The sequence below is a fragment of the Mustela erminea genome, chromosome 10, assembly GCF_009829155.1.
Source record: "Mustela erminea isolate mMusErm1 chromosome 10, mMusErm1.Pri, whole genome shotgun sequence".
NCBI lineage: Eukaryota > Metazoa > Chordata > Mammalia > Carnivora > Mustelidae > Mustela > Mustela erminea.
Genome location: NC_045623.1, coordinates 93,438,890 through 93,499,804, shown reverse-complemented (window position 1 = coordinate 93,499,804; position 60,915 = coordinate 93,438,890). Strand labels below are relative to the sequence as shown.

Here is a 60,915-nt window from a genome sequence, read left to right as displayed (position 1 = left end):
ATGAGGAGCAGCCTAACTGCTCTCAGCAGGGGAACAGGAAAATAAGCTGCTTTATAAGTCCAAAGAAATCATCTATCACAGCTAAAATGAACACACTAGATCAACATGTAGCAATAAGGATAAGTCTCCATGACATAATGTGGAGTGAAAAATAAATGACAAAAGAATATGTACAGTATTATACCATTTATGTAAACTTTAAAAATATATGTCACAATAGAATTACAGGGTTTGGATGCGTAATTCGATAATGACAATAAAAAAACATGCCTGAGACAGAAAAACACCAGCTTCAGCTCAGTGAATTCTGAGGAAGAAGGGCAAGGGGTATTGAGCTGGGTTGACTCTTTTATTTGTTTTCCTTTTTAAAAAGAGGGTTGTGAGGCAAATATGGGAAAATGTTAACACACATTTAATCTTGGGGGGTGCATCCGTGCCTGTTACTTTATGAGTTTTCTATATATTGGAATGTCTTATAATTAAAAATAAAGATGTGTGAAAGCCACAGGGAAGGGGGGCCTGGGTGGCTCAGTGGATTGAGGCCTCTGCCTTCGGCTCAGGTCATGGTCTCAGGGTCCTGGAATTGGGCCCCAAGTTGGGTTCTCTGCTCAGCGGGGATCCTGCTTCTCTCTCTCTCTCTGCCTGCCTCTCTGCCTACTTGTGATCTCTGTCTGACAAATAAATGGATGGAATCTTTAAAAAAAAAAAGAAAGAAAGAAAGAAAAGAAACAAACAAACAAACAAACAAAAACCACAAGGGAGGAAGGAGTTCCAAGAGCTGCCCTGAGGAAGCTCAGTGTCTCCTTTGAACTAGGGTCAGCCTTTCTGTGGGTGAGGCTTGCGCTGTCCGTGGTGCTGAATCCCAATGGCGGGAGCTGGTGGGTGTGTTGCAACAAATTAGCTGGTCTTGTCAGCTCTCTCTTCAAACTATGTCCCAAATGTAACCATTTATCTCCACCTACTCTGCCCCCATCTGCAGGAGCCTCCTCACTGGTCTCCCTGCTTCCTCTCTCACTTCCCCCACCAGTGCATTCTCTGCAAGAGGCTGAAGGGATCTTTTTAAAACCAGAGCATGCCACTTTCCTAATTATAACCCTCCAACAGTGTCCTATCAAGTTTGTAATAACATCTAAAATCCTCACCTGGCCTACAACATCCCACATGATCAGCTCCTGCTGGACGCTCTGACCTGCCTCCAACCATCCTCTCCCTCACTCATGCCTGTCCTTTTATTTCTTGAATGTGCCAGGCCTTGGCAGTAGTTCTTCCCTCTGCCCGGGATGCTCTTTCATGTCTGCAAAAGTTTCAGCCCAAATGTGACCACCTCCCATCTGAGTCACTCTCTACCATGTTACCCAATATTTTGTATTTGTAGTATTTACAACCAGATAGATAGATTTATCTATCACTTATTTGTTTGTTTATTTTCTGCTCCTGTAATTCAGTATGGTCTGAAAAAGCAGGTACTGCATCTAATATACTCAATGCTCTACCTGCAGCACACAATACAGTGGTGGCCCTCACTCGTGTGCAACAGATATTTGTGGAATGAATGAATGTATATCTTCTGAGCACCTGTTCTGTGACAAGACCTGTGCTTAGCTAGAGATATGAATTCTAGAGTAAATAAAGATAATTCTTGTCCTCAAGATGCTCATGGACTAGGAAAAAAAAAAAAAACAGAGAAAGCCAAATCACAAGATCATAAAATGCTGGAATAAGTCCCTTGGTTTTTTTTTTTTTTTTAGAAATTTTAAATTAATTAATTCGTTAATTTATTAGAGAGAGAGAGATAAGTGTGAGGGGCACAGAGAGAGGGAGAGAGAGAATCCTGAGTGGACTCTGTGCTCACATGGAGCCCAACACCAGGCTCATTCCCACAACCCTGAGATTGTGACCTGAGCCCAAATCAAGAGTCAAATGCCCAAATGACTGAGCCACTCAGGAGTACCTCTTTTGCTTTTATTAAAGAATTAGAGGACTTTAAGGGAAATCAGATTGGTTGTTCTCCACATGCTTCATTTTTCTTAAATAAAGAAATCCGGCCTTACCCAGAGACGGAAAAGGGCTCACCCAGTTTCACAGAGCATCAGAGGCATAGTCTGAGTATGAAATTCTCCACCTAATTTCCTATAGTTAGTATTTAAAGAAAGCACCCACCCTACTCCACCCCACAACGCAGCTCTTCCACCACGCTCTTCTACCACCTGGCTCTTGAATGCCCCTCTAGGCACCACCTGCAGAAAGAAAACAAATTCCCAGAGGAGTGATTTGAGGAGCAACAGGAAATCCTCAGGCAGATGGATGCCTTAGCTTTCAATCAAACACAATGCCTAGATTTTCACCATTAGGATCTCATCTCTTTGAAGCAAGACTTCCTGTCTTTGGACTTCCCTGAGAAAACACAAAAGCCCCTGGAAGAACAATTCTCTGAGCCCCTGGGGTGGGCAAAAGCAGCCAAACCTTCCCACTCCTAGGAGGGGGCTCCCTGGGAGAGGAGAATAGATAATATAGTTGGGGGTTGGAGGAAGCATGGAAAGGGGTAGTCCAAGATACCAAGTGAAACTTTCCAACCTGGTGCCACCCGTGTCTCTAATCTCATCCCCTGCTCTTACTCCTCAGCAAACCCACAGAGGAACTTCCAGCCTGAAAGAAGTACCTACAGACCCATAAATACTCTTGACCCTCTCCTGTGACTGAGTCATGGGCCTTTTTCACTGAAGGAATGTTCCTCCTCTCCCTTCCCACCCTGTGTAGTTCCTACTCATGCTTCAGCTCTCTTTCTCTGGGGCCTCTCGCTCATTTAGGTTTGGGTTTCTCCCTTCTTTGAGGTCCACAGACCAGGTTTCCTCATTAAAGCACTTATATTGCACTGTGATAGATCTCCTACCTTCACTGTGCACTGATTAAAGTCAAAACTGTCCCTATTTAGCACAAGAACCTCAATGCCCAGCCCAGGTCTGGTTTGTGGTAAGGATTCAGTGACTAATAAAGGAACAGGCAAATAATCCTTCCTGGGTCCCTGGATATCTGCCCCGTTGTGGGGTCCATTTCTTCCTCCTTCTCCTCTATGTGACTTTGAACACAGCATGTCAGTTGCTTCTTTGAGCCTCATTTCATCACTCATCACCTGTAACATGAGGTCAGTACTTACACGCACTGCACAGGCTTGTCCTGAGGTATAGAGGATTATATGAAGACAAGACAGAGGGACAGAAGGAAGGTTGCCAGGTGTCTCTGGGATGGTGTAAGGGCAAGGCTGTTGATGACTGTGGGTGAGGTTTTAGAAGTGGGAAGGGGTGGAGAGCCCCAGAACCCAGGACAGTCCCCTCAGTGTGGTTCCTCTATCTCTCACTTCACCCAGGGGATGATGACCTGGGTCCATGGGTCACCACCTCTCACATTCCATCCCCATTGCCCAGGTGCCTCGTTAGGAACATCTCAATCTCTCCAGCCCTAGGCTGGTGGGGAAGGGTCAGCTACTGGTATGAAATTCGCAGTCCTTGGAGAGTTTGCATTTCCTTGTCTCCTGTGTTGGGGATGGTGGAAGGTGATGAATAAAAGATGGGAACAGGGGGAGCTCCTGTGGCTTTAAGAGAAATGTGATGAGCATTTTGAGTGGAGAGATTAGTGCAAGAGCTTCTCTCTGAATACCAAAAGTGAGGGGTCCAGTACCAAATGTAAAATAACTAAAATAAACCAGAAAGCTGTCTTTCTGCTTTGATATGGTAGGAACCCATGGGAAGGAGATGGGGGCATGGGGACCTTGGGTAAATGTAAAGACGTGGGGGAAGTCATCTGGAACAATCAGGAAAAAAGATCAAGAGGAGGTATGACCAAGGTGACCCAAGGGCTGAGAACAGGGCAGTGAGGGGAGAGGAGTCCAGATGCAGCCCCCTCTTTCCCTATGCTGACATTCTTTTTGGATGCTGAATGTAATTACCACTCCCCCCAACACAAACATACTCCTGTAAAAGAGATTGTGAAGAAAATTCTGTCTCTGTGGCATGTAATGAGAACCTATGTAGGTGGCTGTTATTAATAATAACAAATCACTATTTGCTGCACTTTTGTCATTTACCAGACACAGTGACAAGTGCTCTCCATGCATTACAATTTCCAGTCCTCACAGCAACCTTATGAGAGTGTTACTATTACTATCTCCTTTTCATTAGTAAGGAAACAGAGGCACTTATGTACATGTTCCATGTTGCACAGCTTGTGAGTGGTGGATCAGGATTTGAATGCAAGTCAGCCTGACTCCTTGGGGAGGACTCATGGTAGGGTGTCCTGAAGGCAGTGGTTAAGGACGTTGGCTCTCTCCAAAATTCAAGAATCACCCAGCAGTTCACACCTGTATCTGTCTTCTGGACAATTGCTTCTAGGGAAAAGCATCCAAGACTCACTTGCCAGAAGGGATAAGTAATGGAGTAGTAGGGTAGAGTCCGTTATTGCAGATTTGGGCTTCAATGTAAGTGGATGACCACAAGCAGTTGTGTGGACATTTTTCTGCATTTGGTGGCTTGAGACTATACAAAAGGGGACATGTGACGTTATCTCCAAGTGTGTGCATGACTGTTGGTGTATGATCTTTATGTGCATGTGTCTGTGTGATGGGTAAGCTTATGCCATGAAGGTGAGGGTGACTGACATTACTGGATGTGTTTTTCTATGTAGAGTTCAGTGACTAACATGCATAAAACACAAAAATGTGTGATTGGTGTAGGTATATTATTGTACCTACGATTGTAACATGTGTGGGTTAAGTGCATAAACATTTCCATAACTGCAACATGAGCCAGAGTGTGACTGAGTATATGAATGGTGCGCCTGTGTGTAGAGGCAGGTAGGAGCATGTGTGTGTATGTGCGTGTGTGCCAAGCCCAGATGGTCACCTCTGATTTCCTCCCTCCTCCCATCTCTCTCCCAGTGACAGAACTGAATGTCTGTCAAGATGCTCAAAATAGGAGTCATTTTGCCTCAGTGTAAGGATCCTCAAGGCGACATTCTGAATATGGAACTTTCAATATTCAGGTGCAGGTGCAGAGCAAAGCCCCAGAGTCCTGCTTAACCCTGAGAGCCACCCAGAATCCCTCCCAGGCCAGGCAGACACTCTGGCTCTATCCTTAAGAAAGGTCAAGACTTGGGGTGCCTGGGTGGCTCAGTGGGTTAAGCATCTGCCTTTGGTTGAGGTCATGATCCCAGAGTTCTGGGATCAAGCCCCACTTCGGGCTCCCTCTTCCGTGGAGCAGGGAACCTGCTTCTCCCTCTCACTTTGCCTGCTGTTTATGTGTGTGCTCACTCTCTCTCTCTTTCTCTGTCAAATAAATAAATAAAATTTTAAATAAAAAGGCTCAGCCTCAGAAGGATTATGTGTGTGTGTGTGTGTATGTGTGTGTTCATTCTTCTTCCCATCCTTTCACAGCTGGAGAAACTGAGGTTCAGACAAGACTCTTGTCTTCAACTTCAGGTCCAAATTTCTTTCCCCCAAGGTCCCCTAATGTTCTGAGGTTTTGTTTCATTATTTCACCCCTTGTCCTGTGTGAAATGAAGACAACCAATTTTTCATCCAACAATTGTTGAACACTTCCACCCTGTGACACTGTGACACTGTCAGTGTATAACCAACTCTTCAAGGACAAGTAGTCCTGTTGTACAGACTTCCTTGAGCCTCAAATCCAGGGAGAAAGTATTGCCCACTCCTGGTGTGGCGCTGTCCTTGGTGCTGAAACGTCACAGGGGGCGTCTGCCTCCAAGGCCTGATATGGGACCACCTCTGAACTTTGGGAGGGCCCGAAGCTGAATTTTTGGAAGCATAGAGTCATGGTCAGGGGAGGTGGTTTTCCTACCATGCACCATGCTGGTCTGCCCTGTCTAGAGTCTTGCCTCTTTTCTTGCCTGAATGCTACTCTTGGAGCTTCTCGAAGGCTGGGTATAGCTGATGCAGTCCAGGCCCTGGTTCAGTGATATTTGCTGGACTGAGCTGAAGGAAAACAAACAAACAAACAAGACCTTGAGTGTGTCCATGAGAGTATACCATGGTGGAGGTGATCTAGGAGTCAGAGCAAGAGGAGTGTCACCAGTCACTGTCTTCAGATCCTGGAAGGACTGTCCGGGAAAGAGACTCAGGCTAGCTCTTCCTGGAACCAAACACTGGAGACTTCAGGAAGAGAGGAGCTTCCCAAAAGTGAGAAAGGCAAAATATTCCATTTTTCTAGGTACTTCATGACAACAGACCAGCTTTTAGCTACAATGGTTACTCTTTATTGAATCTCTATCTCACGCCTGCCACAATGCAGGGGCATATATATCATTAGCCCCATGTTACAGATAAGGAAACTGAGGCCTAGAGAGGGGAGGCAACTTGTTCATGGTCACGTGGCTGGCAAGTAATTGGACTGAAAAGATATCCAGGCATGTGATTCCGTGTGCTGTTAACCTGACCAATCCAGAAGGCGCAGAGTTCCTACCTTCTCCCTCATATCTCCCCACAGTCTTCTCTCAGCTCCTTCCCCTCCTCCTCCCCTTGGGTTGAGTTTTAAGGAAGAAATAAATTAAAAATGGATGAGGCACCCAGCCCAGAGTATGGGGCCTGATCCGATTAACACTGATGTTTCTTTCATGAGGGATGGGACAGTATTTCTCACCCGCAGCAAACCAGGGCCATGGAGGAAGCTGCCTGCAAGTCACCAAGGCCTCCCAGCTCTGCAGGTTCTCCGACCCGCCCTGCCCCACCATCTGCCATCACGTCCCCCTCCTCCTGTGCTCCCCACGGCCCAGCCACAGCTCTCGGAAGCTCCAGCGACCTCCAGCTGCATCTCCCAGACAGCCTGGGGCAGCAAAACAAGGCCAGACTTTGGATCAGACCAGAGTCTAGATCCTGGCTCTGCCTCTTTCCCTGAGACCTTAGAGAAGCTGCATAAGCTTTGGTTTCTCCTCCAGCACAATGAGGGAGATGCTTGCCTCCCAGAGCAATTGGGAGGTGAGGTCATGTATCAAGGGCTTGCTGCATCGTTTATCTTCTCTTGGTTAACACCCAACAAATGGTCATTACTGTTACTACTGCTGCTGGAGAGGCGATAGTAGTAACTGCTCCCGCCACTACTGCTAGCCATAGAAATGTTACTAGTACTAGTAGCAATACTGCTGCTGCTAATAGTACTGGTAGCAATACTGCACTGCTAGTAGTGCTAGTAGTAATACTGCTGCTGTCATAGTAATACTGCTGCTTATAGTACTTGGTAATGCTACTATTGCTAGTAGTGCTAGTAGTAATGCTGCTGCTAGTAATAGTAATGCTGCTACTACTAATAGTTGTAGTAATACTATTGCTGCTAATAGTACTAGTAATAATGCTCTTGCTAGTAGCAGTAGTAGTAATACTGCTGCTGTCATAGAAATACTGCGGCTTGTAGTACTCATGGCAATGCTACTGCTGCTATACCGCTGCTGCTAGTAGTGTTAGTAGCAATACTGCTGCTAGTAATAGTAGTAATATTGTTGCTGATAGTAGTACTGGTAATAATGCTACTGCTTGCTACTAGTAGTCATAGCAATACTGGTGCTAGTAGTAATGCTACTGCTGCTACTTCTAGTCATAGTAACACTGCTGCTTGTAGTACTCATAGTAATACTGCTGCTGTTAGTAGTACTCATAGTAATGATATTCCTACTGTGCTGTAACTACTATCATTGTGTTGATGAATGGAAGCATTTCCCATCCTGAGTGCTAATGACCAAAAAAAAAGACATGGATGAAAATCAAGATGGTTGGAGTTGAGGCCCTTTCATGGAGGAGCAGGGCACACCTTAGGGAAGCCCCCAGTTTCTCTCCACCAGCCATTTCCCAGGGGTGGGAGGCACGCAAGAAACACAAGAGATTCTGCTGGACCAGGCCCCAGTTATTGGGAATTTGCCCGGCCTGACTTTGCACCAATGAGACAGGTGGGAGTCCCTCGGAAGGACACAGGCATCTCGGCCGCTGGAAAAGCTGATGCTGGATGATGGGGCTGGCACCTAAGGTCTAGTGGGTCCCCATGGTGAGTCCCAGGGTCCGACAGACTCACTGTGCAGGGACCTCCAGCCAACCACAGGGGAGCAGGGCACACGTGGGCTTCCTGTAGGCAGCCTGGCTCCCAAAAGGAAAGATCCCATCACCCACGAGCTGAGAGCCCTTGGCCTGAGGACTGTCCCTCTCTGAGCCTCTGTAGGCTATTCTGTGAAATGGGGACTAGAACAGAGCCCACCACATAGAGCCATGGCTGGGGTTACAGGGTGCAAATGAGGCAGAGGAGTGGCAGGCAGAGGCTGCCTCCTAGGCTTCCTGTCCCCATGTTCTCAGGGCCAAGACATTTCACTGGGTCTGAACCCCCCACAGACACCTGGACACAGATGACCCACAGAGGGGTCCAGCAGCTGCCCCCATCCCCCAACCATGGAGCGGCCGTCAGCAGCAGCTCTGAGCCTCCCTGCATTGCGTGCTAGACAATGCCTGTGGCTATGAGGAGAAGGCGGGGAAGAAGCCGGGAAGACTGGGGCCCAGGGGAGCACCCCGCCTGCCAGTCTCCCTCACGCAAGGGGCTTCACATGCAATGTGAAAGTGTCCACCAGACCTTTTCCTCACTCTTTCCCCCTCCCCCTAAGCACACCCAGGGAAGCTCAGTGACCCCAGCCTCTGCCCCAACTCCAGTCTCTGTTCACTGTCCATCCATCTGTCCATCTACCCGCTGAATGGGTAGACTGGCTGCCTGCCTCTCCTTTGATCGGCTTCCTGGACTATCACTAAGCGTGTCTATCTGCCTGTGATTCTGTCCATCTGTCTGTCAGCTGTTAGGCTCCTTGTGGGTCAGACTGGCTGTCAGTCTGTCTTTCTGTTGGTCTTCCTCTCCATTTTCCCATTAAGACTCTCTGTCCTCCCAATGGACAGACTGGCCTCCCATTTCTCAATCTACCTGCTGTCTGTGTTCACAACTATCTGTCAGTCTGTCTGTTTGTTAATTATCCTTTTACAGGTCAGCCTGGCTGTCCATCTATCTTTGAGTTTGTGTGTTTTCCTCTGTCTACCTGGTGGTCCGTCTGTCCTGCCTCCCAGTCTGTCTGCTTGTCTGTCCACCTTGTTATTCTCCACCCCCCCTTGTCTCCATGCATGGAGCTGGGTTCACTCTTCCCCAAAAGCCACCTTGCTTGGCCCTGAACTAGGACTGGCTGCCCCCAGTGAGGCAGAGCAGGTGGCCAGTGAGCCAGGACCCCCTCCCCCAAGCTGTTCAGCCCCAGCTCAGCCCCTCAGCCTCCGTGGCACAGCCTCTCCCTTAGTTCAGCGCCCCCCCCCCTCTCTCCAGCCCTAAAGTCTTACAGAAAGATTTATCAAAAGGTATTTGGGGAAGACTAGGTTCAAATTAATGGTGAAAATAAGGTTTTATGATTCCATTTCGGCTTTATTCCTCTACTGATTTTCTCCATTACCACCGAGCATCAATTGTGAATGGCTGTTCTCTGCAGTATTTATGGTAATGCAGGTTAATGTCTGAGTTCGAGGAGCTCAATTAGCAAATTCATGGACAAGGGGGTCTGTTCGCGCTTCTCTTGTGAGCCCGACGATTCATTAGCCACATGGAGATACTGGGTTTCACGTCCGCATACAAAATGCCAGCCACGGTTCTCCCAGGCGTGTGGTGCTCCGTTCAGAGCTGGTATTCAGGGACCAAGTGGCTCTTTGTTCCCGGTACCCATCAGAGTCCTTGGCACAGAGTAGGACCTCAATCTTTGTTTGGCACTCAGCCTCGAGCACACGGCAGTCATCTCTAAACATTACATCAATCAATTAATCACTTTGTTCTCCGTGCCAGGCCCAGAGCCTGAAACAAAGGAGATGTTTGATATTCGCTAAAGAATTGGTACATTCCTGATCTCCTGTGCCTAATATACGCTTGTCACATGGTAAATGCTGGATGAGTGTTTGTTGACTGACCAACTGATTGATAACGAATGAATGAATGAAGAATGAATGAATGTCACTGGTCTTTTCCAGTAGCATAATTGTCTGGATCCCCAGAATCCCATCCTCAGGGTGACTAGAAGAAATGGGAATTTGAGGAGGGGTCCCAGTATGGAGAGCCCAGGGCTAGAGGAGACATGCAGAGCTCCTGTTCCCACCTAAAGACCAGACTTGAGAAAATGGAACAGCCATTTCCAGGTTCATGGCTTTGGGGGTTGCTGGGCTGGGGCATCTGGACTGAGTACCCACCTGTTCTCTGATAGTTGCCTAGCCCTGATTCTCAGGGTGGGGAAGCTGCACAGAGAGAGGAAACTGGTCTCTCCAGTGCCTTCCCAAGACTGATCTTGATGGAGACTCATCTCTTGATGATGCAAGACTGGGTGGTTAGTCTCATTTTGCAAATGTGGAAACTAAAGCCCAGAGAAGGGAAGTGCTTTTTCCAGTCGCACAGCACGACAGTGGCTGAGTTGGAATTTGAACACAGGTGTACTGTGTTTTTTCCTCTGCTTCCTGCTGTTCCCTAACCCCATCCCTTGTCCTCTCTGGGCCTCTGATTTTGCATGCCCTCTCCCACTAGAATGCCAGCTCCATGAGGACAGGATCTTTTCTGTGTTCACTGATGTCTTGCCGGTGCCTGGGACTGGGCAGGCATATTACAGGAGTGTGCACTAAAGTCTTGTTGAGTGAACAAAGAGCACCAAGCCCACCTGTGACAGCAAGAGCATGACAACCTTCCGGGCACCTCCCACTCATGCTGCTCCTACTGCATGTGTCAGGTGCCGGCGGCTCTACAGTCTTCCAGCAGTCCCGTGGAGACAGCGTCCATCCAGTTCTAATTTTCCGTCAAAGAACCTGAGTTTAGAGAGGTGACTTGGCTTGCCCCAGGTCTCACAGCTAGTGAGTGGTAGAGTCAGGATCAGGATTCCAAACCAGTGCATTCTGTATCCAAGCTCTGAGCCCATTCCCATGAGCCACCTGCCCTCTGCACCCCTTGCTTGAAGCTGAGCGTGCCCAGCTGCCCACCCACCAGCTCCAGCTACGGCTCACCCCCGGAATGACGGCTCCCCAGCCCCAGGCAACCTTTGGGGTGGCCTCCTGGGGCTGGAGCCACAGCTGTGACAGGGAGACCACGAAAGGCCAGGCCCCAGGGGAGCGAGGCTAGACCCTGGGCCGCTCCCTGCCCACTCTGCCTGCCAGGGATCTCATCCGTGTCAGCAAAGGCCTCTCCGTGAGATGTGGTTGACGTTTCTTGCACAGCCTGCCATGGACTGCCTGTCTCTCCCAGGAAGGGGCTCTAGTGGGAGGGGGTGTGGCGTGAAAGGCAGGCAAGACAGCCAGGCCCCAGAGACAGGCCCAGTACGCCCTCTTTCTCCAAGTGCTTGACAAAGAAAGCAGATAGATCTCCAGCCCCACGCTAAAGGCTGGCAAGAATAGTTGTGGGCACTTAGGGTCCGTGTGTGCCGGGCCTCGCACCGAGCATTTCGTGGGCAGCCTTTCCTTTGCTCTCACAGCTACCGATAAAGGAGGCTTAAGGAAGAGCCCCCTTTTGCAGTTAGGGAAACCGAGACTCAGGGATGTGAAATGGATTGCCTAAGGTCACACAAACAGAGCAGCAGATGTAAGACCAAGTTCTGTTTGACCCCAAGCTCTCGCCCTTAAACTCCACTCTCGACAGCCTCAGCTAAAAAACATAAGCCACATGAACATGGCCCCTCGTACCCGGAAACCTCCTCCAGCAGCTTAATGAGACTGGGGAGTTAAAAAACACAGATTCCCTCCTGCTTCTGCCACAGACTCCCCTGCTGTATGACCTTGGGCAAGCCACTTAACCCTTCTAATCTCCAGCTGTGACATCCTCAAAATGGAGATTTATGGCCCTGCGTCTGAGGGATCCTCTTGCTCACCTGTTCCCCAGAGGCCCCACCACCGGCCTCTCTGATTTCCTGGGCTCAGGAAGACTTTCATATCAAAAAGGAGGGGACCCGTGACAGTGAGTCTCAAGGAAAACAAACAGCACAGCCTGTGAGAAGGTTCCCAAATGTGGGGGGGGGACGGAACCAGTCAAACCCTCATTAGGGATCTGACGACCAGAGAGGAGTGACTTGCCCAAGGTCACACAGCCCATTAGTATCCAGGATGGGATTCACAAGCCAGCACCTTCCCCCACGCGGCCGCCACAGCAGTCAAAATGTTCAAAGAAAATCAAAAGCTTTACCTTTGGCCCTTAGTTTTCTCTTTTTAAAAATCTTTATTCCTTTTTCTTTGAAGAGAATGAAACATTGGGGTTCTTGAAAACTCTTTTCTCCCCCATCCTTTTAAACAAAAAATAAGCAAACTCAGTCTAGAAGACCCTAAAGACAGACATGGCATGTGGGCTTCCTCTGCATGCTCCCCGCCCCCCACCCCGAGACCCGGCGGCTGTCTCCCGGAGTCCCTGGCGGCCGGCACCATCGTGGAAAGGCCCGGCGGGGGTACTTTCTGGACCAGCTGCTGCATAAGCAGCTAGCAACTTCAGACAGACTGGAAAATCAGGCGCCACTTCAAAGGCTCAATGACAGGCGGCAGCGGAGGTGGGAGCAAGGAGGTGGCCTCCCCTGACGACCAGCCGTGACGGGGAGGCTCTGAGAAACAGCCAACAGAAGGACAGGCACACCGCTCCCCACCAGCGAGGATGCTCTTACAATATTTGTCAACCCTGAGCTCCAGGGGGTGGATGGGTCTGCCTGGGGGGGTGCGGGAGCACAGAGCAGGGGCCCAGGGTCTGGGACAAGGGGACCTGACCCTCCCAGAGCCAAACTTCACGTGTGGAGCTGTGCGTGTCGGGCAGAGGGTGGGCGGCTGGGAGCCCAGCACGCCCCTGCCTGGCTGAGGTGGAGGAGCCGGAGAGGACGAGCCCACTGAGCAAGCCCCCCTCACCGCGGGTGCCAGGCGGCCAGCTGGCCACGGCCCACCTCCAGACCCCGCCACTCTTCTCTCACTTTGCAAATGAGGGGAAGCTGGGCTCACCGGCCTCAGACAGGCAGCAGGAAGCCCCGCTGGAAGGGTTGGGATGTGTGTGTGCCCAGGTGCGTGCGTGAGCGTGCGTGTGGGTAAGTGTGTGCGTGTGTGTGCGCGCATGCGTGTGAGTGTGATTACGGGCGCACTCATGCTCTCCCACACAGAGGTCTTCAGCACCACATCCTTCCCGTCACATCTTGCTGGGGTCCCTTGATTGCTCGCCCCTCCCCCGGCTTCAGGGCTCCTGTCCCCCTCACTTCCCTCTGTCCCCCCTCCCCCTCCTCAGAGACCACCCAGGTTCCAGACCCAGCCCATCGCTCCCAGGCCCTGCGGCCTCAGACGTGGGACGCCGCCTCTCCCAGCCTTAGCTTTCTGTCTGCGACATGGGACACATGGCTCTGCTGGCACAGAGCGGCCGTAAGTAAAGCCCACACTGGCGCACACAAGCCCCCGGTGGCCCCACGCCCTTCCCTCCCCCACCTCCCAACCTCCAACCTCTTTGCTCCTCCTCTCTCTGTTCCTTCCAAGCCCTCTCTGTGCCTCTGTTTCCCCATCTGTAGCATGGCGATGACACTCCCTATCTCCTAGCCTTGTGGGGAAGATTAGGAGAGACCCATGGTGGCAGGGCCAGCGGGTTCATCACGGCTGCCTGTGTCCCTCATCATCCTCCTATCTTAACACTGGCACATGAAAGCGAGTTGTTGTTACTGAATGGGAGGGAGCATTTGTGTGTATCTGCACGCTCGTGTGTCACAGCTGATGCTGATCTTAAGCGTGCTGCAAAAGGGCTTATTACACATGTATACACCCCTGAGAACACCAGAGATAAAAATGTACAGCATCCCCAGAATCCCAGAATGTTCTGTCTCCCAGGCCATATCTTCCCCAGAGCTAACCACTCTTCTAGATCCTGCCCAAGTTTTAGTCTAGAAAATCTACCAGGTTAGGCTGCACACAGGAGGGGACAGGCAAGAGTGAGTGAGGTGGGTGGGGGGTGGGCGTGAGGGGGCACCAGGGCACAGATACCCAGGCAGGGATAGAGCAGAGGCTGCATTCGAGGTGGGGTGGTAGGAAAGTGCTGGCTGTCAGAGAAGGCCCCTGAGCCTGGGGTCTCAGGAGACCCCTTCTCCAGGAGGCTGCTGCTTCCCGAGGGGGAGACAGGAAGCATGCACGGTGGCTTGCGTTCATGTGCATCTGGGGCCTCTAGGCTGGGCCGGCCCGGCAGAGCCAGAAACGTGGGCAGCTGCTGTCCCTGGGCCTTTGATGTGACAGAGATGGAGACACACACACGCCCGACAATTAATTAATTGTGACTTGCACCGTGCTGCGGCCGTTTCCTATTGATCTTCACCGGTCTGGAGTGAGAGAGACAATTAGGAGGGAGCACAGTGGCAGTGGCTAATTACCCACAGAATGAAAACCGTACCTTTCAATTTATTAAACTTTTATCACAAAAATAACCAAGCCGCCCCGTCCTGCTGAGAAGCAAAGAGGGGGGGATGCTCTGGACGGGCACCCCCATTTAGCCTTTCCCAGATGTTGCAAGTGCTGGGAAGTCTGAACCGCCTCCTTGCGGCAGAAGACCCCACACACACGTGAGCACTGGGAAACAGCTGAGGGAGGGAGCCATTACGTCACCGAAACCAGCCCCAGGGGGCCTGCGGCCTGGGTTGGGAGCAAAATCAGGCAGCTGGCCAGATGAAATCAGGCAGAGGGCATCAAGGGATCTGGAGGCTTAGAGGAGGCCTGGGAATGTCCGAGTCAAGCTGCAAAGGCTCCCAGCGACCACCCTGTCGGCCCCCCTGTCGAGTGCCAGAGGCGGTGTGGTGTGCAAGCAGGGCTGAGGGGTCCTGCAGCCCTGGTTCAAGCCTCAGCCAGGCCTCCAAGGATTGTTGCTGCCCACCGCTCCCCAGTGTCTGCCACTCCCGTGTTACAGATGTTGACCCGCAGCTCTGAGAGCCGAAGCGCTTGCTCGAGGCCCTATGGCTACCAGCCCCGCGGGAGCTCCGTGCTCCTAGTCCTTCACCGGGTGGTTTGGGGCAAGTGACACCATCTCCCAGAGCCCCCACCTCCACATCCATAGACTGGGAAGGATCAGGCAAGAAAGTTGTGAACATTTAGAGATTAAAAAACAAAACAAAAACCTCTGACTATCCTGTAGCACGGCTGACTGCCGTTGCCCTCACAACAGGGAAACTGAGGCTGAGACGGCCTCACTGGCTCCGGTCCGGCATGCAGGCTGCCTGGGGGGGGTGCGGGAAGGGGGGCAGAGGACGGTCAGCCAGCATGTGCTTTCTGCTCCAGAGACGTCTCTAGGTTCAGACCTGGCTCTGCCTCTTGCTGACGTCTATGGGGGACCCTGAGTGAGTTACCCACTGACGAGACCTGGTACCCTTAGATGGGTCCGGCTTTGGGACACTCCCCGATGAGCATCCTCACACAGAGCCAGCCCACAGCCCCACAGGGCAGACCGGATAGCGTCTGCTAGAGATGGAGATGCCGGCACCCCAAGGAGGTGGGGAGGAGGAGGCCGAGGCAGCGTGAACAGAGACTGGGGAGCACCCGGCCTCCAGGATCCCAAGCCGGGTCGCTCTCTCGGCGCAGCTGGTGTCCCCGCCTGGCTCCCAAGCACGGCAGACCCCATGGGCTAGGCTGGTCCCAGAGGCCAGCCCACAAGCTTTGCTTCCTCTCTGTCCCATCAGGTCAGGCCAGTTTCTGGAAAGCCCCTTGTAGCCCCAGTTCCTGTGGGAGCTGATGAGAATGAAGTTGGGGTGCTTTTTCCACTAGCCCCTTCCCCAGTGGGTGCCACCCCCCACCGGTGTGTCCCAGCAACTGCCCAGAGCCATGTGGCTGCAGAAATTGGTTGGGGGGCGCCCAGAGAGGGCTTCTCAGAAGCCCCTTTTGCTGGGGAGGCCATGGCTGAGACAGGGGCCACTTGCCCTGTTTCCCCCTGTGCCTGTACCTCAAGCCCCCCAGTAATCCCTTGGCAGCCTTGCAGCGAGGGCAATGGAAATCATGTTCTTCGTGTCGCGGAGGAGACACGGAGACTCCCGGGGGCGAAGCAGCTCTCTCAAGGCAACCCGGGCACCTGCTGACTTTGAACACAAGCTCCTTCTGTGGGCTCAGCCTTCCCATTAATTTGGCCACAGTTCCCTGAGCAAGGAGTGAAAAGTATCTGGTATTTCCTAAGCACTTGCTAGATGCTTGGCACTGTTCTAACGATATTACCGTAGCGACTTCTTCCTCTTCAGCACAGTCACGTGAGGGCGCTTCTCTTACTAGCCCCAGTTTACAGATGGATTCACTGAGGTGCCAAGGGGAGAGGACTAAAGTAAGTGGCCACATATCACCCAGCGAGGGAGGGCCAGGGGCTGGATGTGAGCCCAGCATCCACACTGCTTCTCTGGCACACTGGGATAAAGGAAGCAAGCGGGAGGAAAGGGTGGGGAAGGTGCCACGTACAGGCCACATACAGGCCACGCACAGGCCACGTATAGGCCACACACTGCATCAAGCCGGAAGAAGGTGACTCAGGCCTGGCCTGCCCTCCAGGATTCACAATCTGCTGGGGTTTCTGTGCAATTCAAGGAATTCAATGTCCATTCTGACCCTTCCTGACCTGTCATGGGGTCCAGTCACAAGGAGCCTCCAATGGAGGCATCCCCACTGTCCGACCCAAAATATGGAAGGTCTCTTACCTGGGGATCAGGGGCTATGCTGGAGGGAAAGAGGAGTCTGTGTCCCTTGTCCCCCGGACTCTGTCCACCCCCATTTCCTCTGGGAAGGACAGAGCTAATGGGAACTTTGGTCCCCTTTCAATCAGATGTCCTCATGGACCATCTCCTGGGGCGGGGGCAGACCTCAGATCCCCATCAATGAAGACAGATGAGGCCTCTGGTGCTCTCACACTCACCAGTTCCTCCTGCCCACCTGCCTTCACTCTGGAGGGACCGGCTCCCTGGGCCCTCCCACCTGTCCCTCCCCAGGGCTTGCTCAGTTCTGAGGCCCACTCGGAAGAGGAGTACGCAACTGTGGCCTCGGTGCCTTTTCTAGCTTGAAAAGACAGTGTGGCAAGACCCAGCAAGCCACATTGCTTCTAATGGGTCACATGGGTACAGTAACATGCTAAGATTCAGGGGTCACCTAAGCTGGACGCAGTTGGGAAGGGGACTCTCACTTTTGCTTTTCTTCAAGGGGACGTTATCTCCACCATATTGAAAGGAAATTCTCGATTCTGGAAGGGTGGGTGTAGGTGAGACCACACACCCATAGCAATAATCTAAGGTTTAAAGTAATAAGAGACTCGAGCATGGGGCAGATGCAGGGGTCGGGTGCTACAGGGGTAGGAGAAGGCCACGGAAGGAGGGTAGAGAGTGCTTCCCGGAGGGTTGGGTGATTCGAGATGGGCCTTGGGGAATGGGTGGACTTGGACCATGGAGATGGTGACGGGCAGGCCGGAAGGAGAGGAACTGACAGCAAGAGCGTGGAGCTAATGGGACAGCAAGATGACCAGTGCACTTTGGGCTGGGTGTGGGTCTGGCTCTGGATCATCGGGAACTCTGGATCCCGGCAAAGCCCTTGGGGTGGTCCCTGAGTCGTGGCAGCCACGGGGTCTCATGCGAGCAGAGACTCCAGCAGACACTGGACACCCACCTTCATGGCAATATTCAGGAGCCCAAAGCTGCCAGCGACCAAAGTGTCCATCCGTGAATGAACCAATAAATAAAATGTGAAATATACACACAAAGGAATATGATTCACTTTGAAGAAAGAAGAAAATCCTGACACCTGCTACCACATGGAGGAAACGCGAGGGCTTTACACTGAGTGAAATAAGCCGGACAAAAAAAAAAGGACAAATAGCGTATGATTCCACATACACAAGGTCCCTAGAGTCATCAGATTCATAGAGACAGAAGGTGGACTAGTGGTTGCCAGGGGCTGGGGGAGGGGAGGGATGGACCGAGTGTTTAATGAGGACAGAGTTCCCATGAGGGAGGATGGTAACCGTTTCGGAGACGGCCGGTGGTGAAGATCACAGAACAGGGTGACTGTAATTAGTGCTACGATGCTGTACCATTAAAAATGGTTTAAATAGTAAACACTTTTCTGTACATGTTGCCACAATAAGAAAACAGGTGGGATCTCAAAGGCCAGGCATCAAGAGAGGGAAAGATGCGGTCAAGCCAGAGGGAGCAGTGAGCCTCCAGGTCTGACGATACAAATCCTAACCCCAGACAGGCTCTGGTTAGAGGCGTGCCCAGCATACGTCGCACGCCCAGGCACTTCCTGGCTGTGTGCTTTAGGCAAGTTGCTGGCCCTCTCTGAGCTTCCTTCATCTCATATGTAAAGCAAAGATAATCCTGGTCATTTCTCTTCTCTTGCAGGGCTGTTGCAAGGGCCAAACGAGGTTGTAATAACAGCTGTTTATTGAGCAATTGCTATAGCCAGGCACGGAGTAAAGCCCTCTATGTGTATTAACTTGTTTGATTCTCGCGACAACCTTAGGAAGAGGGACTTTTATTGTCCCCATTTTACAGATGAGAAAACCAAGGCTTTAGGAGGGAAAATGCCCACTTGACATTATCCAGTGGGAAGTGGAAGGACTAGAACTCAGACCTATGTCAGGAGAGCCTATAAATACCGGGGAGGGAGTCGCTGCTGTCACCTCCTTCCTCCAACCGGTCCTCCTCCTCCAAGGTGTCCCCCAAGATTCCTTCCCTGGGGTGACTCTTATCTTACCCATCGGGAGCTCCCAACTCTGGTTTCTAGGTGTCTCTGGCACCCACAAGCTGCTCACTTTGGGTGTTATTCTTGTCTGCCTTCCCCAACAGAACATAAGCTGTCCAAAGGTGGGTCTGGGTATTTTCTGTTGTAGAATCCCAAGTGCCCAGCCTGGATAGCACAGAACTGATGAAAGTCTGGGCAGTGGTGGGATGTCCGGCTGAGGAAAGGACCCTGGACAGCTCAGCAGAGCCAAGCCACCTGAAGCATCCTGTGAGGGCGTCGTCATGACAATGACAGCCTTGGAAATGGAGAGGAGGAGGACAGTGGTGACTAGGACTCTGAGGTTGGCAATCTTACCAGGGTTGGGCCCATCGGTCAGGAGAGGGAAGTTATGCTGTAGTGTCAGCCCACTCCTCAGTGGCTTACCATCGCCAGGGTTTACTCATTCCTCCTGCAAAGCCTGTTGTGGCCCAGATGAGCCTCCGGGACAGTTGTCCTCCATGAAGACACTCCGCAAGCCACTCGGAGCCTGGGGCTCTACCCTCACAACATGAGGTCTCCAGGAGAGCAGCAGGCAAGAGCGTGTTGGCAGATCTGTACCATCGACGTCACTCTGCTCAGCATCACTGCACCAACTAGCCCACACCCCATCTAGCTGCAAGGATGGGCAAGGGATGTGCAACTCACCTGTGTCCCAGGTGTGCGGGAGCACTACTGTCTCTCTGCAAGTGGCAAACATTCCACGTATCACACCCGTGACAATTCCTGCACACACATGATCCTGGGAGAGTCAGTAGAGAAGAGACCAAGGCCTTGGAGCCTGGTGTCAGATCTGGGTTCGAATCCCAGTCCCACTGCCAAACAAGTGATATCCTGGCTCCACGGGTGGTGAGCTCCCCATCACAGGAGGTGTACAAGCCGAAGCTGGGTGACCACTTTGGTAATCATCATCCTCATCATCCTCATCATCATTGTACATTAATGTGTAATATCTCTCAAAAGATACATTCAATTTACATAAAAATTATGTTTTGTTGAAGTCAAATGTCTATACAGTGAAATACATGTAACGTAAATGTACCATTGGATTAATTTTCACCGAAGAGATACATCTGTCTGTGTTCCTGACACTTCAGTTAGGATGTAGTATATTTCTGTGGCCCGGAATATGGGCTCACGCCCCCATCCCTGCAGTGTTGGAGCGCATGCTGAGGGCTGAGCGAGGTCGACTCAACAGAGGTAGAGTGGCAGCAGGATCTGGACAAGGGGAGGAGAGAGCGAGATGCCTGCCTGGGGTGTAGCAGTGGACACAGACACTCACTCCCGGCATTGATTCTGCACTCGCACCACCCGAGAGTGAATGCCTCCGGAAATTGTGCTCCCAGGGAGCTTCTCTCTCTTACCCTGGGCTTGGTGCAGAATTTCAAGTAAGACAGGAAACATACATGCCTGGGAGCAGGAGGGCCATTCCTGCAGCCTTTCAAATCTTGTATCACAAAGCCGACGGTACCCTGGAGAGACAGACCAGGTGGAGATGAGCCCCCAAGGGGACTGGGCCTTGACCAGGCAGCATATGGCCACAGGGATGTTATGGGCCAATCTGGATAATTTTTGCAAAGAGCTCTGATTTACGGAACACCTACTAATCACCAGACAATGCTAGGCGCTTTAGGTATTGTCCAATTCTCATACAGCATAAAAAGTATGTATTTTTATCCCCATCTTTCAATGAGGAAACTGAGGCTCAGGACTGTGAGAGAGACTAGCCCAAGTCATGTAGGTGAGGACCAGCGGGGCTCAGACTCAAAGCTAGTCCTCTCTGAGCTCCGAGCCCATTTCCCCTCAGCCTTCCAGACACAGGGACTGCAGGTGCACTGGGGAGCCCAGAAGGTGCACCCCCACTCCTACTCTGACCCCACCAGCCTCCCTCAATCCGAAGGATGGGGTCCCTGGCAGCCAGGACCACTGTTCCCAGAGCCTGTCCCTCCTCGGAAGCCAGGGCTCGAGGCTCTGGCGGCCTTTCCCAGGAACCCAAAGAGGTTGCTTTGCATACTACGGGTGTCATTTGCATACTACTTAGGAAAAGCCTTCGCTTTTCCCACCTGCAGCAAACTCCAGGCTGATTAGTTCTCCCCACATTGGAGAGTTAATTACTCTCCCGCGTAGACCGGGTGTTTATTTGTAATCAGCAGAGGGCTGGAAGAGGGGGAGGAGATAGGGCAGAAGCAGCTGTCGCTAGCTAGCCTCGAGCCTGGAGCAGCTCTGCAGGTGGAGAGACGAGTGTGGGCTGGGGCACCCCAGACCCGCACCCAGCCCCCGGCTCTGTGTCGGGAATTGCCATGTGACTCTGGGCGTGCCTGGCTCAGGGAAGGGAGGAGGGATGATTGCTGAGCTCTGGGGGGTGTAGGACAATCGCCCCCCGCCCCCAGGGAGCTGGCAGCAGGACAAGAGACGGGGCTCAGAACCACGCAAGGAAGAAATGCCCAGAACCCAGGAGCCTGGGAAGGGAAGAGACTGGAGTAGGACCTTCCAGAACCACCTGGGGGTGGTGCTGCTGGGTAGAGTCCTGGCCTCAGAGACTAGAGAGTGCACCAGCTCTGCTCTGTGACACCAGGAACCCACTGCCTGCTCTGAGCCTTGGTCTCCTCATCAGGTGGGCCAACAGCCTGGCTGGGAATCATGGGGGCCACGAAGGGGTTGTGAAAAACACAAATCTCTACTCAAATGGAGAGACATATGTAAGACATAGGTAAGATATATTTCTGGATTCCCGGGTTGGAAATGGTCTCAGCCCCAGGGGCGATTTAGTGACCTTCCCTCCCCCATCCTCCTACTCAACCTATCAGGACTTGCCCCCTCTCTCCTACTCCAGCAAAGCCTTTCTGGACCCTTCTGATCCTGGTCTCTACTTGTGAGATACAGAACGGTCATGTCCAAAGGGCCAGGGTGGGCCCAACCAATGTGTCAAGGTTGGAAAGATCCTGAGTTGCTATCCGAGCTCCAGAAAGATGCTGAGCTGCCTCCTGCGTGAGACCCCGCCCAGGGCACCTATGCCAAACCCGATGGCTTCTAAAGCAGTAGGGAGCGGAGCGGCTGGGGCAGTGGTGTCCCAGGGACTCGGACCCAAGGGAACCACTGCTTTGATTCAACTCTTCCCTCTTTTTCACAGAGGGAGAGACTGAGGCCCAGAAAGATGATTTGTCAGACCACACTCAGCAGAGCTGGAATTAAGTCTTCTGCCACCAGCCCACAGGGACCTCTTCTAATGAAAGTCTGGGGCAGGGAAAGATCCCCCAGAGGATAGCCTGTGCCAGCAATGATGTAGGGACCAGGGCTCATGGTGGGGAAACCTGGCCGGGGTCCTTGGCTCACCCACAAGAGCGGTAACTGGGACCCTAGGTGGGAACAAAGGCCCATATTCACCTGGGAGACAGAAAGGAGCCAAACCTTGGTCCATCCTTCTCTCCCAGACAGACTTCCTAGTGAGTCAGGGCCCTGTGGGACAATCGCCACCCGGTTGTGTGACCTCTGTAGGTTGCTGGAGAAAATACATGACAATTTTTTTAAATACAACTATACCACAAGTATACCGATGTTTATCTGAATTCAAATTTAACGGAATATCCTGTATTTTTCTTTGTTAAATGTGGCAACCCGGGACTCATGAGCAAGTCACTTCATCTCTCTGAACCCCAGTTTCTTCACCATTGAAAAGGAATCAAAATGCTACCCGATGAGCATCCCGTGTCAATTAAATGGGATGATATATGTGAAATGCCCAACCCAGGGGAGGGTGCCTTCCAAGCACCCACAATCAATACATTTCCCCCTCTACACTCCTCGCTCTCCCTTTCAGAGTCCCTGGTTTAGACACCACCCACCTCCGCCAGTGGAAAACCTTCAGAAAGGCTTCTGAGGTGATAGAAATACCTCTACCACTGACTGGCTATGTGATCTTAAGGGAATCACTTACACTCTCTGAGTTCAGTTGCGTCATGTTAAGCCCTGGTAGCAAGCCCAGTGCTTGGGCTTGCTAAGGCGTGGCGGTTAACATCTTGCACATGCACCAAGACACAGCTCTGATTTTAAAACACCTCAAGACAGCAATGCTTCCCCCATGGAAAGAATGGGTAACTGTGGAATTTCAGGCCAGGTGAAGGACAGATCGGGGAGATGGTTCCTGCAAGGTGGCAGGAGGGCTTTCTCTTGCGTCTGTCTGAGCTCTTTAGAACTGGGCATCATCTGGCCTTCTAGGTGACACGTTTCCCAGCTGTGGTGTCCCCACAGCCTTCGGAACCCAGGGCTCGGTCACCCCAACCAGAGGCAAGCTGTCCTCGCACTCTCCCACCGCCTGCTCAGTTTGGGTCCCTAACTCTCTTAAGCCTCTTCATCTTTTTACATCTCACCTGCCTGCAAGCTTGGCGGCTTCCATCAGTGCCCTTCCCCCCTAGATCTGGCTAGATCTGCCTGTCGGGAACTTCTCCCCGGGTGGGCCGCCACATGGCCCCTGGAAGGAAGGACGGTGTGCCGGTTTCACTCTGGGTGTCCGGAATGCAGGCACCAGCCATTACAGGGGGCTTGCTTCTTTTTTTTTTCTTCACCCTCCCCCAGTGAAATTGCTTTTGCCTTCTTTTGTTTTCTTTTTACATTCCCTTTCCCAAACTTCTCAACTGGGACTGTGCCCAGGCCCCCTGGCTGGCAGGTAGGGGAGGGAGGAGGAGACTGGACTTCTGCTAAGTCCCGCACCGGGGACAAGCCACACTGACCCGAAACCTTGTCACAGTTGGAGGGGTCAGTTGTCACCCCCAAACCCCGGAGTTCTCTCGTGCAAGCGCGTGCAGCAAACGGAAGGCAGATGCTGAATTTGAACCCGTTGCTGCCTCTCATCTCCCCAGCAAATTATTTGGTGTTTACAATCCCCTCCGTTTTTCATAGAACAAGCCCCCCAAACGCTTTTATCTGCCAAGAGAGGCAGAGAATAAAGCATGTGCACTGAAGACGTGTGGCAGGCTCTGACAGCTCCCTCCCCAATTCCCAGTCCGCCCCGCCAACCTTGCCAACGAGAACCCTGATCTCATTGGGTGGTGGGGAAGGAGATACAAGGAGAGACCCTGAAGGCCCAGGAGGAGGGGAAGGATTCTCAGCCCCAAAGAGGGGAGACCCGTCATTAAGAAGATCTCCGTAACAAAGAGCAAGGGGAGTGAGATGGGAGCCGGGAGAAGGAGAAAAAGAGGTTCCAGGAAGGGCCCCGGAGATTTGTGGGGTTTTTTGAGGGAAGAGGTATTGAAGAGAGAGGTGCGCGGCAGTGGATGGGGAGGACCGGGTATGGGGGTAAGCTCGGTGCCTCCTGCACGGTGTGCGAACAGCACAGCAGAGACCTGAGTGCATAAGGGGATTGCAGGAGAAGGCTCTCTCCGCAGCTCTATTCATCATAACAAAAATACCCACCAATGGGGAAGGACCTGATAAGGTGTGATATATGCATGTATATATACTCCTCAGCTATAAGAAACGGACAGACACACGTCGGGGGTAAGATCGCGTCCCCCTGGGCCCAGAGGCTGTTTAAGATTCTCTCTCTCCCCCTCTCTCTGCCTCTCTTTCTCTCTCTTTCTAATAAAAGAAAAAGATTTCTGCATTTTACTGTATGTAAATTATACTTCAATTTTTTTGATTAAAAAAAAAAAACACAGGAACTTCGGAGCCCTGTTCTATAACAGTTGACAATCTGCATTTTGCCTAATAAGATTCAGAGAGACAAGGAGTTACAAATACCAGTTTCAATAAGGTGGGGGATGCTGCCGCCACTCCCGACCCTCAAGGAGCCTATTTCTGGAGTGAGCATGGACAGGGAGAGCGGAACAGACCTGCCTCCGATCCCATGAGCCCCTGGTGGGCTAAATACATTAACGCTGCATGATCCCAGTCTTCCAAGATTCCATGCCTGTTTTGGGGGGTGAGGGGGATATCCGTGAGTCAGCTGCTACCCAACTGAAGAAAGAGAACTCTGTTCTAATGTCAAAGCCGAAACTGACCACGCAGGTCTATAGTAAAGGCATAATAAGGTTTCCAACCTGGCGCTTTCTTAAGATTCCCCCCCACCCCATGGTAATAGGGACCATTTACAATTTTTGCTTAATATGCTGATTTTTGGAACCCCAACCCTTGGGTGAGATGTGACTCCACCATCAAGAATGGGAGTGATTTGGGGCACCTGGGTGGTCAGTCGGCTAAAGCCTCTACTTTTGTCTCAGGTTATGATCCCAGGATCCTGGGGTGGAGCTACTGGGCTCTCTGTTCAGCGGGGTGCCTGCTTCCCACCGCCCCCATTGCCTGCCTCTCTGCCTGCTTGTGATCTCTGTCTGTCAAATAAATAAATAAAATCTTAAAAAAAAATAATTAAAGACTAGACTCCAGGGGCACCTGGGTGGCACAGTTGGTTAAGCAGATGACTCTTGATTTTGGCCCAGGTTATGATCTCAGGGTTCTGAGATCAAGCCCCATGTCAGGCTCAGAGGATTCTCTCCCTCTTTCTCCTCCCCGCACCCCGCCAAACAAATAAATAAATCTAAAAAAAAAAAAAAAAAAAAAAAAAAAAGAAAAAGAAAAGAAGAGCAGAAAGACTAGAACTCCAAAGTTAGAATGGGGTCAAAACTTTGAAATAATATGGAGATAATAATACACTCAGAGAGGGGCACCCGGGTGGCTCAGTTGTTAAGCATCTGCCTTCAGCTCAGGTCATGATCCCAGGGTCCTGGAATCGAGCCCTGCATAGGGCTCTCTGCTCAGCAGGGAACCTGCTTCCTCCTCTCTCTGCCTACCTGTGATCACTTTCTGTCAAATAAATTTTTAAAATCTTAAAAAAAAAAAAAAAGAATGTGAGTGATTTAAAAATTGTTTTTTGGTTATTGCTTAAACCCCTAACTACACCTGGGCCTCACGGATCATGACTCTACAGGCATTACAGAGCGGTTCCTCTCATCCCCCAACCTCCCCCACCTCCCACACTCCCCCCCACCCCCCTACCTCTCCCCTCCAGGAATCTGAGCTCTGGAGAAAGAGGAGGACTCTGTCCATCCCTTCTGATGGAAGGGGTCTCTGTTGTGACATTCGCAGGGCTGTTGCTGACCCATTTACTTTCGCACTAATGCTATGTTCATTCCTATCGATGGCTTTTATTTCTTGGGAAGGGTTATACACTTGCAACAGCCTGATAAGTAAAATCATCCAACAGTTGGAAATAAGGCAAATAGATAACCGATGTCCTTTCAAAGTCAAATCAAAACATTGTCTAACAAGCCCTCCTAAGGGTCATCTGACCCTCTAGGGGAATGTCACTCTGCTTGACTTATTATTTGCTATTGATCAGGGCCCAGGATCTGTAAAGACCCCTGTTAGCTGGTAGAAAACTAGTAAGTTACAAATTATTTTTGTCTGGTAGAGAAATCATGCAAATGATTTCTTTCTAATAGAGAAGATAACCCCCAACATTATAATTTTGTTGCCCTATAAACATTCACCAGTGTTGCCTCTAACTTAGCAACCTTATGAATATTCCAGAATTCTAATTTTTGGGTTATTGTTGTTTTTCTTTCTGCTAAATCTCTCTCTTCTATCTCCATATATAGGTACATGTAAATGTTTCCTGCTCATACCCTTTATTGAACTAGCTTTCTCATCCTGCTGGTTCCTTCATTAACAAATGAAGTCTTGCTTCATTTATTTATTTATTTACTTAAATTTATTTATTTATTTATTTATTTATTTAAATTAAAAAAAAAAATTTAAAAACTCACATGTGCCCACTATATATTTCTATAAGAATGATCTATTCAAAATTTCAGAAACTATACTTTGAGAAGACTTTCACAGTATTTGGTTTTCCCCCATGCCAACTCTGCCACTTCTTTCTGACCTTGGGCAAGCAATGATGTCTCTGGTGGTTAGTTTCTTCATCTGTGAAATGGGAGCCATCAGCCTGGCCTTTCTGACTCCGACACATGATATTTCTAACTCCTCTTGCAGGGAAACAAGACTGACATGCTGCCATCAAAGAAAATGGGTGCCCAGAGCCATGTTCTCAGGTGCAACCTCCTTGTGACCTTCCTGCCTCCCGCCACTCCCTCACCTTGAGAGATGGAGGTAAGACTCAGACTGGTTAGGTAACCTGCTCACGGTCACAGAGATATTATTCATAATGATGATTTATTTGAATGTGGTATATGACAGCATCAACTTCCTCATAGAATCCGTAGCAGCCCAGTGAGAAGTCTATATCATCCCCATTTTACAGATAAAGAAACTGAGGTCCAGAGAAATGATATAGCTTGCCTCAGGTTACATAGTGAGTAACAAGTGGGCACAGCCCTTGAGATTCCAGCTCTCCTAACCTCCTGAATCCCCAAGAGCAAGAGAGGGGCTGGTGGGAGTTACTCTGGGCCCCCACTCTTATCCTGAGAACCCCCACTTATATCTGTCAGATACATATTGGGTACCACACAAGATTGCAAATGAAAAGGGGTCCCAGAAGCTTGAAAACCTTGGCCCTGGATGATCTTCATCTGCCCAGATCAATAGACTTGTTTTCCCCTCCTCATCTTCCTTTTGGTGAAATGGTCAGAGTGGGGGGTAGTGACCACGGTCATGGGAAGAAGCAGAAAGACCTGGTCAGCTTGGGCCTGAACACATGGCTCTCCAGACTGGAGAGAAAGGGTAGCTCTATCTAAGGGATGCTCGGGGTCCAAGCTGGTGAAGTGATGTGGGCCGACAGGTAGTAGCCACCCTGTCAGCAAGAATAAGCAAGACTAGATGATCCTGCCAAAGGGTAACTAGATGATCCTGCCAAAGGGTAACTCTCTAGATGATAGCATTCATGGACTTTTGTTGCTGTTTTTTAAATCCAATAAAAGCTACTTATTAAGTGTTCATCCCATGCCAAGTGTTTTGTATATATATTATGTCATTGAAACTTTATAATTTATGTCATTGAAACTTTATAATACTCCGATGAGGTCAAATCTGTTGTTCCCAATTTATGAATAAAAAAACCGAGGCCCCGGCACGTTAAGTAACTTCCCAAGGGCAGCTAGGAAGTGGCAGGTCTAGAAAGCTGATTACTAAGCTTCCCATCACTACTGCACTGTCCTTTGTGTTTTTCTGTATTTCCCAAGCTTTTTGACAATGAATACATGTTGCTTTCATAAACTCGAAAAAGTCTTTCAAGTTACTGACTTTTAGAAAAACCCCGTCTGCCCTGATGTTCTGTGCTTCCCTGGTTCTCACACCCTACCCAGGACCCCCTCCACGGCCTCTGTCTTTGCAGACTCCTGCCTTGCTGTCCCTGCCCCCACACCAGCTTGCGTGCGTGGGTGGGGGGTGGGGCGAATGTCCAGTGTCCCAGTCTTGCTGAGGTCTGCTCAAACTGTCTCCGGGAGGCCTCTGGCCTCTGGGGCAAAGCTGGGGGCAGGCCCAGGGAAGGAGAAGGGGAAATAGGAAAGGATGTGAAACTTGGCCACAGCCAGGCGGGCAGCACCCCTGCTGGGTGTCCCACAGCGGTCCCTCGGTGGAGGACAGGAACATCCAGTTGAACTGACGGCCAGCTGAGGCAGGTGAGGCCAGCGTCCGAGGGGGAGGGGGCTGTGAAATTCAGGGAGCCAGGGGAGCTGGCCTAGGGGGGTGGACCACAAAGGCAGGGGAGGGGGAACACTGTCCTTGGTTCTGTGTCAGGACAGAGTTGGCCGGTGGTGGTGGTGGGGGGGGTTCCGGATCCAGGACCCAGAATAAGTGAGTGGGGGGACCATCTTCATTCCTCGGGTTTGGGAGTTAGTGAGAAGTGGTGATATAAACCCATCCCTCTAACCAGAGTTCCTGGGTTTTGGCCTCCCCAAGACACAAGAAGCTGGGGAAAGCCTGGGAGTGTCAGAGCCAGCACAGGGGTCCCGTAGACACTCCAGTAGGTGCTGAAAGGGGTCGAGTATGTGTGGGGGTGGTGAGCACACGCGTTGTGTCAGGGGGCTGTGAATTTCTATGTGTACGCACAGCTCTGCCATCTGGGTGAGACAGTGTTAATTAAATAAGAAGTAGGCGCTTGATAAATATTTGTTCAATGGAATTGATCATCTGTAGGACTATATGAGTGTGTGGCTGAGTGCGAGATGGAGTCCATTTGGGCGTCATTCGTGCATCCGGAAGTGTGGAGTGGATTGTGAGTCTGCTCCCTGTGTTTGTTCTATGGGACTGGAGGCCAAGCTTGTGTGTCTGAGTGTGTACCTTCAGTTGTGTGTGGCATCTGTGTGAATTTCTGGTGCTTCATGTACGTACGGGGTCACTGGGGCTGGGTGCAAGGTAGACATCGAAGGCCCTGGAGGTGTGTATGTGCACCGGTGGCGGGGGTATGTGTAGATATCATTGTAGGTGTGGGATTCAAGTGCAAGTACGAGTTGGGTGTGTGTGAGTGTGTGAGGTCTAGCCCCGCCCCTATGTCTTCGCAGTGGCATCATGGAGGCCCCGCGGGGCTGGCTGGTGGGCTGTGTGCTGGCCGTATCCTTGGCCTCTACAGTGACCCAGGACGTGTGCCGAGCACCGGACGGGAGGGCGGGGGCTGCAGGACCACCTGGCCGAGACGGACGGCCAGGCCTCAAGGGGGAGCGAGGGGAGCCAGGTAAGCCCTTCCCTCTAGACCCCAGCCCCTCGTCCCTTGGCTGGGCCTGGCCTCCGGGGTGGATGCTTGGGGGCGGCCCCAAGAAGCAGGAATCCACCTGGGTCCCCACATGAAGCCCCTGCAATCTGCACTTGGTCCCCGGGGCTGAGGGGAACCTATCCTCCTCCCTGGACATGTCCCCAGGCTGCCAGGCCTCTCTCTGAACCCCTTTCCTGCCTGAGTCCTCTCTCTCACGGACCACCACAAACAACAAACGTGAAAGGTCTTGGAGTAGCGTCCAGTCCTGGGTTGTCGTTCAGTTACCAAAACGATTAAGGTGCTCATCTTTGAACTCAGGAGACTCATCTTGCTGTGTGACCTCGCGCAAGTTACTGACTCTCTCTGAACCTCGGCTTCCTCATCTGTAAAATGGAAAAAATAACCCTACCTGGCACGTAGAGATGATCAGTTCACGGCAACTATCCTTTCTGCATCCTTCCAGCCCCCACACCCAACTCAGTCCCTGCTTCCCCATTCCTAGCCCCTTCCAGTTTCAGAAACTCACATTCTTAAAAAAAAAAAAAAAAAAAAAAAAAAAAAGGTGGGGGAGGGGTGTGGCTGTGAAGGAAAAAGGAGGAGGACATGCTCAGAGTAGAAAAAGATATTCTCAGTCCCCTGGAGCCTCCCAGTCCAGAGCAGACCAGAAGGATCTGCATGAACATTTGCGACTTGGCATCCAGGCCTCCTAAATGTAGTCCCGAACCCAAAGGAGTCCGGGGCAGTGGCCCGGCGAGGTGTGGAGGAGCCTGTCCTGCTTTTGCAAGAATCTGACAGCTTCCAAGTACCTGTTCTCACTTTTCTCCACTTTAGAGATAAGGGAGCTGAGGGTCAGTGGTTGAAACACTTGCCCAAGGTCACACAACCAGCCAGAATCAAGGTCTTAAAGGCCCAGGCACTCCCGCATCCTCCATCCCACCACAGCCGAGGTCCCAGCCATCTCCCTGAGGACTGGTGGACACTGGACTCCCCCTCCAGATCTGGCCTTTCTCCCCACAGGGGCTCCCGGCATGCGGACAGGCATCCAAGGCCTTAAAGGAGACCCGGGGGAACCTGGGCCCCCTGGAAAGCCTGGCAACATGGGCTTTCCTGGACCCAGTGGCCCCCTGGGTCTCCCTGGCTTCCCAGGACCGAAAGGCATCAAGGGCAACCCAGGAAACATCAAGGACCAGCCACGGCCGGCCTTCTCAGCCATAAGGCGGAACCCCCCCATGGGTGGCAACGTGGTCATCTTCGACACGGTCATCACCAACCAGGAAGGCCCGTACCAGAACCACACGGGCCGGTTCCTCTGTGCTGTGCCGGGCTACTACTATTTCACTTTCCAGGTGGTGTCCAAGTGGGACATCTGCCTGTCCATCGTGTCGTCCGGGAGGAACCAGTTCCGGCGCTCCTTGGGCTTCTGTGACACCAACAGCAAGGGGATCTTCCAGGTGGTGTCCGGGGGCATGGTTCTCCAGCTGCAGCACGGGGACCAGGTCTGGATTGAGAAAGACCCCGTCAAGGGCCGCATTTACCAGGGCCCGGAGGTGGATAGTGTCTTCAGCGGCTTCCTCATCTTCCCGTCCATCTGAGCCCGGGAAGGACCCTCCCACCCCTGGCTGCACATGCTTCCTGCTGTGTGACTCCAGCCCACACCTTCTACCTCTCTGGTTTCTATGGTCTGCTCTCTATCAGAGTGCTGTTGCTTTAGCTGCCTGAAGGGTGAGGGCTGGCTCCCGGAGCCCCCAAAAACTCACTGCCCACTGCCCACTGTAAGATGGATTTCCTAGAATTCTTCCTAGAATAAACACTTGAGTTCCTGTGTGCTAAGCCTGAGGTTCTGATGCTGTTCTGGGCACTGGGAGGGAGCACAGGAATGACAATCGCTGAGTGCTTACAAGGCAAGCCTGTATTTCGTATTTTACAACCTGTATTTAGGAGGTCCTGGGAGCCTCAGCAGCCTGGGTTCAAATCCTAGGCCACCACTTACCAGTTGGCCAACCGTATGTATATGACATAACTTGAGTGACCTCAGTTTCTTTATCTGTAAAATGGGAATAACAAGGGCACTTACTTCAAAGCCTTGTCGGGAGGACTGAATGACTTAAGACACGGAAATTGCAGAACAGGGACTGCTTCATAGTCAGGACTTCGGAAGTTTGAGCCATTGTTGTATTTTGTTTCATCTGTAGGGCTGGGGAGTGAGGTGGGTATCACGACCCTACTTTCCAGATAGTGAGGCAGGCTGGGGGCATGAGGTGGGCATAAAGCCCACGGTCAGTGTTGAAGAGGAGGACCTGGGATTTGAACCCAGAACTTAACGGTATCCGATCCTGCGTGTGTGCGACGGTGACCCTTGCCAGCCTCCATAGCCACATGCCTGACAGGTGACACTTGATTTCCAATGCAAAACAGCAAAACATGAGCAAGACTCAGAGAAGGGGAGCGACTAGCCCAAGGGCAACCAGCAGTCTTCCCCGAAGCTAGGTTCCTGAGTCCTGTCCTGGGCTTCCCCCCGCCCCAGGGAAGCATGGAGGCTGGGGCTTCCTCCCTCCCGGGCTGGGCATCCCTGCTGGCTGGGACTGAGAAGGTCTGGGGGGCCCACGGTGCATATTCCCGGGGTCCCACTTAGCCTGTGCAGAGCTGCTCGGAGGCAAGAAGCCCCACCTCGTCCTCTGAATGCGAAGACAATAAGTAGCCGGAAGTTTGGTTCTGAGGATGTCTAATGCCCTGGGTGTTTCCCCAGAGAAAGCCATTTGTGTCCCGCGCTGCACACACACCACACATCTGCACACCACACATCTGCACACCACATGTGCACACTCGTTGAAACCTTCACACCCGCAGACATACTTGGGGTATCCGTGCTGTCCTACCCAGGCACTCTGTGCCTCAGACACCCAAGTACCCCTCCTAAACTGTCAGAAGTACACTCTTACACACACACACACACACGCACACATACACACACACTTTCTCTCTCTCACACACACACAGACACACACACAACCTCGACACATGTGTCCCAGGCACACCCGTGCCACGCCCTCCTCATCCTCCAACACGCATGTGCCTTAGCACCGCCTCAATTCTCTCACTGGCTGACCCTCACATGCGCTCACACTCCCACCGGCCGGCCCCCGAGGCCCAGGATCGGTGTCTCCCACCTACTGTCGGACACAAGGAGCAGCTGGAGTCCCCACAAACCCGTACCTCCCCCCAGGCCTTGGACAGACTCCCGAGACCCTCTCCTGGGCCGGGGCTGCCCCACCTGCAGCTTCTGGGGGTCAGGAAGGAGAGGGTGACCCCGCTGTAGCCCCAGGGCTGTGCTGGTCTCCTCTGGCCCCTCTGTCTGCTTCGGGCCTCTGGTCTGCCCCAGCTCCCTGCCTCCTGGCCCAGAACATACGCTTCCAGAAAATGAAGCAGATCTTCGAGCACCTACGATGGGCTGGGTATTTCCTAGCCACGGACACACCGGATCTCAGCAATCCCTCCTCACGGAGCCTCAGGGACAGGAGATGCCTACCCGCCGTCACACTGCCAGAGAGTGGCAGGTCGGAGATGTGAACCGGCTCTGCTGACCCCAGAGTGGAGCGCTCCTCTCATTGCAATGGGACTCGAAGATGTCCCGAGTGCAGCCCCTGCAAGTGGTGGGAGAAACCAGGCTAGTGCAGGGAGGGTCAGGCGGCCCCTTATCCTAAATCCCACCTAGACGCACCCCCGCACCCACCCTGCCTGAGGCAGATCATCCAGAGGAGGGGAACAGGCTCAGGCCAAGCCCAGCAGGGCCTGGACGCTGGGGCCGGGCAGGCTGAGCATGGGCCAAGGCTGCCACCTGCTGGACAACACGGACCCGCGCAAACAAGATGAGAATGGAAGATGGGGTCTACCCAGCAATGTCATGTCTACCCTTTCTGCTCTTCCCAGCCCTCTACCTGCTGGGGACTTCCGGGGCCAAGTTCATTCACATCCTTGCCCTCAGATCACATTCTGCAGCCCTGGGCGAAAGGGTGTAGGGACAGAAAAGGAGACCGAGGCCCTTAAGGTCACTTGGTGGGGCAGGGGCAGAGCTGTGAACCCCGCTCACTCCTGGCACCAGGCTAAGCATTGCGCTTGCCTCACTGGGTCCTGCTGGGTCATCACCACTGCCCTGCATGGGAGCTATTGGAACCCCCCATTTACGCAGGAGGAATGGATGCTCAGGGAGGTCAAAGGCCTCACCCCGAGTGACACCGGGGACAGGTAGAGTGTCAGGGTGGGACCCCTCAACTGCTCAGCAGCCCCTCCTCCTAAGAATGTCATAGGAGGAGAACAGGAAGAGAGGAGAGGGCTCTCTCCCAGCTCTGCGAGCCTGGCCCCAACCAGCAACCCTGCAGCAGCCACCACAGGTTCCAAGACCAGATGCAGGGGTGCCGGAGATGGAGGCAAGGGAGGCAGGGGTCATCAAGGGCCCCAGCAAAGGAAGACGCGCGCACATGCAAAACCTAGACCTGCCCTCCTGCCCCCCGCACCCCCCCAGTATACAGACCAGAAGATTGAAGCCTAGAGTGGTTTGCAGAGGGCCTCAGAGCAAGGCAGTGTCAGGGCTGGAGGACATCCGAGGCCACTGACTCTGTCCATCACAGCAGGCTGCCTGCCATCGAGGCTTGCCCATCCTGGTGTCCACCCCCAAGTGTAACAAGTGAGAGGGGCAAACGGAAGATTCTAGAATAAGGCCTGCCACTTCACAAGTGCATGCGAGGTTTGTTTCTTGGGGCAGCGAAGCAGAGGGGTCAGAGCAAGGCTTTGGACCCCAAGAAATCAGTTGCACGTGATTTTTGGTAAGGACTTTCTCTCTCTCTCTAACACACACACACACACACACACACACACACACACACACACACACACGCCCTCCAGCAGACCCGGGGTGGGGTAGACATTTCCTCATTTCAGACACGCATGACCCTGGGGTGGGGAACACAGGGGCATTGCTGCGGTCAGCCAGACTCAGTACCCAAAAGAAAGTACTGAGTCAGGAAGAATTATGGGAAAGGGGATGTGGGATTGGAAGCAGGGTGAGCAGAGGGGAGGGGGCCGCCCAGCCTGCTCTGGGCCCTCCTCGATGTGACTACTCTGACACGGTATCTTCCCGCCAGGGAGAACGGAAGCAGATCTAAGGACATCTCTGTGACCAGACCAGAATCCTGCCAACCCAGGTGAGGCCAGGACCCCCGCCCAGGCGAGGGCAATTGGCAGTTCCCCCTGCCGCCTCCCTGAAACGTGGGGACAACTTGATTGGTGAAAGGAAGGAGGGTCCCCATCGCTGCCGAGCTGAGGGCCTGGGCGCAGAGACGAGGTCCCATCTCCATCCATCCTGTGGTCCCAGCCCTCAAGGGGCAAGGGAAGGGGCCTGGGGAAGGGAGGCAGGCTCCGGAGGGCTGAGAAGAACTGGCCTGGGGAACAAGCGAGTGAGGACGGTGGGTGAGGGGCTGGCGGGGGCCAACTCAGCTCTCTCCCTACCCAGATCCTTCCCCAGGATGGACATGGGGTCCAGTGCCCAGCCCCACCTCGGACTAAACCTGTTGCTGCTCCTGCTGGTGCTGCCACTTGGGGGCCAGGCCAGCACAGGCTGCTACGGGATCCCCGGGATGCCGGGCCTACCAGGGGCCCCCGGGAAGGATGGCTACGATGGACTGCCGGGGCCCAAGGGCGAGCCAGGTGAGTCTGCCAGCCTGCTGGGGAGGCATCACGGGAGGCCTGGGGGCAGCGGGCACGTGTCCATCGGGGGCTACAGCTGGGGGAAGGAGGACGGCCACTTGCTAGCAAGACGTGCAATCCTCTGCTGCACCAGCTCTCCGAGCAGAGGCCAGCTTTCCTGGCAGGGGTCACCCATCTCTCCTCAGACCCCAGGACTCGGTCCCCCCGTTCCCCAATTTTGTGCCTCAGTGTCTCCTCTGACACCAAGGAGAGAATGAGAGCACCCGTCCAGGAAGTGGGGGGAGGATCACAGGAGATGACCCTGGAGACCTTTGGCAAATTCTAAAGTGTTGTGCTCTTTGATTACAACCCCTCCAACCACCTGCTCTGCAGCATGGACCTCAGGGCGGGGGGTGGGGTTGCTGGGGGGACCCGGTGGAGTGGACATGGTGAGTGTCCACATTGCACAGATGGCCCTACCACTTCCTTGTGCAAAGAGCCTCAGTGTCCTCATCTGTCGAATGGGGAGACAGTAGTACAGGCGGCACAGGGGCGCTGGGATGATTAAACAAGTTGGAATGTAAAACAGGACCGCGCATGTGGTAAGGTCTCGGGGATGCGTAAGCTATGCACGTTACAGCTGTCATCATTGCTTTTATGGGAGGTCTGTGCTCACTTTCCTCCCTGGGATCCTAAGGAGTTGGGGATATGGGGAGTGAGAAGTCGGGATTGCAGAATGATGGGCAAGTCCTAGCATGAGCAAAGAGGGCTAAGGACATCGGGGGTGTGTGGGTGCTGGGCAGGTGCTGGAGTCTGGGGGCGCCTTCTGGGTCAGGTGCATATCTGGGATGCAGGTGTGTCTAGAGCCAGCATGGGTGAGACTGGGGTGAGGTTGGATGGAGGTGCTGGGGGGCAGCAGAAGCGGTGGAGGGGGAGGCCAGGGACAAGGAATGTCCTTGGGATTTTCCCCACTGCCATCTTCCCTCCTGGCACTAGAATGGAATTTTGCCAACAATCCAGAAGGAATTCTTCGATTCAGGGTGAGCCAAGTGAGGCCCCCAGGGCTGCCATTTTTCAAGAACTTACACTACAAGGCTATCTCTGGCCATCCTGTGGCCTGGGTGGCTGACAGTCCCCAATTATTGAGCTCCTACTATATGCCAGGCATGGTTCCAAATGCTTAGCATATGCCTACCTTATGGAGTAGGTAAAATTGTTAACTCCGTTTTACAAGTGAGAAAACTGCGGCCAAAATCCTTTTTTAAAGTGCCATACGGCCATTTTATAAATGTTAAAGCTGAGGTTCAGAGAGACTGAGCAACTTACCCAAACTCACACAGCGGAATCCTGTCCTATGCCAAAGGCCATGCCTTTGGCCACCACCCCCCACTGCCTGTCAGGTCCCTCCCCCAGCACGTCTGCCCCCTCCCAAACAGTTGCTGGAAGCTGTCCTGAAGGATAAGACAGGGCCCTGCAGTGCCTCCAGGCCTCACCAGGAGCTGACCTTCCCGAGCACTTCCTGTGCTGTGCCCAGCTCTCGCACGCTCCCGCTCCAAGCTCCCAGTGGCTCTCTGGGGTCTGATCCTTCCTCGGAATCCCTGTTCCCTGTCCCATCACTTCCTTCCCACCTGCTCTCTCCCCAGGAATCCCAGCTATCCCGGGAACACGAGGACCCAAGGGTCAGAAGGGAGAACCCGGCACACCTGGCTTTCCTGGGAAAAATGGCCCCATGGGAACCTCTGGGATTCCCGGGGTTCCCGGCCTCATGGGACCCCCAGGGGAGCCGGGCGAGGAGGGTAGATACAAGCAGAAGCACCAGTCCGTGTTCACAGTCACACGGCAGACGGCCGAGTACCCCAGGCCCAACAGCCTGGTCAAGTTCAACACAGTCATCACCAATCCACAGGGGGATTACGACACGAGCACCGGCAAGTTCACCTGCAAAGTCCCGGGGCTTTACTACTTTGTGTACCACACGTCGCAGACGGCCAACCTGTGTGTGCACCTGTACCGCAGTGGTACCAAGGTGACCACCTTCTGTGACCACATGTCCAACAGCAAGCAGGTCAGCTCGGGCAGCGTGCTGCTGCGGCTGCAGGTAGGGGAGCAGGTGTGGCTGGCAGTCAATGACTACAATGGCATGGTGGGCACCGAAGGCTCCGACAGCGTCTTCTCTGGCTTCCTGCTCTTTCCTGACTAGGGCGGTCAGGCTGGCTCCAGCCCCAGGGCCGCCCCGCCTCCCTGAGCTTCCCCGAAAAAAACCACTGTGCTCAGGCCATTCTCCCTACCTGATGGACTCCTCTTCCAGGAAGCCCACCCTGACCCCCTGCCCCACGTTTTCTCCCTCCTCTGAGCTCCTTCAGGAGTCACTGCTTTGAGACTTAACCAACACCTTCTAATACTGTCAATGCTTTTTGCCCCCACCAACCCCAAGTCTTGGGAAAGGCAAGGAGATATATAAATAAATAAATAATTTGATAAATATGCAAGTCTCAGGCTTCTCACTGCCAAGTTCTCCAAGAAGCGGCCTCTTCATCCTCAGCTTTGCACCTGCCGCTGCCATCTGCGGGCTCTAGATTTAGACAGAGCATCTAGCTGGTGCTCAGTAAAGGTTGGCACTCAGCATCCCGTGGCCATTTGGGAGAGTGTGATTGAAGGCCGCCAGAGGTCCCCAATGGGCCATCTGCTGTCACTTGTTTGGGTGAGAGGTGCTCCTGTCATTAAAGCTGTCCATGCTCACGGGTAAACAGGCGTGTTCGAATTCCCAGACCCGTGCGGAATTGTGGCTGCGCCTGTCACAGGAGGGGTTTGGGCTCAGGTAAGCCCAATGTAGACCAAGAGCAGATGGGCAGTGAATTTGTGCCGAATTAATGAGTTAGTTGGGGCGAATGAATGATTAAATAGTGGGTAAATGAGTGACTAAAAGCAGAGTAAGTGTATGAGTGAGATGGGCACAAGCCAGTAAGAGAGAATCTGTCCCCCCCATTTGTCTGATTCACCCCAAGTAACCGACAAAGTCTGGCAGCCCCCAGGAGCTCAGCTAACACCACTGCTGTCCCCAGGCCGGTAGGCTGCCCCCACAAGGCTCCTGATGGTTGGACCCGGATGTCACAATCCTTGCTGGAGGACCAGGAGGCCAGATTCTAGTCACAGCACTTTCCCTGTGGTGACCATGAGAAGGGTTGATAGTTGAAGTTCAAAAAAGATAAAAAGTGTAACTTTCCTGGGCAGACTGCCCGTCCAGCGTTAGAGCCCACCTAGTCCCAAGGAGAACCTGCCCGGCCCGGCTGGGATCTCAGCTTGCTTCCACAAGGCCCCACGGGGCTCACAGGGACACTGACCCACCCAGCAGGGGGTGTCAGAACAATGGCTGCGGCCCACAACCAACACCACCAATTTTGGCTCTTTTGTTCATGAAAGGAGCCATTCCACACCCTCCTGCCTTTGCCATGTTGTTGGGTGCCATACCCCCCGCCCCGCTCACACACTAGCCCTCCGTCCACCTGGCGGATACACACTCAGCTGTCAGGGTTCAACATAAAAATCACCTCCTCCACGAAGCCTTCCCTGATTCTCCCTTCTGTGTCTCCGCAGTGCCCTCCAGAGCCTTGGATCACAAACTAGGTGACTTTTTAGAGCCTATGTTCCCAAATCCGGTGGCACAAGAAAGTCATGCATGTACACACACACACACGTACACACGCACACACACACACACAGAGTGGGAACAGAGGCAAGAGCCCAGGAACCCCGGCTGGGTCACGGGGTGCTTCTGGCAGGGCCAGGGCCAGGTCACGGGGCCACTCCCCTCACGGCTCTCCTCCATCAGCCACTTAGCAGTCCGCCCAGCAACGCCTCAAGTGATACAACTTTCTTCTCATTTCTCTTTTGTTTAAAAAATCAATACACCATTTATGTAGGCCACAGTGTCAGATCAGAAACCTGTGCTTTGGAAACGACAACTTTTGTGCCGTTTTTATTTTCCATAATTGTTTCCTTGTTGTTCTCGCTTTGTCATGAAAGAAGGGCCTTTGAAAATGCCAGCTTGTCTGCTGGGCTGAGCGGAACCCGGCGAGGGCTTCGAAGGGGGGCAGGCAAGGGGAGGGGAGTGGGACCAGAACGAGAAGAGGATGCCCCAAGGCATGGCTTGAGTCTGCTTGAGGTTCTCTCTCTCCCTCTCCCGCGGCTTTTCCCCTTGAACAAAATAAATAAACAAAAACTTTAAAGAGAAGACAAAGACACCCCAAGCCTCAAGGAATCCCTCTTAGACCGCGGAAACTTGAGGAATTGTACGTCTCTGCTGCCACGCTTGGTAGGGATCGTTCCCTCTGTGTCAGGGATATGAGGCGGAGTTTTACAGGTACAGACACCAGCTGACTCCTACTCAGGGGCCGAGGCCCAGAGACCCCTCTGCTCCTGATCCCTGATCCAGGCATGGCTCCCATGCACCCAGCCTCCAAGAATTCATTCTTCTCTTCGTATATATAACACGGCCCCTGGGTTCGCATGTGGGACCTACAGAAGGCTGGGCCCTGGACATGCCAGGTTACCTCAATGGCCCCCCACACCCCATGCCTTCCATTCACATATGGGGAAACTGAGGCCAGTAAATATGCCTGAGGCCACATGGCTAGACCAAAGCAAAGCTGGGATTCAAACTTGGGGGAGGATGACTCCTAAGCCCGTGGCTGTCCTCCCCTCCCTGCTGGCTCCTGCTCTTAGTCTTCAGCTGTCTCCTTGAACTCCAAGTTCAAGCTCATGTTTTCTCATTGCCAACAGCCACCGAAGAATTAGAAGCCCAAGGCCAGGTGGCCCTTGGGGGCCCTAGAAGAACCCTAGGGTTCAGAAGAACCCTAGACTTGCAATCTATGAATTTACAAAGTCATAGGCACAGAGACTAAGTGGTACAGAGCTCTACCCTTCTCCCAGCTCAGAATCCAATGCCTTCCCTTCTCATCCAGGCTCAGTCCCTTTGAGTCTATAGCTGGCCAAGCCCAGAGACCCTTTGGTTTTACCAAACTAGTTTCTTCTTTCCCTAATACCCACTGCAGGTAACCATTAATTTCCATCAGTTAACATCCACAAGCTCAAAGATGTTCTGTCTCCAAACACAGATGTCAAGTAGGACTCTCCTGACCTGTGGCAGCTCCTGATCTAGCTGAGCACCCATCACTAGGAGGGGCACCCATCCTTGTGAGGGACACCTGTCCACATGAGGGGTACCCATCCCTGCGAGGGGCACCCATCCCAGTGAGGAGGACCCGTCCCAGAGAGGGACACCTGTCTCTGCGAGGGGCACCCATCCCAGAGAGGGGCACCTGTCCCAGAGAGGGGTACCTGTCCCCACAAGGGGCACCCACCGCTGCGAGAGGCATCACGTTGCCTCAGATGCAGCGTCAGTGAACAGGATGAGACCCTGGCATCGGGGACGGCTGGCTCTGAGTCCCGCAGCTGCCACTTGTATGAGGTGTGGGCTGCAGCAATCTTTTCTTTTTCCTTTTCCTTTCCTTTTTTTTTTTTTTTTAAGATTTATTTATTTATTTTAGAGAGGAGAGTGTGTGCAGAGAGGCAGAGGCAGGGAAATAAGGAGAGAAACCAGCGCCCTGCTGAGCAGGAGCCAGGCACCGGGCTCGACCCCAGGACCCATGAGATCACACACTGAGCCAAAACCGAGTCCGACACTCAATGGACTGAGCCACCCAGGCGCTCCTAGTCCCCTCTTTTCTCTGACACTTATCACAGAGGCCGTGAGACCACTGCATCATTCCATGCTTAAACCGGTCTCCCCCAGTAGAAGGAACTCTCCCTGGGGACAGGAGACACAGCTGATCTGCTTGTGACCATCTCCAGCACCTAGCACAGGGAGGCTCGTGATAGACATTTGTTCAGCGACGACTTTCTCCCCTCGGAGCCTCAGTTTTCCCATATGGAAGGCGAGGGCAATGAGCTAGGTGACCTCCAAGCTCGTGTCCAGCCCGGACCTGGTGTGATTCCAGGATCAACAAGCAGTTAAACCCCTGCCTATGCCCATCATGGTCACCGGCTTCAAGCCCTACTGTAAGCAGAAGGAAGGGCTCTCAATAAATAATGACCACATTCAAAATTCATGATTAGATAATTTTCTGAGAATGGGGCAAGAGCGGAAGTATAGAACGGGAAGAGGACAGAGAAGATGCACCCAGAAAAGGGAAGCCTGAGACATGCGTGATCCTAGCAATTAACACGTACCCTGTTCTTTCTAGTTTATCCTCTGCTTTCTCTTCCATGATCGCAAATGAGCCCCCCAGTGCCCTGTGCTGTCTACAGCACAGGTGTCCTTATAGTCCCATCATCTAGCAGAGGAAATTGGGGCTCCCCTGGGTCCTCTTGGTGGAGAATATTTTGACCCCCTTTCGAGACCTCAGGAATCAAATTCACTGATGAGTGACAGAGCCAGAAAATGAGTCACGGTTTCTGACTCCAAATCCAGTGCTCAGGCCCCAGGCCAGCCATGTTCTCATGTCAGGGAGGAACGCCCATGTCTGCTGGAGGGGATCGCAAGGCCGGGGGACCTTGGCACGCAAGCCACCGGTTGTGGCCATTCTCCCAGCACAGCCTGTTCTAACAACTGCTGAGCTGGCGAAACCAAACCGGCCAACCACCCTCCCCATTTACAGTAAAGCCCTCCAGATTGCAGAAATGGGACCTGAAACTGCCTGGGTGGGCCAAGAGTAGAGGGGGCTGTCCTGCTGGGCCCAGGGGAGGGGGCCCTCAGGGGAAGGCCCTTCCTGTCTCTGGGGACTGGAACTTCCGCTTCAGCCTGAGAGCAGCAGGCGCCTAGGTCCTGGTCCCACTGCTGCCCAGCCCAGCGGCATCACCGGACTCCAGGTTCCCAGGTGAGGTTGGGGCTTGGTGCCTGGGGGGAGCAGCAGCAGGACCCATATGGCAGAGGGTAATGATTTCCAAAGGGGACCCCTTGCGTCCCCTGCCTCACAGCCACCAGGGGCGAATAACTGTGTGGATCCCTGGGCCCAACCCCAGACCCCGGGGAGTCAAACTCCCTGGGGGCGCGTTTGGGGGTCTACGGCTAGCCCTGAGTGATGGGAGGCACCCACATAAAAGCTTTGGAGTCAGTAAGACTTGAGCTGAGTCCTGCTCTGTCTCTTAGATGCCGGTGACCTGGGGTGAGGCAGGAAACCTCTCTCAGCTTGGACCCTCTCTGGGAATAATAGAACATTCTAGGGGCACTGAGAGCCCCAAAGGAGGTCAGGCTTGACCTGGTTCGGGATATGTCAGAGGCAGAGATGAAATTAGAACTCAGGTCCCCCTCCGCCTAGCCCAGCGTTTCTCCAACACCTACCTTCTCTCATTTCCTCCCCGTCTGCTGAGAAAACTCAGCCTGACTCTTTCAAGGAACAAATTTGACTCGTAGGGGGAGTGGCGAGCAGTGAGTAGTTAGCCCTGAGTGAAGCGAACCCTGCTTGTCAAGGAGGGGGTGGGACCACACACCCCACGAGAGACCACGGTCCTCTCAGACTCCATCTCACGGAATCCTCTGCCCTGACAGGTTAAAATTTGCTTAAGAGGTCCAGGGAGGTTAAGGTCCTTGCCTGAGGTCATGCAGTGAGCGGGCAGCCAAGGGGCAGTGTAAGTCCAGTTGGCCTGATTCCAAGCTGGGGGCAGGGCAGGGAAGGGACTGTTGGGGGCTGGAAGGATTTGGGAGAACTGCTGACACAGAAAAGATGTGAGGGGCAAGGCTGGCGGTGGTGACACACGGTGGGGAGAGGGATCAGACCAGGTGAGTCCTAGGTCCTTGCCCAGATCTGAGACTCAGCGGCCCCTGAGATGAGCCAGAACCCGGATCTTCCCCTCCCCCCACCCCACCTCCTGCTTCCCCAGCAAGCCTGAGTCTCATGGTGGGTCTGGGCCCACTGCCCTCATGCCCCCCGCCCCAGTCAGATTAGAGCTCTCCACCCCTGGGCGGCATCCCCCTGAGACCTCCTTTCCCCGAGCCCCATCTCCCAAAGGGGCTGGATTCTGTTTTATACTTTTCCAACCATCCTCTATCATATCCGGGGGTTCGTAGATGATGGGGATAATACAGAAACAGCTACTATTCGTTCAGCCTTTCCTCCATGCCAGGTCCTACCTCATCCATCCTCCCGTGAATCCTACGTGCCAGAGGTTAGTATTATCCCCATTTCGTGGAAGGGGAAACACGCCAGAGAGAAGCGATTAGCCTGAGGCCCTTACCTGAGAGAGGCAGAGGACTGAGTGGGGCCCTGGCAGTCATCAGGGGTCCCTCACCACCGCCCCTGACACAGACCCCGCTACAGCAGCAGGAGCAGTAAGGACAGACGCCTCCACTGAGCGCCATACCCCACGCTGCTCCAAATGCCACCATACTTAGCCCCATCAGCCCGTCTGGCTCCGAAGCCCACGTTCGAACCACCAGGCTCAGCAGCCTCTTAACAGAACACGCTGTGAGGTTGAAGATGCAAAGGACATGGGTAGGAATCCCAGCCCCAAAGTGGCCTTGTGACCTTGATGGGGGTCCCACCCTCTCGAATACCCAATCTCCCCATCTGGAGAAGGAGAAAGCCGGGTGCCTCCCTGGGGGTGGATGGGGGCTGTGTGGAGGACCACATGCAATGAGACAGCAGCACGTACCATGTTTGGCGCAGAGCCTGGCTAAGTGCCCAATGTGTGGGTTACTGAAGTGGTCCAATCCGTCATGCTGTAAAACCTCCAGGAAGAATGGGAACCGGTCTCATGCAAAGATAAACAATTTAGGTTTAATTTTTATTACGTGAATGACCCTCAATTTTTTAAAAGATTTATTTATTTTAGAGAGAGAGAGTAAGCATGAGCAGGAGGGGCAGAGGGAGAGGGAGAGAGAATCTCAAGCAGACTCCGCACTGAGCCCAGAGCCTGACGTGGGCTCACAACTCCAAGATCACAATCTGAGCCAAAACCAAGAGTCAGGTGCCTAACCGACAGCACCAACCAGGTGCCCCTGTCCCCTCAATTTTGTAAAGCAACAGTAGATCCGATGAGTTTTAAGTTCCCTTCTGTCTTGAGAATTGATGCTATGGGGGGTTGGCTATGCTGACCAGATCAAGACAGCACAGTTCTTCCTAGTTCTCTGGGATTCAGAAGGGGCCAGTGTTTCCCTCCTCCCCCAGCCTTTGGAGGGACCTGAGGATATTTCATCTGCAGAGATGGCCTGCTGTGCCAGCAGGCATACTGGCTTGAGAGGCAGACAGGCCTGGGTTTGAGTACTGGCTATAGTCCTTTCTGTATGACCCTGAGCAAGTGTTGCAGCCTCCCAGAGCCACCAACCAGGTCCTCTTTGGTATAAAAATAACAGCTTCCTCCAGGCTGTGCTCTGAGGGTGTAAAGTGGCCCGCTCTGGAAACAGCACTGGCTCCCTGAACTCAGAAGCTCTCTTGAATGAGAACGCTTGCAAGAAAATCCAAAGCCAGAGAACCCCAGCTCTGATGTCCGGTCCCGCTGACCCCTCATGCCCCTCCAGCCACACTGGCCTCCCTGCAGGGTCCTTGATGCTCCAGGAGCTGTCCTGCCTCCGGGTCTTTGCCCCTGCTTCCTTTCCTCCTGGAACATTCTTGCCCCAGTCCTTGCTGAACCTCCAGCTGTCAGCCCGAACACCCCTCTCAGAGATGCCGCCTGCCCACTCCCCACCCAGAAAACCATCCACCTGCCCCTCAACCCCCGTGGCTCTCCCTCTCCCTCCCAGCACCCCTGCGTTTCCTGCAGAGCACTCTGCAGACTCTCCCTGCTTCCATGGACTTCTCTGTTGACCTGGTTATCATCCGCCTTCTCCTAAGGCTGCCAGCTCCATGAAAGCAGGAGCCTTTGCTGTGTCACCCCAGCACCCTGCACAGGGTCTGGCTTGGTGGAAAGGACACACTCAGTGAGTATGGGAAGGAGTGAATGAATGATGGCACACATGGTGCAAGTCGCCCTGGCAATAACCCACTCCATCTTCTTGTCCCCCCGCAGGCGGTAGCTGAGACGGAGCGGTGATGACGGCCCCGAGGGGCTGCGTTCCGGTGTTGCTGCTGCTCCTGAGTCTGTCGGGTGCCTCCTGGGCCCAGAGCAGCTGTACTGGACACGCGGCCATCCCTGGCATCCCGGGCATCCCCGGTGCACCAGGCTCTAACGGCAAACCTGGGACCCCAGGGACAAAGGGAGAGAAAGGTACTGCCCGCTTTGGGGGATACATTCGTGTCGTTGAGCAAGGTCCCATCTCCTGCCTCCCCGGTCACAGCGGCTGACCCAAGAGATCGCAAAAGCACTTGCAAATCCATCAGCTTGCCAAGCACCCCCTTCTCCTCCGCCCCGCAATGACTTTGAGAAGAGGGAATTCCGATTCCCATTTTACAGCCCGGAAAACTGATGTCCAGAAGGACTACTGAATTGCCTGAGGGAGTCACGTCCATATCGAGGCTGAGATCAGACCGTGGCTCTCTCACCCCTAAGTCCAGGCAGACAGAGAGCTCCGCGGCAGACGCGCAATCCCGGGCTGCCTCCCGGGGGGGGGTGGCTTCCCCTCCCTGAAATGCAGTTTCTTTACCTATAACATGTGGGCAGATTCTTTACAGGGTTGTCACAGGGTTCAAATGAGACTTCCCACCAAGAAAACCCCCTGGAAAATGTTCGTTTGTTCGTTCATTTAACCAAAACCAACTTTTGTCCTCACACAATCGCCAAGTGACCCTCGAAATCCCACAAAGTATCCTCATGAGCCCATTTTACAGAGGAGGAAGCTGAGCCCCAGAGAGTGTGACTCCATCAAGGGGACATGACTAATAATGGCAGATGTCGCAGGACATCTGTCTGTCCCCTGGGCCCATGCTCTCAGCCACGATACTCTGCCCCTTCCCTGGAAAAGAGGTTTTGTCTCGCACTGTGCCAGACAGACGGGTAGCAGCCACATGGAGGGCATGAGAAGGTTTCCAAGATTCAGTTCTAGGCTCCAGTGAAAGGAATGTCAGGATTGATTAAAGATGTCTACCCTGAGGGGGGAGTGAGGAGGGAGAGTATGTGGGCTGAGAATTCATTCTCCGGCTCCAGGCTGGAACAGGGGAGCCTGTATGAGCTGGTGAGGACGGCAGGCCCAGCACCCTCCCTAAGGAGACACCACTGTCCACTCCTCGGGTGTCAGGTCCCATTGCTACAGGGAAAGCGGGGCTGAGAGGAGGCCACCCCCACCCCCCTCTCTTCCACACACAGCAAGCTGGGGCCCAGAGAGGAGCAGGGACATGGCAGAAGTTACACAGCCACGCTCCTGGACTCCTAGCCCGGGGGCTCCTTCTTTGGGTTCTCAGCGATCCCTGGCCCATCATGTCTCTTGTCTCTGCTTTTCCAGGGCTTCCAGGGCTGGCTGGAGACCATGGCGAGTTTGGGGAGAAGGGAGACCCAGGGATGCCTGGGAAACCAGGCAAAGTAGGCCCCAAGGGCCCCATTGGTCCCAAAGGTTCCCCAGGCCCCCCCGGGCCCCGTGGCCCCAAGGGCGAGTCAGGGGACTATAGGGCCACACAGAAAATCGCCTTCTCTGCCACGAGGACCATCAACAGCGTCCTGCGGCGGGAGCAGCCCATCCGCTTCGACCACGTGATCACCAACGAGAACCGCAACTACGAACCTCGCAGCGGCAAGTTCACCTGCACCGTGCCCGGCATCTACTACTTCGCCTACCACGCCAGCTCGCGAGGGAACCTCTGCGTGAACCTCATGCGGGGCCGGGAGCGCATGGAGAAGGTGGTCACCTTCTGCGACTACGCCCAGAACACCTTCCAGGTCACCACGGGCGGTGTGGTCCTCAAGCTGAGCGAGGGGGAGAACGTGTTTCTGCAGGCCACAGACAAGAACGCCCTGCTGGGCTTGGAAGGTGCCAATAGCATCTTCTCTGGGTTCTTGCTCTTCCCAGACGCAGAGGTGTGAGCTGTGGGGCTGGCTGGCTTCCTCCCCATCCCTTACCCCTGCCAGCAAGGCTCACTTGGACCCCCATCCCCACCCCCACCAGACCGAAACGCACAGTAGGGCTCCGTGGATGTTGCTGAAGGAATGAGCAAATAAACTTTCCAAGGCCAAAGGACAGTGGTCTAATTCAACTTTGTCCCCCAATATCTAGCACACAGTAGGTGCTCTGAAGTGCTGCTTGAACGCTGGTTGAATGAATGAGTGAGTGAATGACCTCTGAAAGCAAAAACTCCATCTGTTAGGAGGTGAATGGAGAACCAGACTGCCCAGCTCTGTGACAGCCACACAGTGGGAGATGGGGAGGGAACACCGGCTACTGAGCACCTACCGTGTTCCAAGCGCTGGATTAGACCCGTTCATTGTCTCATTAAGCCTCACTCATGGGGGGAGATAGGGTACATCATGCCCAGTTTATAGAGAAGACTGAGGATCAGACGGACAAAGGGATTGTCCTTGATTCCACAGGCAGAACTGGGTCGGCCCACTGATGACTTGAGACCCCTTTCAAGGCAATGTACTGAGGCTGGACACTACAAAGGTTTTTTTGTTTGTTTGTTTTTGTGGGGTTTTTTTTTGAGATTTTATTTATTTGACAGACAGACAGAGATCACAAGTAGGCAGAGAGGCAGGCGGGGAGCGGGGAGCAGGCTCTCCGCTGAGCAGAGAGCCCGATTCCGGGTTCAATCCCAGGACCCTGAGATCATGACCTGAGCCGAAGGCAGAGGCTTAACCCACTGAGCCACCCAGGAGCCCCATACTACAAAGGTTTTGTCTTTTCTTTTCTTTTCTCTTTTCTTTCCTTTCCTTTCCTTTCTTTTTTTAAGATTTCTTTTGAATCTTTATTTGAGAGTGAGGGAAAGAGAGCATGCAAGTATGGGGAGGGGCAGAGACAGAGGGAGAGAGAATCTCCAGCAGACCCCACACTGAGCACGGAGCCTGATGCAGGGCTCCATCCCACAACCCTGAGATCGTGACCTAAGCCAAAATCAAGAGTCAGAGTCTTCATCGACTGGGCCATCCAGGCACCCCACTTACAGAGTTTTTCTGCTTATAACATCACATCCCCCTGCCCAAGGGATCAAAGGGTCTTCCTGTAAGATCTAAACTGACTGTGAAATCAAGACCCTTCCCCTCTTGATTCTCCCCACACGCCCCCCACCGAAACCCTTCCCAGCCTGGCACAAACTTGGCCATCCAGTTAGAACAAACATCACTACCCTGCTCACTAACCTGTTGTGGTTCCCCACGGTCAACTGGATAGACTCCCAGCCCATGAGCCTAGCCCTCCAGGCTCTCCGTGGACTGGACTTCCAGTCTCACCCCTGCCTCTCCTGGACAAGGACTCCACTGGGGACCGCCGGGTCCTCTATCTTCAGGCAAGCTCTGTGCTGCCCCACCTCGATGCCCTTATGCTCACAGCTCCCCTCGGCTCCTACACAGCCCCACTCAAGTCACATCATCTTCCTGTAGCTGGGCCATCCCTGAGCTCGCTCTTCTGGCTCCTCTGACCTCCCCCCGCCCCCCTTCTCACATGTGCAGGGGTAGCACACACAGCCTGCCTCGGGCTTTTCACTCATGCCCAGCCCATCCGCCCAGCTTGGCAAGGCAGGGCTTACCAACCCCACAGAGCCCAGTGGGCACCACAGCCACTCCATAAAGACCAAGGACACAGGCATAGGACTGTCCACTGTCGCACCCCTCTACCTGCTCGCTGTAGCCCTTCCTTCTAGCACTAGTCCACCAAGACCAAGGACCGATCCTGACCTGGGGTAGGAGGGATTTAAGGCTCTCCTCTCCCGCCAACCACAGAGGGTCAGAGCAACCAGACTCTTTGGAGACGGGCCTGTTTCTCAGGACTCCGTTCACGGGCATAGCTTCTGGTCTCCTGGGCCTCAGTCCTGGCCTTGACAACCTGCCCCAACCTCAGACTCTCCAACAGGGACCGGCAACCTTTTCTCAACGGGGCTGGGCCTTCTTTTTTGCTGTTCAACCCTTTCTGTACAAAGCATCTGCTTGGTCTTTGACTCAAGGAGTGATTGTTATCACACCACAGTGGAGTTACTGAACCCGTGTCGCTCCGGGTACCTTGTTCATTCAAGTTCCTCCACAAAGCCCAGGAGATGCAAAGTGCTCTCCCCTTTCACAGCTGAGAATCTGAGGCTCAGAGAGAGCAGGTAATTTGCCCAAGGTCACACAGCGGCAGGGACACAGTAAGGGCCGGAGCCTGTGAAGCCTTCTCCGTAGCCCCCCACCTTCCTCCCAAACCCATCGGACCTTGCGTGGGGTTGGGGGAGTGGTTCTTGAGCCTTTGCAGTTGGATCCCTCCATACAGGGCTGTACTCCCCGCCCAGGGGCGGACCCGGCTGCAGGTGTCAAGCACACGCAGGGCACCCCCTCTTGCTCCAAGGACCCAGGCACAGCCGGCTGTGGCCCAGAAACCAGCGCTTGTCTCCAGTGGTGCCTCCAGCCCGCTGGTTCTCTCGCAGGACCCACGCTCCCTGAGGCCTGACGCTGCCGCCTTTCCTCCACCAGAACCAGCACCCCCACCCCGGGCAGGACCCTCTTCACAGGGCCCCTTTCGTGCCTTCCCCAGTCAGCTCCTAGATCGGCCAGAAATCCAGGGCTCACTGTGTGTCCCGCCACACTCACCCCGTAAAATACACGTGAGTGTACACAAATGTGAGTACAGGGAAACCCTTCACCTTTATTATTGCTGTTTCCCAGCCAGGGGGGAGGGTTCACCTCGACGGCTCTCTGGGGAGAGGCTTGGGGTTTCAGCACAGGAACCAGGACCAAGATAACGGAGGAGCCCCGAGGCAACCCCTGACAGCTCTCAGAACCGGTCTAGCCCATCACAGCCTCAATGCCCCCTTTTCTCCTTTGCGCCCTTCTCATAGGGAACAGGATGAGGTTGAACCTTAGCTCTCCTGGCTGGGCCAGCAGTTGGGCAAGAGAAGGGAGGGAAGTGGTTCCCCTGACCTCACACACTCCCTTTGACCCTGATTCCCAGCCCTCCACATGCCAGAGCCCTCTAAGATGCAAGTGACAAAAACCGCTCATACTGACTTAGGAGCAAAGGAGGAACTTCTCAGGAGAGGCCAGAGGTGTCCTACTGGACCCAGGAGCAGGTAGGACAGCCCCATCTCTGTGGACATAGGATCCAGACATGGGTGACCCCAGTCCAGGGCCATCTGGTCTCTCTTTGAGATGTCTCAGCTCTGAGCTTCTCTCTGCAGGTTGGCCCTCTCGACGATTAAGGCAAGTGGAGGGAAATGCATGTCTCCAAACAACAGCTTTGCCCAACAACTTGGGCCCTTCCCCTCACAGGCGTGACACAGAGACTAAGGTCTCCAATTTCCAGATCCCAGCAGAGGGGATCCAACTGGCCCTTTTTGGAGCAGGGATACTGCCCGCCCCATCAGCAGAGGCCCAGAAGGCACAAGCCTGGAGCAATGACAGCAGCTACTGGAAAGCATTTTCTCCTGTGCTGTTGCAATAAGCCCAACGGGTAGATGTTCTCACCGGTGGTTCTCAAACCGCGGGAATGTCACAGTCCCTGGGAGGGCCGGCATTAGCATTGCTTCTGAGCTCCCTTGTCCTGGTGCTGTAGCAGCCTCTCAGGACCACGCTTCAAAAACCGCTGCTCTAGGGGCGCCTGGGTCGCTCAGTGGGTTAAGCCTCTGCCTTCAGCTCAGTTCATGATCTCAGGGTGCTGGGATCGAGCCCCACATCGGGCTCTCTGCTCAGCAGGGAGCCTGCTTCCCTTCCTCTCTCTCTGCCTGCCTCTCTGCCTACTTGTGATCTCTGTCTGTCGAATAAATAAAATAAAAATCTTAAAAAAAAAAAAAAAAAAAAGAACCGCTGCTCTAATCTTCCTGCTCCTGTTCTATAGATAAGAATGTTGAGGCGCCGGGAGGGGACATTACCTGCCCATGTCACACGGAAGATCTAGGATTTAGATCCAGGCCTATGTAACTCAGCAGTCCTCATATTCAGCTCTATCCCCTTTCCCAGGGGCCCGCTAAGAAGAGGAAGGGAGGATAATGGACAAAGAAGGCAGGTGGGGGCTGAATGACCCTGCTCCCACAGTGGACTGCTCTGAGAACTCACGTTGAGTCCTGTAACCTTTACAATTATGTTCCCTTTTCACAGATGGGAACACTGAGGCACAGAGCAGTTTAGTGACTTGCCCATACTGCACAGTTAGTAATAGAACCGGGATTCAACGCAAGGCAGTTCAGCTCCAGAGGCCACGCTCTCTGCTACAGCAGGTGCGAAGCTTCCCGAGGGGTTGTGCTGTGTTGCCCTTAAGAGCACTCACTCCCGAATGGGACAGACCCAAGTTCAAGTCCCACCTGGGCTTCCTGGCAGCTGTGTGGCCCTGGTTTCCTATTTTACCCTCTTACAAACAGCATAGCCACGAGTAGCCGGCTCGTATCCTTGATTCTTCTCTTCCATTAAATGCCAGCAAGCGGATTCCCTAAGGGCAAGTGCGTGCAAACTTTGAAAGCTTTGAAATGCGGTTCCAAATGCAGGGACCGGGGGTGAAGGCTGAGCGTGCCAGGCCAGCTCCAGGTTTGCTGCCACCAGGGGGGAGCAGACACCACGAGAAGGACAGCCTGGAAGAGGGGCTCAGATGGTCTTCGAGCTCCACCTCCCACTCTCTCTCCTCCCCAAGACCCCCCACTCCCAGCCTGCGCTCTGAGCTGCTCAGGTGGGGCCAAAGGTCAGCTTTGAAGCCCGAATGTCCTCACATCGTGGCTCCAGCGTCAGCTGGGAGATGGTTAGAAAGGCAGATTCTCGAGCCCCTGGCTGGGTGACTCAGCCTCGGGAGTTGGGGGGTGTGGGCGGGGGGCTGCAGTCCGTGTGTCTGCAGCCCTGCAGGTGATTTTGAGGGAGCTAAAGTGTGAGAATTACTGCTGTAGACGAGCAGTTGCCAAACTTTTTCCATAAAGGGCCACACAGGACCGATTTCAGGCTTTGTGGGCCATAAATACGGTTTCTGTTGCAACCACTCAGCCCTGCTCCCGACGTCCGGAAATGGCCGTGGACGATCTATAAATAAGCGAGGACGGCTATGTTCCAGCCAGTCTTTATGGACACCGGCAGGAGAGTTTTACACTCCTTTCACGTGTCACAAGATATTTTTTTCTTTTGATTTCTCTTCATCCACGTAGAGACGTAAAAGCCATTCTTTACTAGCGAATGGCACACACATCTGTGGGCTTGATTTTCAACCTGCTCTAGACCCAGGTATGAATCTAGGCTTGGAAGAAGAGGAGGGGAGACTTGAACCCACCACCGCTGGATTCCCAAGTCAAGGCCAGTCCCCAGAGTTCCAACCTTGGGACATGGACAGAAATACTCTCGACTGTGGAATAGGCATCGCAATCCCCGAGTGATCAGAGGCACGGGGTCTCCGATTGTAGGACAGTGAAATCCCCTGGAGACTGGCTAGTGTCCAGGCCCCATCACAGACGTCCTGATTCCGCAGAATCTGGAGGGTTCTGGGGAAGGGCCTGCACTTTGCTCAGATACCCCCGGTCACTCCCATGGAGAGGGTTCTCTGCCCCCAGTGTGAAGGCCGAGCCAATGGATCCAAGATTAAAATGCAGCAAAGGAGGCAAACCTGGGGCCTCAGGAAGTGGAAGGACAGAGACGCTGTATTTAAATCCCACCTCTGTCACTTACATGCTGTGCGTTCTCCAGCTGAGTACTTAACCTCTCTGGGTTACAGTTTGCTCCTCTGTAACATGAAGGTGATAATCTTATCCACCCCAAAAAGCTGATGAGGCTTAAATGAGATCCTATGTGCAAAGCCCGTGGCACCCAGGATGTCCTTCACAAGTCTGAGCCACAGCTCCTGGAAGGTTGCTCTTAGAATTGAGGTGTTGCCAGGGGCGGGCGCCTCAAGCTTTGATGATTTGCACCTGGAGTCTTGGGAAGATGTGTATCCCCATTCAGGAAGGGGTCAGGGGTGGAGTCTGAGAGTTTGTTTTTTCTAACGAGCTGGGGTTGGGGAAAAGGTGATGCCACGGAGCCAGGAACCACTCTAGAAGCAGCCAGGACTAGGCCAGAGACCATTCTGGAAGTGGCCACGGTTGGGAGCTCTGGTTCTGCTTGCTGATGGCCATGAGTGGAAATTCTCTTATACCCGGGCAAGCGCTTGGTGGTGAACCTCTCACTGTTACTGCTGCCACTGTGGTCCCTGTGAGGACATCCTGATGGAGATGGCAAGGGAGTTGGCAGGCAGACAAAGGAAAGGACAAAGCGTGAGCAGTTGGTTTCCTGCCGCTGCGCACCCCTTGCTCTGAGCACTGCGGGCCTCACTCCGTTTCTCCTCCACGTCCCCGCCTCTCTGGTCTCCTGCTGACAACGGCCACCAGGTGCCCTGCCTCCGACCGCCCCCACCCAACGTGCACACAAACACATGCCCTCCTCGGAGAGCAAGCTGCGAGCTGCGTTTATTTCTGCACGTAGCCAGGAGGCATATTCATAGACAGCCCTGTTAGCCAGATGCAGGAAAAAAGGGGGTGTTTGTTCAAGAAATCCGGCATGGCCCACCCAGGCAGGGACACCCACAGCGAGGGGACCTGACAGAGCAGGAAGCCCCCAGGATGGCAAATCAAGAGCTCCCAGTTCTAGTCTGGCCTTGGAACCTGACTTACTGTGTGACCTCAGACGGCTCGCTACCCCTCTCTGAGGCTCGGATTTCCCCGCAGAAAGAGGGGCTGAACTAGATCAGTGGCATTGGACTCGCCCGGGACAGACACAGATTCTCAGGCCCCAAGCCCGTTGATTGGAAACCGAGGGGAGCTTGGGACACCCTTAAAAGAAGGGAGAAGGGTTCTGAAGGCTGGTGATGGGGGAAGAAGCTGAGTCCCCCATTCTACCTCACCTATCCCGCTGCTGCACCTACACAGAACACAGCGAGGACCCAGGAAGGAACAAAGGAGGCCAGACAGGCTCACTCACAGCGCAGAGAGCCCAGAAGAATCAGAGGAATGAACGAAAGCATGGATATACAGAATCATTTATTGACGGATGAATCTTTCTTACTCCAGAGCGTGCAGGGCCTGGAGACAGACATCATACATGCTCAGAAAATGATTCGATGCAAGGAAGAAAGAAAAAATGGAAAGAATGCCAAAATTATGTCTTATCTGGGGCCCCTAGGTGGCTCAGTCAGTGACGCATCTGACGCCTGGTCTCAGCTCAGGTCATGGTTTCAGCTCAGGTCGCGATCTCAGGGTCCACGCTGAGTGTGGAACCTGCTTAAGATTTTCTCTCTCTCTCTCTCCTACTGCCCCGCCCCATATCACCTTCCCTCTCAAAAAAAGAAAAAAAAAAAAATATATATATATATATATCCTGCCTAGCAGAGGTTGTATAATAATATTTCCTAGACCCTTGGGGCAATTTCAATGGGAAGACTTGGCACTCCAGGGGAAACAAAGGCAGGCAGGGAGAAACATAACGAGGTCATGAGTGGGCCCATTTAATTCTCACAACACCCCCACCCATACATGGGTGCCGTTGCCCCCCCCCATCAGATGCAGAGAGACTAGGTTACACCGTGATGTTGCAGCAGGGAAGGGAACCTCAAGGGCTTTCCAGAGGGACGCACTGGCCGCAGGTGTGCAGGTCCACAAGGAACAGTGTTTCTTGGGATCCCCCTTCTTCCCTTCCATCCTAGCCCTTCCTGCCTCCCCCCCCCCTTGTTTTCCTGAAGTCTGTCACAGAGCTGCCGCCTACTTTTTCTTTTTTTTAATTTTTACAATTTTATTTATTTATTTGGCAGAGAGAGAACGAGAGAGTGAGCACAAGCAGGGGGCGTGGGAAAGGGAGAAGCAGGCTTCCTGCCGAGGAGGGAGCACAATGCGGGGGTTCCTAGGACCCTCGAATCATGACCTGAGCTGAAGGCAGAGGCTTAACGACTGAGCCACCCAGGCGCCCCGTCACAGTCTTCTCATCTGTGCCATGTGGTCACACTTGTCCCAGTGAGCACTTACAGTATCTGGGGAGCAGGGACGATGCATACGGGCCACGGCGGACTGAGGGCAGGAGAGGCAGATGCGGCACGTGAGGCACCATGTTCCCGCCCCGAGCTCCATGCACGTTCCCTCCTGGCTTCTCACAAGGGCCCCCCCGGGCTCAAATCCAGCTTTGCTGGGCGAGGACGTCACCCACGCTCTGGAAAAGGGAGCTGTACTGGCTAATACTGGTGTGAGAAATGAGCCAGGGGATACAAAGTGCCTGTCCGGCACACAGTAGGCACACAACCAGGAATGGTTGTCATGAAGAACCACACACCACACCCAACACATAGTAGGTCCTCAACACATATTAGCACTGTCGTCTGTAAAATGAAACTATTTGTCGTTGTGAAGTTTCTTGGCATGGTCTGCAAGGGACCAAAAATCTTTGCAGCCACAAAGGTCCTGGGCTCGCCTTGGGACAAATTTCCCTTCCTCCGTCCCATGTGGGCTGGTAGCTGGGGAGCGCAGGCCGTGCCCCCGGGGCAGGCCTATCTGCGGCTCTGGGTCCTGAGGCAGCCCGTCTGGGGCAACTCTCCCTATCTGCCCAGGTATCCACGAGACAGCTGGGCCCTTGTTAGGAGGGCATCTGCACACCTTGTTTGGAACGTGTCGGCTAATGTGATTTAAGACAATACATAAATGTCAACTTGGCCGGGACTCACCCCAGCTGGTTTCCAGGGAAAGAGACCTGAAAAATATGTCTTCATTCCTTCTGTCACATGGCTCAGGCCATCGATGGCTTGTACGGGGACGTTCATGGGGTTGGAGGATTGTACGGAGCCTGCGGTGAGCGGCAAGCAGGGGACTCTGCCTTCAGCCTGCAGAACAGGAGTGTGACCCAGCGTCTCCTGTCCCCTTAGAGACTGCTTCCGCATCTGTAAAATGAGGACAATTAAAATAAAATAAAATAAAACAAAACAAAATAGGGACAATAATCTATGTACCATGGGCTACTGAGAAGATAAAAAGAACGTTCAGTACCCAGGGCAGCGCCGGGCACAGAGGAAGCACCCGCTGCAAATCAGGAAAACAAAAACACAAACACCGGGAGATCAAGCCGCGTGCTTTGTATACAAAGGTGCTCAATGACTATCTTTTAATTGCATCCAGGTTAGTAAGGACTTTGAGATTCTCCTGAACTGATATTGGAAGAGAGTAAGGTTCAGCAGCACTGGTCCCAGAGTCATTGACCCCACTATGTGACCTCGGGTAAGTGACTCTACCCTCTGGGACTCAGTTTCCTCATCTGTAAAATGGGGAGCTTATCCCTGGCCTGCCCAGGCTCTTCTTCTGGAGCACTGTGATTAAGATTGGCCTGCCGGGTCCTTGCAGGCCCTGACAGACAGAGCATAGAACATGCTCAGATTTTGGAGCTTCCCGGGGTTTGAATCCCACCCCCCCCCCCCACCTCCATGGGCTGTGGGCCTATGAACCTGTCCCCTCACATCTCTGGTTCTCCACACGCTCCGAAAGATTGAGCATTCGTATGGCCAGGCCCCCCGAGGGAGCCAGGCATAGAGAAAGCACTAGATTGGCAGCCAGAGGTCAGGTTCAAGTTCTGGCCTGAGCTCTACTTGCCATGGGCCTTTGTGAAGCACCCTTCCCCTCTGGAGCTCCAGATGAAGGGGACGTGAGGACGTCTGCATCCGCAGACCCAGGAACAGCAGGATGAGGGCAGGGACAGGAGTGAAGACTGCTTTCCTAACTGCTTCTTAACCTCAGAAGCAGAGAATAAGAGCCCTGGCATTGGCTAGGCTCCTCCTTTGTTCCCAGCTCTGTTTTCAACACCTTTTAGGTCTTAACCTTGTTTAATTCCCATGAGGCAATCACTGGTATTAGGCCCATTTCGCAGGTATAGAAACTGAGGTACAAGGAGACTACATAACCTCACAGCTAGTACGTGGCAGAGCCGGGACACAGACTAAAATAGTCTAAACAGACTAGAATGGCCCCTAAGTGGCTCTCTTGAAGTATTGGTGATGAATCAATGAATGTGTGACAAGCCATCTAAATATCCATCTTTATTGGGCGGTCTCTTTTCACTGTAATTGTAACAGCATCCTTAGGGAGAAGGTGTTTCATGGATCATATTTCGTGGATCGGGACGTGAAGGCCCAGAGAGCTGCGGGCCCTACCCGTAGTCACACAGCCAGAATGCTGGGATTCCCACCCAGACCTGCCTGTGTCTAGGGCCTGGACAGGACCCCTCCCCAGAAACCCCGAGGCGGTGCTAAAGCATGTGTCAAGAGAGACACAGCCACGGCTGTGTGGACTGTGAAGAAAGGCCTTCAGGCCCTACCTCAGAGCCGGGGAAGGGGGGGCCCGGAACACAGCGAGGTGGTGGGGGGCCCCCACGAAGGAAGTTTGGGAACTTGAAGAGCTGCCGTGAAGTTCACACAGCATCAGAGTCACGAGGGCAGGCGTCTTTATTGAGCGCCTGCTGGGTCCGGGGCATGAGACTAAATTCTTTGTATCTGCCGTCGCTGAGTTCTTACCTGTGATGTAGGTGCCATTATCATCCACCCTCATTTTCTGGATGAGGAAATTGAGGCTCAGACAGGTGGAGTCATCAGTCCGGGGTCACACACGTAGCAGGAGGCAAACTCAGGTCCGTACGTCTCAAAGCCATTGCCTTTCCACAGGGTAAACCTTCCCTCCCGAGTTCAAGTGCTCAGCCCCTCAGAAGTGCATGGTATCCAGGGCCGGGTGGGTACACTGTGAGTGGAAGCCTGCCCTGCCCCTTTCTGGCTTCCTCCCAGGGCCCTCAGAGGGTTAACTTCCCTGCAGCCCCGCGTCAACCCCATCAGACCCGGCCTCTCCCCTGCATTATGAGGACCAGACCAGCTCCTTGCTCCCGGCAGCTGATGCGTTCTCTGCTCAGTGGTTCGCGCCCCAGATATTAAATTACTCATAAAATATTTGGCCTGTCCCCAAAGTGGCTGCTGCCTCCTCCCTAGGCCTGCCACTCATCGCCCCCTCCCCACTACCAGGTCAAGTTCTTCCGTATTGGGGGGAGGCTCAGAATATGAACTGAACTTTGCCTGGAATTAGCCTATGTTAGTTCTTCGGGTTGCTGGGGAGGGAAGACGCTCTGGTAGGGCTGGGATTTTTCAGGGGCAGGGATCCTATCTGTGACGCTTGTTCTGGGTTTGCCAGGCCTGGCCTGAGCTGAGGCTATTCCCCCAGATCCTGTCACTGCCAGGTGTGGGGACCCCCGGACTCCTGACCACCCCAAGTCCCTGAAGACAAGGCCAAGGGTGATCTGGATCAGTTCCCATTGTCTGAGGGGCAAGTGGTCTCTCCTCTCCTCATCCCTCCCCCACTCAGTTGTCATGGTAACCACAGTGGGGGGTGGGAGGCTGGACCGCTCAGCTCCTGGCCAGGCTACCCAGCATGCTCTGCTTTCACCCAGTTTTCTCCCTCACTGCCCTTCGACAGGAGAGGAGGGGGAGTGGCAGGGGGGTCGATCCTGCCCTGTCACCAGCCTACGGACGGTTCATATCCAAGGGTCACCACTTGCAGTCCCCTGCCTTTAGGCAGGAGGTTTTCCTGCACAACCCTCAGGAATGGGACTTTTATGAATGTGGTTTGACAGAGAATGATTTGGGGGGTCTCTTTCGAGGCCCCTGGAGTTAATGAAGTCAGTTAAGCCCTAGGATTAGAAGGTCGGGGTCATGGGTACAACCCATGTTTGCAAAGTAACACCCCACCCCACCCCTAGCTCCCACCAGCTGTTTCAGAAATGCCTGATGCTGGTTGTCTAGGGAACTGGTGAAGGGGTGTGGATGGGGCCTGGCAACCCCAAGCCCAAGTACCACAATCACAGTCCCTTAGAGCCCACACCCTACAGGCTGGGCATTGGGAGCCTCACTTCTTTCTTTCTGTCCAAGAGAAGGCACATTTTTACAACAGTAGTACCTCTATTAATGACTCCTCATCACCCCGGCTTGGGGGTTCTTAAATGCAACACCCAAATAAACTGGGCTTTGGCCTTTATCATGGCACTTCCATTTGGGGTACACTGCCCACAGGTGGCGGTAGTCACTGCCAAGGTGTAGGGTTTCCCTGAGATTCCAGAAGGTGATTTTCCAGTTCCTATTCTTCCACAACCTACAAAACATAATATCTTTGCTTCTTTTACTTTTATATTAAGGTTACAGGACTTTATAAATCGCTGGAGTTAAGCAGGCTTTAAACAAAACTACATGTTGGTGTGTTAATAGCACGTAGCAAAGACTCAGAAACCAGACCGCCTGACTTCGAATCCTGGTGCAGCTACTTGCTAGCTGTGTAGTTGGGCAAGTTTCTTGTTCTCGCTGTGCCTCAGTGTCTTTCTCTGCAAAACAGAGATACTAGACGGTCTCTCGCCCCCGGGGCTGTTGTGAGGACTTAATGAGTTAAGGCACTCGTAGTGCTTAGAACAGTGCCTGGCGCAGCATTAAGCTCTTAAAAGAGATTGGTTATTAATATTTAAAGATGATGCATGACAGCAAAGTTTCAAAAATAGTTTGTATTCTGAGATTTCACAGACATAACTTTATCTATTCGGTCTTTTATCTGGCTTTTCTAATCTGGTGATTTGTTTTAGAGCTGCACTGCTAGGCACCCACAGTCTGTCCAGATGCTGCATCCAGCTCGCTCAGACCCACATTCAAGCCCATATCCTAATGTTTTGCCTCCTAAGTGTCTGTGGAGATCTGCCCCCTCCACTCCAGACTCACTGACATCCTAATCTCACTCTTGAACCTCTGCCACTAGCCCCTGACTCTCCACCTGCTCCCCGCAGACCCCATCTCCTCCCTGTAGCCATAATGATTTTTCTAAACTAAAAGTACTCCTCTGCTCAAAGACCCTGTATGGCTCCCCAGCACCTCCAGGTTAAAAACCAGGCTTTGTAGCCGAGTCCCACTCCACCCCACTTCTCATTCCAGCCTCATCGGCCTCCCTTTGCTGTCAGAATGCCATGCTCCTGCACCAGCAGACACCTTGCCTTTCCCCCAAAGCCTCAGGTGCCCTGCAGCTCTATGGCTGATGCAGGCGGGAGGTGGGGGGGAGGGCTGTGCCCTCTTTCCTTATCTGTTCTCTCTCTCTCCTGCCTGCTCAGCCTCAAGACTTGGCTCCTGTCTCCCCTGCTTTGGGAAGTCTTTCCTGATCCCTCAGCAGCCTCCAGATCGGGTGAAGGCCCTTTTTTGTGTGCTCTGACCTGTCTGCACGCAGGAAGGGCCTGTCTTCGTCCACTTGCGCCCTCGGAGATGCCCTGCACAGAGCAGGTCCTCCGTGAACCTCTGGGAAACAGATCCAGGATGGCCATCCCATGCTGTTCAGCCTAAAATGTTCCTCTTTTCCATCTTCTCTGTTCCAGTACCTTCTATTGATCCTTCCAGGCTTGGCGAAATGTCTTCTCAGAGACTTTTGATCATCTTGACTCCCAGTTTTATCCATGCATGACATTATTTCACTCCCTCCTCCAGCAGGCAAACATAATGGGCACGAACTGAACACTTGGAATGCCACAGCTGAAGCCGCAGGTCCTACCAGAGCCCCCCGCACACCCTCGGAGCCCAGCAAACACGTCAAACACATGAACAGAAGAAGGACAGAATTATTGTCCAGACCAACGGTTTTCAACCAAGGTGATTTTGCTCCCCAGGGGAGCAAAGTCTGGTGGTTTGTCACACAGTTGGGGGTGGTGGTGGTGTAGAATTGCTACTAGAACTAGTTGGACAGGGCAACCCCCCACGATACAGAAATGTCTGCCCCAAAGTGTCGGAGCACCCCTGGTCTAGAGCCCATCACACTCAAATCTGTCCCCTTTG

The 60,915-nt window shown here is 53.3% G+C and overlaps 3 protein-coding genes across 6 annotated transcripts; all 3 read left to right on the top strand.

Moving 5' to 3' along the window:
* Nucleotides 1–28,175: 28,175 nt before the first annotated feature.
* C1QA (complement C1q A chain) lies at nt 28,176–31,224 on the top strand. Of its 2 annotated transcripts, XM_032302619.1 has the most exons (4): nt 28,176–28,326; nt 28,844–28,922; nt 29,209–29,378; nt 30,414–31,224. In XM_032302619.1, exons 2-4 carry the CDS (start codon nt 28,873–28,875, stop codon nt 30,986–30,988), a joined length of 795 nt encoding a protein of 264 aa, XP_032158510.1. In that variant the 5' UTR covers nt 28,176–28,326; nt 28,844–28,872; the 3' UTR covers nt 30,989–31,224. The 2 variants fall into 2 exon arrangements, with proteins under 2 accessions (XP_032158510.1, XP_032158511.1); XM_032302620.1 differs by lacking the exon at nt 28,844–28,922 and having other exon boundaries at nt 28,185–28,326.
* A 3,243-nt stretch (nt 31,225–34,467) lies between these two features.
* C1QC (complement C1q C chain) lies at nt 34,468–37,559 on the top strand. Its single transcript, XM_032302634.1, has 3 exons — nt 34,468–34,594; nt 34,903–35,096; nt 36,719–37,559. The coding sequence occupies exons 2-3, from the start codon at nt 34,916–34,918 to the stop codon at nt 37,273–37,275; spliced, it is 738 nt and encodes a 245-aa protein (XP_032158525.1). The 5' UTR covers nt 34,468–34,594; nt 34,903–34,915; the 3' UTR covers nt 37,276–37,559.
* A 4,216-nt stretch (nt 37,560–41,775) lies between these two features.
* On the top strand, nt 41,776–47,175 carry C1QB (complement C1q B chain). Of its 3 annotated transcripts, none has more exons than XM_032302369.1 (4): nt 41,776–41,950; nt 44,903–44,988; nt 45,078–45,275; nt 46,447–47,175. In XM_032302369.1, exons 3-4 carry the CDS (start codon nt 45,101–45,103, stop codon nt 47,019–47,021), a joined length of 750 nt encoding a protein of 249 aa, XP_032158260.1. In that variant the 5' UTR covers nt 41,776–41,950; nt 44,903–44,988; nt 45,078–45,100; the 3' UTR covers nt 47,022–47,175. The 3 variants fall into 3 exon arrangements, with proteins under 3 accessions (XP_032158260.1, XP_032158259.1, XP_032158258.1); XM_032302368.1 differs by lacking the exon at nt 44,903–44,988 and adding an exon at nt 42,487–42,621; XM_032302367.1 differs by lacking the exon at nt 44,903–44,988 and having other exon boundaries at nt 41,780–41,950.
* The last annotated feature ends 13,740 nt before the right edge of the window (nt 47,176–60,915 follow it).

Bases quoted from the DNA above. Each gene is read 5' to 3' on its own strand.
- C1QB (XM_032302369.1), top strand. From the start codon at position 45,101: ATGACGGCCCCGAGGGGCTGCGTTCCGGTGTTGCTGCTGCTCCTGAGT. The intron at 45,276-46,446 runs GTACTGCCCGCT...CTGCTTTTCCAG, and splicing joins AGGGACAAAGGGAGAGAAAG to GGCTTCCAGGGCTGGCTGGA.
- C1QA (XM_032302619.1), top strand. From the start codon at position 28,873: ATGGAGTCCATTTGGGCGTCATTCGTGCATCCGGAAGTGTGGAGTGGA. The intron at 28,923-29,208 runs GTGAGTCTGCTC...ATGTCTTCGCAG, and splicing joins CCGGAAGTGTGGAGTGGATT to TGGCATCATGGAGGCCCCGC. The intron at 29,379-30,413 runs GTAAGCCCTTCC...TTCTCCCCACAG, and splicing joins GGGGGAGCGAGGGGAGCCAG to GGGCTCCCGGCATGCGGACA.
- C1QC (XM_032302634.1), top strand. From the start codon at position 34,916: ATGGACATGGGGTCCAGTGCCCAGCCCCACCTCGGACTAAACCTGTTG. The intron at 35,097-36,718 runs GTGAGTCTGCCA...CTCTCTCCCCAG, and splicing joins GGGGCCCAAGGGCGAGCCAG to GAATCCCAGCTATCCCGGGA.